This window comes from Mesoplodon densirostris, chromosome 14 (assembly GCF_025265405.1).
Source record: "Mesoplodon densirostris isolate mMesDen1 chromosome 14, mMesDen1 primary haplotype, whole genome shotgun sequence".
In the NCBI taxonomy this organism is placed as follows: Eukaryota; Metazoa; Chordata; class Mammalia; order Artiodactyla; family Ziphiidae; genus Mesoplodon; species Mesoplodon densirostris.
The window spans coordinates 90,180,681-90,250,057 of NC_082674.1; positions in this window are offsets into that span (position 1 = coordinate 90,180,681).

Here is a 69,377-nt window from a genome sequence, read left to right on the forward strand (position 1 = left end):
TAGGGTACAGCGTAGGGTAAGGTGTAGGGTTGGTGGTAGGTTTCCGTTCCGGCCTAGGGTTACGCTTAGGGAATGGCAAGGATTAGGGCACAGGTGAGTGTACGGAAACGTGTTAGCGTCAGCGTACGTGCTGACGCACGTGTCAGTGTAAGCGTACGGATTAGGATTTGGGTACGGTGTAGGGTAAGGTGTAGGTTTTGTGGTAGGTTTCCATTCCGCGCTAGGGTTAGGGTTAGGGAACAGCAAGGTTTAGGACAGACATGAGGGTACGGAAATGTGTTAGGGTTAGGGAACTTGCTGACGCACGGGTCAGTGTCAGCGTATGGATTAGTATTAGGTTACGGCGTAGGGTAAGGTGTAGGGTTGGTGGTAGGTTTCCGTTCCAGGCTAGGGTTAGGGTTAGGGAACTGCAAGGTTTAGGGGACAGGTGACGGTACGGAAACGTGTTAGGCTCAGGGTACGTGCTGACGTACTGGTCAGTGTCAACGTATGGAGAAGGATTAGAGTATGGCATAGGGTACGGTGTAGGGTTGGTGGTAGGTTTCCATTCTGGGCTAGGGTTAGGGTTAGGGAACGGCAAGGTTTAGGGCACAGGTGAGAGTACGGAAACGTGTTAGGGTCAGGATACGTGCTGACGCACGTGTCAGTGTAAGCGTACGGATTAGGATTTGGGTACAGTATAGGGTAAGGTGTAGGTTTTGTGGTAGGTTACCATTCCGCGCTAGGGTTAGGGTTAGGGAACGGCAAGGTTTAGGACAGAGGTGAGGGTACGGAAACGTGTTAGGGTCAGGGTACTTGCTGACACACGGGTCAGTGTCAGCAAACGGATTAGGATTAGGGTACGGCGTAGGGTAAGGTGTAGGGTTGGTGGTAGGTTTCTGTTCCGGGCTAGGGTTAGGGTTAGGGAACGGTAAGGTTTAGGGAACAGTTGAAGGTACAGAAAGGTGTTAGTGTCAGGGTACATGCTGACGCATGGGTTAGGATTAGGGTACGGCGTAGGGGAAGGTGTAGGGTTGGTGGTAGGTTTCCATTCCGGGCTAGGGTTAGGGTTAGGGAACGGCAAGGCTTAGGGCACAGGTGAGGGTACGGAAACGTGGGAGGGCCAGGCTACGTGCTGACGCACGGGTCAGTGCCGGCGTACGGGCGAAGAGTAGGGTACGGCGTAGGGTAAGGCGTAGGGCTGGTGGCGGTTTTCCGTTCCGGGCTAGGGTTAGGGTTAGGGAACGGCAAGGCTTAGGGCACAGGTGAGGGTACGGAAACGTGGGAGGGCCAGGCTACGTGCTGACGCACGGGTCAGTGCCGGCGTATGGGCCAGGAGTAGGGTACGGCGTAGGGTAAGGCGTAGGGCTGCTGGCGGGTTTCCATTCCGGACTAGGGTTAGGGTTAGGGAACGGCAAGGCTTAGGGCACAGGTGAGGGTACGGAAACGTGGGAGGGCCAGGCTACGTGCTGACGCACGGGTCAGTGCAGGCGTACGGGCCAGGAGTAGGGTACGGCGTAGGGTAAGGCGTAGGGCTGGTGGCAGGTTTCCTTCCGGGCTAAGGTTAGGGTTAGGGCACGGCAAGGCTTAGGGCACAGGTGAGGGTGCGGAAACGTGGGAGGGCCAGGCTACGTGCTGACGCACGGGTCTGTGCCGGCGTACGGGCCAGGAGTAGGCAAAGGCGTAGGGTAAGGCGTAGGGCTGCTGGCGGATTTTCGTTCCGGGCTAGGGTTAGGGTTAGGGAACGGCAAAGTTTAGGGCACAGGTGAGGGTACGGAAACGTGGGAGGGCAAGGCTACGTGCTGAACGCACTGGTCAGTGCCGGCGTACGGGCCAGGAGTAGGGTACGGCCTAGGGTAATGTGTAGGGCTGGTGATGGGTTTCCGTTCCGGGCTAGGGTTAGGGTGAGGGAACTGCAAGGCTTAGGCACAGGTGAGGGTACAGAAACGTGGGAGGGTCAGGCTACGTGCTGATGCACGGGTCAGTGCCAGCTTACAGATGAGGAGTAGGGTACGGCGTAAGGTTAGGTGTAGAGCTGGTGGTGGGTTTCCGTTTCGGGCTAGGGTTAGGGTTAGGGAATGGCAAGGTTTAGGGCACAGGTGAGGGTACGGAAACGTGGGAGGGCCAGGCTACGTGCTGACGCACGGGTCAGTGCCGGCGTACGGGCCAGGAGTAGGCAACGGCGTAGGGTAAGGCGTAGTGCTGGTGGCGGGTTTCTGTTCCCGGCTAGGGTTAGGGTTAGGGAATGGCAAGGCTTAGGGCACAGGTGAGTGTACGGAAACGTGTTAGGGTCAGTGTATGTGCTGACGCACAGGTTAGTATGAGGGTTCGATGTAGGGTAAGGTGTAGGGTTGGTGGTAGGTTTTCATTCCGGGCTAGGGTAACGTTTAAGGAACGGCAAGGTTTAGGGCACAGGTGAGGGTACGGAAACGTGTTAGGGTCAGGGTACGTTGTGACGCACGTGTCAGTGTCAGCTTACGGATTAGGATTAGGGTACGGCATAGGTTAAGGTGGAGGGTTGGTGGTAGGTTCCCATTCCGGGCTAGGGTTAGGGTTAGGGAACGGCAAGGGTTAGGGCACAGGTGAGGGTACAGAAACGTGTTAGGGTCAGGGTACATGCTGACGCACGGGATAGGATTAGGGTACGGCATAGGGTAAGGTGTAGGGTTGGTGGTAGGTTTCCGTTCCGGCCTAGGGTTACGCTTAGGGAACGGCAAGGATTAGGGCACAGGTGAGGGTACGGAAACGTCGGAGGGTCAGGCTACGTGCTTACGCACGGGTCAGTGCCTGCGTACGGGCCAGGAGTAGGTTACGGCATAGGGTAAGGCGTAGGGCTGGTGGCGTGTTTCCGTTCCGGGCTAGGTTTAGGGTTAGGGAACGGCAAGGCTTAGGGCACAGGTGAGGATACGGAAACGTGAGAGGGTCAGGCTACGTGCTGACGCACGTGTCAGTGCCTGCGTACGGGCCAGGAGTATGGTACGGCATAGAGTAAGGCGTAGGGCTGGTGGCGGGTTTCCTTTCCTGGCTAGTGTTAGGGTTAGGGAACGGCAAGGCTTAGGGCACAGGTGAGGGTACGGAAACGTGGGAGGGTCAGGCTATGTGCTGACGCCGGGGTCAGTGCCAGCTTACGGACCAGGAGTAAGCTACGGCGTAGGGTAAGGTGTAGGGCTGGTGGTGGGTTTCCATTCTGGGCTAGGGTTAGTGTTAGGGAACGGCAAGGTTTAGGGCACAGGTGAGTGTACGGAAACGTGTTAGGGTCCGTGTATGTGCTGACGCACGGGTTAGTATGAGGGTTCGGCGTAGGGTAAGGTGTAGGGTTGGTGGTAGGTTTTCGTTCCGGTCTAGGGTAACGTTTAGCGAACGGCAAGGTTTAGGGCACAGGTGAGGGTACGGAAACGTGTTAGGGTCAGGGTACGTTCTGACGCACGGGTCAGTGTCAGCTTACGGATTAAGATTAGGGTACGGTGTAGGGTAAAGTGGAGGGTTGGTCGTAGGTTTCCATTCCGGGCTAGGGTTAGGGTTAGGGAACGGCAAGGCTTAGGGCACAGGTGAGGGTACGGAAACGTGGGAGGGCCAGGCTACGTGCTGACGCACGGGTCAGTGCCGGCATACGGGCCAGGAGTAGGGTACGGCGCAGGGTAAGGCGTAGGGCTGATGGCGGGTTTCTGTTCCGGGCTAGGGTTAGGTTAGGGAACGGTAAGGCTTAGGGCACAGGTGAGGGTATGGAAACGTGGGAGGGCAAGGCTACGTGCTGACGCACGGGTCAGTGCCGGCGTACGGGCCAGGAGTAGGGTAGCGCATAGGTTAATGTGTAGGGCTGATGATGGGTTTCCGTTCCGGGCTAGCGTTAGGGTGAGGGAACGGCAAGGTTTAGGGCACAGGTGAGGGTGCTGAAACGTGGGAGGGCCAGGCTACGTGCTGACGCACGGGTCAGTGCCAGCTTACGGATGAGGAATAGTGTACGGCGTAAGGTTAGTTGTAGAGCTGGTGGCGGGTTTCCGTTCCGGGCTAGGGTTAGGGTTAGGGAACGGCAAGGCTTAGGGCACAGGTGAGGGTGCTGAAACGTGGGAGGGCCAGGCTACGTGCTGACGCACGGGTCTGTGCCGGCGTACGGGCCAGGAGTAGGCAAAGGCGTAGGGTAAGGCATAGGGCTGGTGGCGGGTTTCCATTCCGGGCTAGGGTTAGGGTTAGGGAACTGCAATTTTAGGGCACAGGTGAGGGTACGGAAACGTGGGAGGGCCAGGCTACGTACTGACGCACATGTCAGTGCCGGCGTATGGGCCAGGAGTAGGGTACGGCGTAGGGTAAGGCGTAGGGCTGGTGGCAGGTTTCCATTCCGGGCTAGGGTTAGGTTTAGGGAATGGCAAGGCTTAGGGGACAGGTGAGGGTACGGAAATGTGGGAGGGCCAGGCTACGTGCTGATGCACGGGTCAGTGCCGGCGTACGGGCCAGTAGTAGGGTACGGCGTAGGGTAAGGCGTACGGCTGGTGGCAGGTTTCCGTTCCGGGCTAGGGTTAGGGTTAGGGATCGGCAAGACTTAGGGCACAGGTGAGGGTACGGAAACGTGGGAGGGCCAGGCTACGTGCTGACGCCGGGGTCAGTGTCAGCTTACGGACCAGGAGTAAGCTACAGCGTAGGTAGGGTAAGGTGTAGGGCTGGTGGTGTGTTTCCATTCTGGGCTAGGGCTAGGATTAGGGAACAGGAAGGTTTAGGGCACAGGTGAGTGTACAGAAACGTGTTAGGGTCAGTGTATGTGCTGACGCACGGGTTAGTATGAGGGTTCGGCGTAGCGTAAGGTGTAGGGTTGGTGGTAGGTTTTCGTTCTGGTGTAGGGTAACGTTTAGGGAACGGCAAGGTTTAGGGCACAGGTGAGGGTACGGAAACGTGTTAGGGTCAGGGTACGTGCTGACGCACGGGTCAGTGTCAGCGTACAGATTAGGATTAGGGTATGGCGTAGGTTAAGGTGTAGGGTTGGTGGTAGGTTTCCATTCCGGGCTAGGGTAAGGGTTAGGGAACGGCAAGGTTTAGGGCACAGGTGAGGGTACAGAAACGTGTTAGGGTCAGGGTACATGCTGACGCACAGGTTAGGATTAGGGTACGGTGTAGAGTAAGGTGTAGGATTGGTGGTAGGTTTCCGTGCCCGCCTAGGGTTAGGCTTAGGGAACGGCAAGGATTAGGGCACAGGTGAGGGTACGGAAACATGTTAGGGTCAGGCTATGTGCTGACGCACGCGTCATTGTCAGCATACAGATTAGGATTAGGGTACGGCATAGGGCAAGGTGTAGGGTTGGTGATACGTTTCCGTTCCGGGCTAGGGTTTGGGTTAGGGAACGGCAAGGTTTAGGGCACAGGTGAGTGTACGGAAACGTGTTAGTGTCATGGTACGTGCTGACGCACGGGTCAGTGTCAGCGTACGGATTAGGATTAGGGTACGGTGTAGGGTAAGGTGTAGGTTTTGTGGTAGGTTTCCTTTCCGTGCTACGGTTAGGGTTAGGGAACCGGAAGGTTTAGGACAAAGGTGAGCGTACGGAAACGTGTTAGGGTCAGGGTACTTGCTGACGCACGGGTCAGTGTCAGCATACGGATTAGGATTAGGTTACGGCGTAGGGTAAGGTGTAGGGTTGGTGGTAGGTTTCCGTTCCAGGCTAGGGTTAGGGTTAGGGAACTGCAAGGTTTAGGGCACAGGTGAGGGTACGGAAACGTGTGAGGCTCAGGGTACGTGCTGACGCACGGGTCAGTGTCAGCGTATGGAGAAGGATTAGGGTACGGCATAGGGTAAGGTGTAGGGTTGGTGGTAGGTTTCCATTCTGGGCTAGGGTTAGGGCTAGGGAACGGCAAGGTTTACGGCACAGGTGAGGGTACGGAAACGTGTTAGGGTCAGGGTATGTGCTGACGCACGGGTCAGTGTCAGCGTACAGATTAGGATTAGGGTACGGCGTAGGGTAAGGTGTAGGGATGGTGGTAGGTTTCCATTCCTGGCTAGGGTTAGGGTTAGGGAACGGCAAGGCTTAGGGCACAGGTGAGGGTACGGAAACGTGGGAGGGCCAGGCTACGTGCTGACGCACGGGTCAGTGCCAGCTTACGGATGAGGAATAGGGTACGGCTTAATCTTAGGTGTAGAGCTGCTGGTGGGTTACCGTTCCGGAGTAGGGTTAGTGTTAGGGAACGGCAAGGCTTAGGGCACAGGTGAGGGTACGGAAACGTGGGAGGGCTAGGCTACGTGCTGACGCACGGGTCAGTGCCGGGGTACGGGCCAGGAGTAGGGTACAGCGTAGGGTAAGGCGTAGGTCTTGTGGTGGTTTTCTGTTCCGGGCTAGGGTTAGGGTTAGGGAACGGCAAGGCTTAGGGCACAGGTGAGGGTACGGAAACGTGGGAGGGCCAGGCTACGTGCTGACGCACGGGTCAGTGCCGGCGTACGGGCCAGGAGTAGGGTACGGCGCAGGGTAAGGCGTAGGGCTGCTGGCGGGTTTCCGTTCCGGGCTAGGGTTAGGGTTAGGGAACGGCAAGGCTTAGGGCACAGGTGAGGGTACGGAAACGTGGGGGGGCAAGGCTTCGTCCTGACGCACGGGTCAGTGCCGGCGTACGGGCCAGGAGTATGGTATCGCATAGGGTATTGTGTAGGGCTGGTGATGGGTTTCCGTTCCGGGCTAGCGTTAGGGTGAGGGAACGGCAAGGTTTAGGGCACAGGTGAGGGTACGGAAACGTCGGAGTGTCAGGCTACGTGCTGACGCACGGGTCAGTGCCAGCTTATGGATGAGGAATAGTTTACGGCGTAAGGTTAGGTGTAGAGCTGGTGGTGGGTTTCCGTTCTGGGCTAGGGTTAGGGTTAGGGAACGGCAAGGCTTAGGGCACAGGTGAGGGTACGGAAACGTGGGAGGGCCAGGCTACGTGCTGACGCACGGGTCAGTGCCGGCGTACGGGCCAGGAGTAGGCAACGGCGTAGGGTAAGGCGTAGTGCTGGTGGCGTGTTTCTGTTCCCGGCTAGGGTTAGGGTTAGGGAACGGCAAGGCTTAGGGCACAGGTGACTGTACGGAAACGTGTTAGGGTTAGTGTATGTGCTAACGCACAGGTTACTATGAGGGTTCGACGTAGGGTAAGGTGTAGGGTTAGTGGTAGGTTTTCGTTCTGGGCTAGGGTAACGTTTAGGGAACGGCAAGGTTTAGGGCACAGGTGAGGGAACGGAAACGTGTTAGGGTCAGGGTACGTTCTGACGCACGGGTCAGTTTCAGCTTACGGATTAGGATTAGGGTACGGCATAGGGTAAGGTGGAGGGTTGGTTGTAGGTTTCCATTCCGGGTTAGGGTTAGGGTTAGGGAACGGCAAGGTTTAGGGCACAGGTGAGGGTACAGGAACGTGTTAGGGTCAGGGCACATGCTGACACATGGGTTAGGATTAGGGTACGGCATAGAGTAAGGTGTAGGGTTGGTGGTAGGTTTCCATTCCGGCCTATGGTTACGCTTAGGGAACGGCAAGGATTAGGGCACAGGTGAGGGTACGGAAACGTCAGAGGGTCAGGCTACGTGCTGACGCACGGGTCAGTGCCAGCGTACGGGCCAGGAGTAGGTTACGGCGTAGGGTAAGGCGTAGTGCTGGTGGCGTGTTTCTGTTCCCGGCTAGGGTTAGGGTTAGGGAACTGCAAGGTTTAGGGGACAGGTGACGGTACGGAAACGTGTTAGGCTCAGGGTACGTGCTGACGTACTGGTCAGTGTCAACGTATGGAGAAGGATTAGAGTATGGCATAGGGTACGGTGTAGGGTTGGTGGTAGGTTTCCATTCTGGGCTAGGGTTAGGGTTAGGGAACGGCAAGGTTTAGGGCACAGGTGAGAGTACGGAAACGTGTTAGGGTCAGGATACGTGCTGACGCACGTGTCAGTGTAAGCGTACGGATTAGGATTTGTGTACAGTATAGGGTAAGGTGTAGGTTTTGTGGTAGGTTACCATTCCGCGCTAGGGTTAGGGTTAGGGAACGGCAAGGTTTAGGACAGAGGTGAGGGTACGGAAACGTGTTAGGGTCAGGGTACTTGCTGACACACGGGTCAGTGTCAGCGAACGGATTAGGATTAGGGTACGGCGTAGGGTAAGGTGTAGGGTTGGTGGTAGGTTTCTGTTCCGGGCTAGGGTTAGGGTTAGGGAACGGTAAGGTTTAGGGAACAGTTGAAGGTACAGAAAGGTGTTAGTGTCAGGGTACATGCTGACGCATGGGTTAGGATTAGGGTACGGCGTAGGGTAAGGCGTAGGGCTGGTGGCAGGTTTCCTTCCGGGCTAAGGTTAGGGTTAGGGCACGGCAAGGCTTAGGGCACAGGTGAGGGTGCGGAAACGTGGGAGGGCCAGGCTACGTGCTGACGCACGGGTCTGTGCCGGCGTACGGGCCAGGAGTAGGCAAAGGCGTAGGGTAAGGCGTAGGGCTGGTGGCGGGTTTCCATTCCGGGCTAGGGTTAGGGTTAGGGAACGGCAAGTCTTAGGGCACAGGTGAGGGTACGGAAACGTGGGAGGGCCAGGCTACGTACTGACGCATGGGTCAGTGCCGGCGTACGGGCCAGGAGTAGGGTACGGCGTAGGGTAAGGCGTAGGGCTGGTGGCGGGTTTCCATTCCGGGCTAGGGTTAGGTTTAGGGAATGGCAAGGCTTAGGGGACAGGTGAGGGTACGGAAATGTGGGAGGGCCAGGCTACGTGCTGATGCACGGGTCAGTGCCGGCGTACGGGCCAGTAGTAGGGTACGGCGTAGGGTAAGGCGTACGGCTGGTGGCAGGTTTCCGTTCCGGGCTAGGGTTAGGGTTAGGGATCGGCAAGACTTAGGGCACAGGTGAGGGTACGGAAACGTGGGAGGGCCAGGCTACGTGCTGACGCCGGGGTCAGTGGCAGCTTACGGACCAGGAGTAAGCTACGGCGTAGGTAGGGTAAGGTGTAGGGCTGGTGGTGTGTTTCCATTCTGGGCTAGGGTTAGGATTAGGGAACAGGAAGGTTTAGGGCACAGGTGAGTGTACAGAAACGTGTTAGGGTCAGTGTATGTGCTGACGCACGGGTTAGTATGAGGGTTCAGCGTAGTGTAAGGTGTAGGGTTGGTGGTAGGTTTTCGTTCTGGTGTAGGGTAACGTTTAGGGAATGGCAAGGTTTAGGGCACAGGTGAGGGTACGGAAACGTGTTAGGGTCAGGGTACGTGCTGACGCACGGGTCAGTGTCAGCATACAGATTAGGATTAGGGTATGGCGTAGGTTAAGGTGTAGGGTTGGTGGTAGGTTTCCGTTTTGGGCTAGGGTTAGGGTTAGGGAACGGCAAGGTTTAAGGCACAGGTGAGGGTACAGAAACGTGTTAGGGTCAGGGTACATGCTGACGCACAGGTTAGGATTAGGGTACGGTGTAGAATAAGGTGTAGTATTGGTGGTAGGTTTCTGTGCCCGCCTAGGGTTAGGCTTAGGGAACGGCAAGGATTAGGGCACAGGTGAGGGTACGGAAACATGTTAGGGTCAGGCTATGTGCTGACGCACGCGTCATTGTCAGCATACAGATTAGGATTAGGGTAAGGCATAGGGCAAGTTGTAGGGTTGGTGATACGTTTCCGTTCCGGGCTAGGGTTTGGGTTAGGGAATGGCAAGGTTTAGGGCACAGGTGAGTGTACGGAAACGTGTTAGGGTCATGGTACGTGCTGACGCACGGGTCAGTGTCAGCGTACGGATTAGGATTAGGGTACGGCATAGGGTAAGGTGTAGGTTTTGTGGTAGGTTTCCTTTCCGCGCTACGGTTAGGGTTAGGGAACCGGAAGGTTTAGGACAAAGGTGAGCGTAAGGAAACGTGTTAGGGTCAGGGTACTTGCTGACGCACGGGTCAGTGTCAGCGTACAGATTAGGATTAGGGTACGGCATAGGGTAATGTGTAGGGATGGTGGTAGGTTTCCGTTCCTGCCTAGGGTTAGGGTTAGGGAACAGCAAGGTTTAGGGCACAGGTGAGTGTACGGAAACGTGTTAGGACCAGGATACGTGCTGACGCACGTGTCAGTGTAAGCGTACGGATTAGGATTTGGGTACAGTATAGGGTAAGGTGTAGGTTTTGTGGTAGGTTTCCATTTCGCGCTAGGGTTAAGGTTAGGGAACAGCAAGGTTTAGGACAGAGGTGAGCGTACAGAAACGTGTTAGGGTCAGGTTACTTGCTGACGCACGGGTCAGTGTCAGCGAACGGATTAGGATTAGGGTACGGCGTAGGGTAAGGTGTAGGGATGGTGGTAGGTTTCTGTTCCGGGCTAGGGTTAGGGTTAGGGAAGGGTAAGGTTTAGGGCACCGGTGAGGGTACAGAAACGTGTTAGTGTCAGGGTACATGCTGACGCATGGTTTAGGATTAGGGTACGGCGTAGGGTAAGGTGTAGTGTTGGTGGTAGGTTTCTCTTCCGTTCTAGGGTTAGGGTTAGGGAACGGCAAGGCTTAGGGCACAGGTGAGGGTACGGAAACGTGGGAGGGCCAGGCTACGTGCTGACGCACGGGTCAGTGCCGGCGTACGGGCCAGGAGTAGGGTACAGCGTAGGGTAAGGCGTAGGGCTGGTGGCGGGTTTCCGTTCCGGGCTAGGGTTAGGGTTAGGGAATGGCAAGGCTTAGGGCACAGGTGAGGGTACGGAAACGTGGGAGGGCCAGGCTACGTGCTGACGCACGGGTCAGTGCCAGCTTATGGATGAGGAATAGGGTACGGCTTAATCTTAGGTGTAGAGCTGGTGGTGGGTTACCATTCCAGAGTAGGGTTAGTGTTAGGGAACGGCAAGGCTTAGGGCACAGGTGAGGGTACGGAAACGTGGGAGGGCCAGGCTACGTGCTGACGCACGGGTCAGTGCCGGGGTACGGGCCAGGAGTAGGGTACAGCGTAGGGTAAGGCGTAGGTCTTGTGGGGGTTTTCTGTTCCGGGCTAGGGTTAGGGTTAGGGAACGGCAAGGCTTAGGGCACAGGTGAGGGTACGGAAACGTGGGAGGGCCAGGCTACGTGCTGACGCACGGGTCAGTGCCGGCGTACGGGCCAGGAGTAGGGTACGGCGCAGGGTAAGGCGTAGGGCTGCTGGCGGGTTTCCGTTCTGGGCTAGGGTTAGGGTTAGGGAACGGCAAGGCTTAGGGCACAGGTGAGGGTACGGAAACGTGGGGGGGCAAGGCTTCGTCCTGACGCACGGGTCAGTGCCGGCATATGGGCCAGGAGTAGGGTATCGCATAGGGTAATGTGTAGGGCTGGTGATGGGTTTCCGTTCCGGGCTAGCGTTAGGGTGAGGGAACGGCAAGGTTTAGGGCTCAGGTGAGGGTACGGAAACGTCGGAGGGTCAGGCTACGTGCTGACGCACGGGTCAGTGCCAGCTTATGGATGAGGAATAGTTTACAGCGTAAGGTTAGGTGTAGAGCTGGTGGTGGGTTTCCGTTCTGGGCTAGGGTTAGGGTTAGGGAACGGCAAGGCTTAGGGCACAGGTGAGGGTACGGAAACGTGGGAGGGCCAGGCTACGTGCTGACGCACGGGTCAGTGCCGGCGTACGGGCCAGGAGTAGGCAACGGCGTAGGGTAAGGCGTAGTGCTGGTGGCGTGTTTCTGTTCCCGGCTAGGGTTAGGGTTAGTGAACGGCAAGGCTTAGGGCACAGGTGACTGTACGGAAACGTGTTAGGGTTAGTGTATGTGCTAACGCACAGGTTACTATGAGGGTTCGACGTAGGGTAAGGTGTAGGGTTAGTGGTAGGTTTTCGTTCTGGGCTAGGGTAACGTTTAGGGAACGGCAAGGTTTAGGGCACAGGTGAGGGAACGGAAACGTGTTAGGGTCAGGGTACGTTCTGACGCACGGGTCAGTTTCAGCTTACGGATTAGGATTAGGGTACGGCATAGGGTAAGGTGGAGGGTTGGTTGTAGGTTTCCATTCCGGGCTAGGTTTAGGGTTAGGGAACGGCAAGGTTTAGGGCACAGGTGAGGGTACAGGAACGTGTTAGGGTCAGGGTACATGCTGACACATGGCTTAGGATTAGGGTACGGCATAGAGTAAGGTGTAGGGTTTGTGGTAGGTTTCCGTTCTGGCCTCGGGTTACGCTTAGGGAACGGCAAGGATTAGGGCACAGGTGAGGGTACGGAAACGTCAGAGGGTCATGCTACGTGCTGACTCACGGGTCAGTGCCAGCGTACGGGCCAGGAGTAGGTTACGGCGTAGGGTAAGGCGTAGGGCTGGTGGCGTGTTTCCGTTCCGGGCTAGGGTTAGGGTTAGGGAATGGCAAGGCTTAGGGCACAGGTGAGGATACGGAAACGTGAGAGGGTCAGGCTATGTGCTGACGCATGGGTCAGTGCCAGCTTACGGATGAGGAATAGGATACGGCGTAAGGTTAGGTGTAGAGGTGGTGGTGGGATACCGTTTCGGAATAGCGTTAGGGTTAGGGAACGGCAAGGTTTAGGGCACAGGTGAGCTTACGGAAACGTGGGAGGGTCAGGCTACGTGCTGACGCACGGGTCAGTGCCGGCGTACGGGCCAGGAGTAGGGTACGGCGTAGGGTAAGGCGTAGGGCTGCTGGCGGATTTCCGTTCCGGGCTAGGGTTAGGGTTAGGGAATGGCAAGGCTTAGGGCACAGGTGAGGGTACGGAAACGTGGGAGGGCAAGGCTACGTGCTGACGCACTGGTCAGTGCCGGCGTACGGGTCAGGAGTAGGGTACGGCCTAGGGTAATGTGTAGGGCTGGTGATGGGTTTCCGTTAAGGGCTAGGGTTAGGGTGAGGGAACGGCAAGGCTTAGGCACAGGTGAGGGTACAGAAACGTGGGAGGGTCAGGCTACGTGCTGATGCACGGGTCAGTGCCAACTTACGGATGAGGAGTAGGGTACGGCGTAAGGTTAGGTGTAGAGCTGGTGGTGGGTTTCCGTTCCGGGCTAGGGTTAGGGTTAGGGAACGGCAAGGCTTAGGGCACAGGTGAGGTTACGGAAACGTGGGAGGGCCAGGCTACGTGCTGACGCACGGGTCAGTGCCGGCGTACGGGCCAGGAGTAGGCAACGGCGTAGGGTAAGGCGTAGTGCTGGTGGCGGGTTTCTGTTCCCCGCTAGGGTTAGGGTTAGGGAATGGCAAGGCTTAGGGCACAGGTGAGTGTACGGAAACGTGTTAGGGTCAGTGTATGTGCTGACGCACAGGTTAGTATGAGGGTTCGATGTAGGGTAAGGTGTAGGGTTGGTGGTAGGTTTTCATTCCGGGCTAGGGTAACGTTTAAGGAACGGCAAGATTTAGGGCACAGGTGAGGGTACGGAAACGTGTTAGGGTCAGGGTACTTTGTGACACACGGGTCATTGTCAGCTTACGGATTAGGATTAGGGTACGGCATAGGTTAAGGTGGAGGGTTGGTGGTAGGTTTCCATTCCGGGCTAGGGTTAGGGTTTGGGAACGGCAAGGTTTAGGGCACAGGTGAGGGTACAGAAACGTGTTAGGGTCAGGGTACATGCTGACGCACGGGATAGGATTAGGGTACGGCATAGGGTAAGGTGTAGGGTTGGTGGTAGGTTTCCGTTCCGGCCTAGGGTTACGCTTAGGGAACGGCAAGGATTAGGGCACAGGTGAGCGTACGGAAACGTCGGAGGGTCAGGCTACGTGCTTACGCACGGGTCAGTGCCAGCGTACGGGCCAGGAGTAGGTTACGGCGTAGGGTAAGGCGTAGGGCTGGTGGCGTATTTCCGTTCTGGGCTAGGGTTATGGTTAGGGAACGGCAAGGCTTAGGGCACAGGTGAGGATACGGAAACGTGAGAGGGTCAGGCTACGTGCTGACGCACGTGTCAGTGCCTGCGTACGGGCCAGGTGTAGGGTACGGCATAGAGTAAAGCGTAGGGCTGGTGGCGGGTTTCCTTTCCTGGCTAGTGTTAGGGTTAGGGAACGGCAAGGCTTAGGGCACAGGTGAGGGTACGGAAACGTGGGAGGGTCAGGCTACGTGCTGACGCCGGGGTCAGTGCCACCTTACGGACCAGGAGTAAGCTACGGCGTAGGGTAAGGTGTAGGGTTGGTGGTGGGTTTCCATTCTGGGCTAGGGTTAGTGTTAGGGAACGGCAAGGTTTAGGGCACAGGTGAGTGTACGGAAACGTGTTAGGGTCCGTGTATGTGCTGACGCACGTGTTAGTATGAGGGTTCGGCGTAGGGTAAGGTGTAGGGTTGGTGGTAGGTTTTCGTTCCGGTCTAGGGTAACGTTTAGCGAACGGCAAGGTTTAGGGCACAGGTGAGGGTACGGAAACGTGTTAGGGTCAGGGTACGTTCTGACGCACGGGTTAGGATTAGGGTACGGCGTAGGGTAAGGTGTAGGGGTTGGTGGTAGGTTTCCGTTCCGCCCTAGGGTTACGCTTAGGGAATGGCAAGGATTAGGGCACAGGTGAGGGTACGGAAACGTGTTAGGGTCAGGGTATGTGCTGACGCACGGGTCATTGTCAGCATACAGATTAGGATTAGGGTATGACGTAGGGTAAGGTATAGTGATGGAGGTAGTTTTTCGTTCTGGGCTAGGGTTAGGGTTACGGAACTGCAAGGTTTAGGGCACAGGTGAGTGTACGGAAACGTGTTAGGGTCAGGGCACGTGCTGACCCACGGGTCAGTGTCAGCGTATGGATTAGGATTAGGGTACGGCGTAGGGTACGGTGTAGGTATTGTGGTAGTTTTCCATTCCGCGCTAGGGTTAGGGTTAGGGAACAGCAAGGTTTGGGAGACAGGTGAGGTTACGGAAACGTGTTAGGGTCAGGGTACTTGCTGACGCACGGGTCAGTGTCAGTGTACGGATTAGGATTAGGGTACGGCGTAGGGTAAGGTGTAGGGTTGGTGGTAGGTTTCCGTTCCAGGCTAGGGTTAGGGTTAGGGAACTGCAAGGCTTAGGGCACAGGTGAGGGTACGGAAACGTGGGAGGGCCAGGCTACGTGCTGACGCACGGGTCAGTGCCGGCGTACGGGCCAGGAGTAGGGTACGGCGTAGGTAAGGTGTAGGGTTGGTGGCGGGTTTCGGTTCCGGGCTAGGGTTAGGGTTAGGGAACGGTAAGGCTTAGAGCACAGGTGAGGGTAAGGAAACGTGGGAGGGCCAGGCTACGTGCTGACGCACGGGTCAGTGCCGGCGTACGGGCCAGGAGTAGGGTACGGCGTAGGGTAAGGCGTAGGTCTTGTGGGGGGTTTCCATTCCGGTCTAGGGTTAGGGTTAGGGAACGGCAAGGCTTAGCGCACAGGTGAGGGTACAGAAACGTGTTAGGGTCAGGGTACATGCTGACGCACGGGATAGAATTAGGGTACGGCATAGGGTAAGGTGTAGGGTTGGTGGTAGGTTTCCGTTCCGGCCTAGGGTTACGCTTAGGGAACGGCAAGGATTAGGGCACAGGTGAGGGTACGGAAACGTCGGAGGGTCAGGCTACGTGCTGACGCACGGGTCAGTGCCAGCGTACGGGCCAGGAGTAGGTTACGGCGTAGGGTAAGGCGTAGGGCTGGTGGCGTTTTTCCGTTCCGGGCTAGGGTTAGGGTTAGGGAATGGCAAGGCTTAGGGCACAGGTGAGGATATGGAAACGTGAGAGGGTCAGGCTATGTGCTGACGCATGGGTCAGTGCCAGCTTACGGATGAGGAATAGGATACGGCGTAAGGTTAGGTGTAGAGGGGGTGGGGGGTTACCGTTTCGGACTAGGGTTAGGGTTAGGTAACGGCAAGGTTTCGGGCACAGGTGAGGTTACGGAAACGTGGGAGGGTCAGGCTACGTGCTGACGCACGGGTCAGTGCCGGCGTACGGGCCAGGAGTAGGGTACGGCGTAGGTTAAGGCGTAGGGCTGCTGGCGGATTTCCGTTCCGGGCTAGGGTTTAGGGTTAGGGAACGGCAAGGCTTAGGGCATAGGTGAGGGTACGGAAACGTGGGAGGGCAAGGCTACGTGCTGACGCATTGGTCAGTGCCGGCGTACGGGCCAGGAGTAGGGTACGGCCTAGGGTAATGTGTAGGGCTGGTGATGGGTTTCCGTTCCGGGCTAGGGTTAGGGTGAGGGAACGGCAAGGCTTAGCGCACAGGTGAGGGTACGGAAACGTGGGAGGGCCAGGCTACGTGCTGACGCACGGGTCAGTGCCGGCATACGGGCCAGGAGTAGGGTACGGCGCAGGGTAAGGCGTAGGGCTGCTGGCAGGTTTCCGTTCCGGGCTAGGGTTAGCGTTAGGGAACGGCAAGGCTTAGGGCACAGGTAAGGGTACGGAAACGTGGGAGGGCAAGGCTACGTGCTGACGCACGGGTCAGTGCCAGCGTACGGGCCAGGAGTAGGGTATCGCATAGGGTAATGTGTAGGGCTGGTGATGGGTTTCCGTTCCGGGCTAGCGTTAGGGTGAGGGAACGGCAAGGTTTAGGGCACAGATGAGGTTACGGAAACGTGGGAAGGTCAGGCTACGTGCTGACGTACGGGTCAGTGCCGGCGTACGGGCCAGGATTAGGGTAGGGCGTAGGGTAAGGTGTAGGGCTGGTGGTGGGTTTCCGTTCTGTGCTAAGGTTAGCGTTAGGGAATGGCAAGGCTTAGGGCACAGGTGAGGGTACAGAAACGTGTTAGGGTCATGGTACGTGCTGACGCACGGGTCAGTGCCAGTGTACGGGCCAGGAGTAGGCTACGGCATAGGGTAAGGTGTAGGGCTGGTGGTGGGTTTCCGTTCCGGGCTAGGGTTAGGGTGAGGGAACGGCAAGGCTTAGGGCACAGGTGAGGGTACGGAAACGTGGGAGGATCAGGCTACGTGCTGACGCATGGGTCAGTGCCAGCTTACGGATGAGGAATAGGGTACGGCGTAAGGTTAGGTGTAGGGCTGGTGGTGGGTTTCCTTTCTGGGCTAGGCTTAGGGTTAGGGAACAGCAAGGTTTAGGGCACAGGTGAGTGTACGGAAACGTGTTAGGGTCAGTGTATGTGCTGACGCACGGGTTAGTATGAGGGTTCGGCGTAGTGTAAGGTGTAGGGTTGGTGGTAGGTTTTCGTTCCGGGCTAGGGTAACGTTTAGGGAACGGCAAGGTTTAGGGCACAGGTGAGGGTACGGAAACGTGTTAGGGTCAGGGTACGTTCTGACGCACGGTTCAGTGTCAGCTTACGGATTAGGATTAGGGTACGGCGTAGGGTAAGGTGGAGGGTTGGTGGTAGGTTTCCATTCCGGGCTAGGGTTAGGGTTAGGGAACGGCAAGGTTTAGGGGACAGGTGAGGGTACAGAAACGTGTTAGGGTCAGGGTACATGCTGACGCACGGGTTAGGATTAGGGTACAGCGTAGGGTAAGGTGTAGGGTTGGTGGTAGGTTTCCGTTCCGGCCTAGGGTTACGCTTAGGGAACGGCAAGGATTAGGGCACAGGTGAGTGTACGGAAACGTGTTAGCGTCAGCGTACGTGCTGACGCACGTGTCAGTGTAAGCGTACGGATTAGGATTTGGGTACGGTGTAGGGTAAGGTGTAGGTTTTGTGGTAGGTTTCCATTCCGCGCTAGGGTTAGGGTTAGGGAACGGCAAGGTTTAGGACAGACATGAGGGTACGGAAATGTGTTAGGGTTAGGGAACTTGCTGACGCACGGGTCAGTGTCAGCGTATGGATTAGTATTAGGTTACGGCGTAGGGTAAGGTGTAGGGTTGGTGGTAGGTTTCCGTTCCAGGCTAGGGTTAGGGTTAGGGAACTGCAAGGTTTAGGGGACAGGTGACGGTACGGAAACGTGTTAGACTCAGGGTACGTGCTGACGTACTGGTCAGTGTCAACGTATGGAGAAGGATTAGAGTATGGCATAGGGTACGGTGTAGGGTTGGTGGTAGGTTTCCATTCTGGGCTAGGGTTAGGGTTAGGGAACGGCAAGGTTTAGGGCACAGGTGAGAGTACGGAAACGTGTTAGGGTCAGGATACGTGCTGACGCACGTGTCAGTGTAAGCGTACGGATTAGGATTTGTGTACAGTATAGGGTAAGGTGTAGGTTTTGTGGTAGGTTACCATTCCGCGCTAGGGTTAGGGTTAGGGAACGGCAAGGTTTAGGACAGAGGTGAGGGTACGGAAACGTGTTAGGGTCAGGGTACTTGCTGACACACGGGTCAGTGTCAGCGAACGGATTAGGATTAGGGTACGGCGTAGGGTAAGATGTAGGGTTGGTGGTAGGTTTCTGTTCCGGGCTAGGGTTAGGGTTAGGGAACGGTAAGGTTTAGGGAACAGTTGAAGGTACAGAAACGTGTTAGTGTCAGGGTACATGCTGACGCATGGGTTAGGATTAGGGTACGGCGTAGGGGAAGGTGTAGGGTTGGTGGTAGGTTTCCATTCCGGGCTAGGGTTAGGGTTAGGGAACGGCAAGGCTTAGGGCACAGGTGAGGGTACGGAAACGTGGGAGGGCCAGGCTACGTGCTGACGCACGGGTCAGTGCAGGCGTACGGGCCAGGAGTAGGGTACGGCGTAGGGTAAGGCGTAGGGCTGGTGGCAGGTTTCCTTCTGGGCTAAGGTTAGGGTTAGGGCACGGCAAGGCTTAGGGCACAGGTGAGGGTGCGGAAACGTGGGAGGGCCAGGCTACGTGCTGACGCACGGGTCTGTGCCGGCGTACGGGCCAGGAGTAGGCAAAGGCGTAGGGTAAGGCGTAGGGCTGGTGGCGGGTTTCCATTCCGGGCTAGGGTTAGGGTTAGGGATCGGCAAGACTTAGGGCACAGGTGAGGGTACGGAAACGTGGGAGGGCCAGGCTACGTGCTGACGCCGGGGTCAGTGGCAGCTTACGGACCAGGAGTAAGCTACGGCGTAGGTAGGGTAAGGTGTAGGGCTGGTGGTGTGTTTCCATTCTGGGCTAGGGTTAGGATTAGGGAACAGGAAGGTTTAGGGCACAGGTGAGTGTACAGAAACGTGTTAGGGTCAGTGTATGTGCTGACGCACGGGTTAGTATGAGGGTTCAGCGTAGCGTAAGGTGTAGGGTTGGTGGTAGGTTTTCGTTCTGGTGTAGGGTAACGTTTAGGGAATGGCAAGGTTTAGGGCACAGGTGAGGGTACGGAAACGTGTTAGGGTCAGGGTACGTGCTGACGCACGGGTCAGTGTCAGCATACAGATTAGGATTAGGGTATGGCGTAGGTTAAGCTGTAGGGTTGGTGGTAGGTTTCCGTTTTGGGCTAGGGTTAGGGTTAGGGAACGGCAAGGTTTAAGGCACAGGTGAGGGTACAGAAACGTGTTAGGGTCAGGGTACATGCTGACGCACAGGTTAGGATTAGGGTACGGTGTAGAATAAGGTGTAGGATTGGTGGTAGGTTTCTGTGCCCGCCTAGGGTTAGGCTTAGGGAACGGCAAGGATTAGGGCACAGGTGAGGGTACGGAAACATGTTAGGGTCAGGCTATGTGCTGACGCACGCGTCATTGTCAGCATACAGATTAGGATTAGGGTACGGCATAGGGCAAGTGGTAGGGTTGGTGATACGTTTCCGTTCCGGGCTAGGGTTTGGGTTAGGGAATGGCAAGGTTTAGGGCACAGGTGAGTGTACGGAAACGTGTTAGGGTCATGGTACGTGCTGACGCACGGGTCAGTGTCAGCGTACGGATTAGGATTAGGGTACGGCATAGGGTAAGGTGTAGGTTTTGTGGTAGGTTTCCTTTCCGCGCTACGGTTAGGGTTAGGGAACCGGAAGGTTTAGGACAAAGGTGAGCGTAAGGAAACGTGTTAGGGTCAGGGTACTTGCTGACGCACGGGTCAGTGTCAGCATACGGATTAGGATTAGTTTACGGCGTAGGGTAAGGTGTAGGGTTGGTGGTAGGTTTCCGTTCCAGGCTAGGGTTAGGGTTAGGGAACTGCAAGGTTTAGGGCACAGGTGAGGGTACGGAAACGTGTGAGGCTCAGGGTACGTGCTGACGCACGGGTCAGTGTCAGCGTATGGAGAAGGATTAGGGTACGGCATAGGGTAAGGTGTAGGGTTGGTGGTAGGTTTCCATTCTGGGCTAGGGTTAGGGCTAGGGAACGGCAAGGTTTACGGCACAGGTGAGGGTACGGAAACGTGTTAGGGTCAGGGTATGTGCTGACGCATGCGTCATTGTCAGCGTACAGATTAGGATTAGGGTACGGCATAGGGTAAGGTGTAGGAATGGTGGTAGGTTTCCGTTCCTGCCTAGGGTTAGGGTTAGGGAACAGCAAGGTTTAGGGCACAGGTGAGTGTACGGAAACGTGTTAGGACCAGGATACGTGCTGACGCACGTGTCAGTGTAAGCGTACGGATTAGGATTTGGGTACAGTATAGGGTAAGGTGTAGGTTTTGTGGTAGGTTTCCATTTCGCGCTAGGGTTAGGGTTAGGGAACAGCAAGGTTTAGGACAGAGGTGAGCGTACAGAAACGTGTTAGGGTCAGGTTACTTGCTGACGCACGGGTCAGTGTCAGCGAACGGATGAGGATTAGGGTACGGCGTAGGGTAAGGTGTAGGGATGGTGGTAGGTTTCTGTTCCGGGCTAGGGTTAGGGTTAGGGAAGGGTAAGGTTTAGGGCACCGGTGAGGGTACAGAAACGTGTCAGTGTCAGGGTACATGCTGACGCATGGTTTAGGATTAGGGTACGGCGTAGGGTAAGGTGTAGTGTTGGTGGTAGGTTTCTCTTCCGTTCTAGGGTTAGGGTTAGGGAACGGCAAGGCTTAGGGCACAGATGAGGGTACGGAAACGTGGGAGGGCCAGGCTACGTGCTGACGCACGGGTCAGTGCCGGCGTACGGGCCAGGAGTAGGCAACGGCGTAGGGTAAGGCGTAGGGCTGGTGGCGGGTTTCCGTTCCGGGCTAGGGTTAGGGTTAGGGAATGGCAAGGCTTAGGGCACAGGTGAGGGTACGGAAACGTGGGAGGGCCAGGCTACGTGCTGACGCACGGGTCAGTGCCAGCTTATGGATGAGGAATAGGGTACGGCTTAATCTTAGGTGTAGAGCTGGTGGTGGGTTACCGTTCCAGAGTAGGGTTAGTGTTAGGGAACGGCAAGGCTTAGGGCACAGGTGAGGGTACGGAAACGTGGGAGGGCCAGGCTACGTGCTGACGCACGGGTCAGTGCCGGGGTACGGGCCAGGAGTAGGGTACAGCGTAGGGTAAGGCGTAGGTCTTGTGGGGGTTTTCTGTTCCGGGCTAGGGTTAGGGTTAGGGAACGGCAAGGCTTAGGGCACAGGTGAGGGTACGGAAACGTGGGAGGGCCAGGCTACGTGCTGACGCACGGGTCAGTGCCGGCGTACGGGCCAGGACTAGGGTACGGCGCAGGGTAAGGCGTAGGGCTGCTGGCGGGTTTCCGTTCCAGGCTAGGGTTAGGGTTAGGGAACGGCAAGGCTTAGGGCACAGGTGAGGGTACGGAAACGTGGGGGGGCAAGGCTTCATCCTGACGCACGGGTCAGTGCCGGCGTATGGGCCAGGAGTAGGGTATCGCATAGGGTAATGTGTAGGGCTGGTGATGGGTTTCCGTTCCGGGCTAGCGTTAGGGTGAGGGAACGGCAAGGTTTAGGGCACAGGTGAGGGTACGGAAACGTCGGAGGGTCAGGCTACGTGCTGCCGCACGGGTCAGTGCCAGCTTATGGATGAGGAATAGTTTACGGCGTAAGGTTAGGTGTAGAGCTGGTGGTGGGTTTCCGTTCTGGGCTAGGGTTAGGGTTAGGGAACGGCAAGGCTTAGGGCACAGGTGAGGGTACGGAAACGTGGGAGGGCCAGGCTACGTGCTGACGCACGGGTCAGTGCCAGCGTACGGGCCAGGAGTAGGCAACGGCGTAGGGTAAGGCGTAGTGCTGGTGGCGTGTTTCTGTTCCCGGCTAGGGTTAGGGTTAGTGAACGGCAAGGCTTAGGGCACAGGTGACTGTACGGAAACGTGTTAGGGTTAGTGTATGTGCTAACGCACAGGTTACTATGAGGGTTCGACGTAGGGTAAGGTGTAGGGTTAGTGGTAGGTTTTCGTTCTGGGCTAGGGTAACGTTTAGGGAACGGCAAGGTTTAGGGCACAGGTGAGGGAACGGAAACGTGTTAGGGTCAGGGTACGTTCTGACGCACGGGTCCGTTTCAGCTTACGGATTAGGATTAGGGTACGGCATAGGGTAAGGTGGAGGGTTGGTTGTAGGTTTCCATTCCGGGCTAGGTTTAGGGTTAGGGAACGGCAAGGTTTAGGGCACAGGTGAGGGTACAGGAACGTGTTAGGGTCAGGGTACATGCTGACACATGGCTTAGTATTAGGGTACGGCATAGAGTAAGGTGTAGGGTTGGTGGTAGGTTTCCGTTCCGGCCTCGGGTTACGCTTAGGGAACGGCAAGGATTAGGGCACAGGTGAGGGTACGGAAACGTCAGAGGGTCAGGCTACGTGCTGACTCACGGGTCAGTGCCAGCGTACGGGCCAGGAGTAGGTTACGGCATAGGGTAAGGCGTAGGGCTGGTGGCGTGTTTCCGTTCCGGGCTAGGGTTAGGGTTAGGGAATGGCAAGGCTTAGGGCACAGGTGAGGATACGGAAACGTGAGAGGGTCAGGCTATGTGCTGACGCATGGGTCAGTGCCAGCTTACGGATGAGGAATAGGATACGGTGTAAGGTTAGGTGTAGAGGTGGTGGTGGGATACCGTTTCGGACTAGGGTTAGGGTTAGGGAACGGCAAGGTTTAGGGCACAGGTGAGGTTACGGAAACGTGGGAGGGTCAGGCTACGTGCTGACGCACTGGTCAGTGCCGGCGTACGGGCCAGGAGTAGGGTACGGCGTAGGGTAAGGCGTAGGGCTGCTGGCGGATTTCCGTTCCGGGCTAGGGTTAGGGTTAGGGAATGGCAAGGCTTAGGGCACAGGTGAGGGTACGGAAACGTGGGAGGGCAAGGCTACGTGCTGACGCACTGGTCAGTGCCGGCGTACGGGTCAGGAGTAGGGTACGGCCTAGGGTAATGTGTAGGGCTGGTGATGGGTTTCCGTTCCGGGCTAGGGTTAGGGTGAGGGAACGGCAAGGCTTAGGCACAGGTGAGGGTACAGAAACGTGGGAGGGTCAGGCTACGTGCTGATGCACGGGTCAGTGCCAACTTACGGATGAGGAGTAGGGTACGGCGTAAGGTTAGGTGTAGAGCTGGTGGTGGGTTTCCGTTCCGGGCTAGGGTTAGGGTTAGGGAACGGCAAGGCTTAGGGCACAGGTGAGGGTACGGAAACGTGGGAGGGCCAGGCTACATGCTGACGCACGGGTCAGTGCCGGCGTACGGGCCAGGAGTAGGCAACGGCGTAGGGTAAGGCGTAGTGCTGGTGGCGGGTTTCTGTTCCCGGCTAGGGATAGGGTTAGGGAATGGCAAGGCTTAGAGCACAGGTGAGTGTACGGAAACGTGTTAGGGTCAGTGTATGTGCTGACGCACAGGTTAGTATGAGGGTTCGATGTAGGGTAAGGTGTACGGTTGGTGGTAGGTTTTCATTCCGGGCTAGGGTAACGTTTAAGGAACGGCAAGATTTAGGGCACAGGTGAGGGTACGGAAACGTGTTAGGGTCAGGGTACGTTGTGACACACGGGTCAGTGTCAGCTTACGGATTAGGATTAGGGTACGGCATAGGTTAAGGTGGAGGGTTGGTGGTAGGTTTCCATTCCGGGCTAGGGTTAGGGTTTGGGAACGGCAAGGTTTAGGGCACAGGTGAGGGTACAGAAACGTGTTAGGGTCAGGGTACATGCTGACGCACGGGATAGGATTAGGGTACGGCATAGGGTAAGGTGTAGGGTTGGTGGTAGGTTTCCGTTCCGGCCTAGGGTTAAGCTTAGGGAACGGCAAGGATTAGGGCACAGGTGAGCGTACGGAAACGTCGGAGGGTCAGGCTACGTGCTGACGCCGGGGTCAGTGCCAGCTTACGGACCAGGAGTAAGCTACGGCGTAGAGTAAGGTGTAGGGCTGGTGGTGGGTTTCCATTCTGGGCTAGGGTTAGTGTTAGGGAACGGCAAGGTTTAGGGCACAGGTGAGTGCACGGAAGCGTGTTAGGGTCCGTGTATGTGCTGACGCACGGGTTAGTATGATGGTTCGGCGTAGGGTAAGGTGTAGGGTTGGTGGTAGGTTTTCGTTCCGGTCTAGGGTAACGTTTAGCGAACGGCAAGGTTTAGGGCACAGGTGAGGGTACGGAAACGTGTTAGGGTCAGGGTACGTTCTGACGCACGGGTCAGTGTCAGCTTACGGATTAGGATTAGGGTACGGTGTAGGGTAAGGTGGAGGGTTGGTGGTAGGTTTCCATTCCGGGCTAGGGTTAGGGTTAGGGAACGGCAAGGTTTAGGGCACAGGTGAGGGTACAGAAACGTGTTAGGGTCAGGGTACATACTGACGCACGGGTTAGGATTAGGGTACGGCGTAGGGTAAGGTGTAGGGGTTGGTGGTAGGTTTCCGTTCCGCCCTAGGGTTACGCTTAGGGAATGGCAAGGATTAGGGCACAGGTGAGGGTACGGAAACGTGTTAGGGTCAGGGTATGTGCTGACGCACGGGTCATTGTCAGCATACAGATTAGGATTAGGGTATGACGTAGTGTAAGGTATAGTGATGGAGGTAGTTTTTCGTTCTGGGTTAGGGTTAGGGTTACAGAACTGCAAGGTTTAGGGCACAGGTGAGTGTACGGAAACGTGTTAGGGTCAGGGCACGTGCTGACCCACGGGTCAGTGTCAGCGTATGGATTAGGATTAGGGTACGGCGTAGGGTACGGTGTAGGTATTGTGGTAGTTTTCCATTCCGCGCTAGGGTTAGGGTTAGGGAACAGCAAGGTTTGGGAGACAGGTGAGGTTACGGAAACGTGTTAGGGTCAGGGTACTTGCTGACGCACGGGTCAGTGTCAGTGTACGGATTAGGATTAGGGTACGGCGTAGGGTAAGGTGTAGGGTTGGTGGTAGGTTTCCGTTCCAGGCTAGGGTTAGGGTTAGGGAACTGCAAGGCTTAGGGCACAGGTGAGGGTACGGAAACGTGGGAGGGCCAGGCTACGTGCTGACGCACGGGTCAGTGCCGGCGTACGGGCCAGGAGTAGGGTACGGCGTAGGTAAGGTGTAGGGTTGGTGGCGGTTTTCGGTTCCGGGCTAGGGTTAGGGTTAGGGAACGGTAAGGCTTAGAGCACAGGTGAGGGTAAGGAAACGTGGGAGGGCCAGGCTACGTGCTGACGCACGGGTCAGTGCCGGCGTACGGGCCAGGAGTAGGGTACGGCGTAGGGTAAGGCGTAGGTCTTGTGGGGGGTTTCCATTCCGGTCTAGGGTTAGGGTTAGGGAACGGCAAGGCTTAGCGCACAGGTGAGGGTACAGAAACGTGTTAGGGTCAGGGTACATGCTGACCCACGGGATAGAATTAGGGTACGGCATAGGGTAAGGTGTAGGGTTGGTGGTAGGTTTCCGTTCCGGCCTAGGGTTACGCTTAGGGAACGGCAAGGATTAGGGCACAGGTGAGGGTACGGAAACGTCGGAGGGTCAGGCTACGTGCTGACGCACGGGTCAGTGCCAGCGTACGGGCCAGGAGTAGGTTACGGCGTAGGGTAAGGCGTAGGGCTGGTGGCGTTTTTCCGTTCCGGGCTAGGGTTAGGGTTAGGGAATGGCAAGGCTTAGGGCACAGGTGAGGATATGGAAACGTGAGAGGGTCAGGCTATGTGCTGACGCATGGGTCAGTGCCAGCTTACGGATGAGGAATAGGATAAGGCGTAAGGTTAGGTGTAGAGGGGGTGGGGGGTTACCGTTTCGGACTAGGGTTAGGGTTAGGGAACGGCAAGGTTTCGGGCACAGGTGAGGTTACGGAAACGTGGGAGGGTGAGGCTACGTGCTGACGCACGGGTCAGTGCCGGCGTACGGGCCAGGAGTAGGGTACGGCGTAGGTTAAGGCGTAGGGCTGCTGGCGGATATCCGTTCCGGGCTAGGGTTTAGGGTTAGGGAACGGCAAGGCTTAGGGCATAGGTGAGGGTACGGAAACGTGGGAGGGCAAGGCTACGTGCTGACGCATTGGTCAGTGCCGGCGTACGGGCCAGGAGTAGGGTACGGCCTAGGGTAATGTGTAGGGCTGGTGATGGGTTTCCGTTCCGGGCTAGGGTTAGGGTGAGGGAACGGCAAGGCTTAGCGCACAGGTGAGGGTACGGAAACGTGGGAGGGCCAGGCTACGTGCTGACGCAAGGGTCAGTGCCGGCATACGGGCCAGGAGTAGGGTACGGCGCAGGGTAAGGCGTAGGGCTGTTGGCGGGTTTCCGTTCCGGGCTAGGGTTAGGGTTAGGGAACGGCAAGGCTTAGGGCACAGGTGAGGGTACGGAAACGTGGGAGGGCCAGGCTACGTGCTGACGCACGGGTCAGTGCCGGCTTACGGATGAGGAGTAGGGTACGGCGTAAGGTTAGGTGTAGAGCTGGTGGTGGGTTTCCGTTCCGGGCTAGGGTTAGGGTTAGGGAACGGCAAGGCTTAGGGCACAGGTGAGGGTACGGAAACGTGGGAGGGCCAGGCTACGTGCTGACGCACGGGTCAGTGCCGGCGTACGGGCCAGGTGTAGGCAACGGCGTAGGGTAAGGCGTAGTGCTGGTGGCGGGTTTCTGTTCCCGGCTAGGGTTAGGGTTAGGGAACGGTAAGGCTTAGGGCACAGGTGAGTGTACGGAAACGTGTTATGGTCATGGTACGTGCTGACGCACGGTTCAATGTCAGCGTATGGATTAGGATTAGGGTACGGCGTAGGGTAAGGTGTAGGTTTTGTGGTAGGTTTCCGTTCCACGCTACGGTTAGGGTTAGGGAACCCTAAGGTTTAGGACACAGGTGAGCATACGGAAACGTGTTAGGGTCAGGGTAGTTGCTGACGCACGGGTCAGTGTCAGCGTATGGATTAGGATTAGCTTACGGCGTAGGGTAAGGTGTAGGGTTGGTGGTAGTTTTCCGTTCCAGGCTAGGGTTAGGGTTAGGGAACTGCAAGGTTTAGGGCACAGGTGAGGGTACGGAAACGTGTTAGGGTCAGGCTACGTGCTGACGCACGGGTCACTGTCAGCATATGGAGAAGGATTAGGGTACGCCCTAGGGTAAGGTGTAGGGCTGGTGGTGGGTTTCCGTTCTGTGCTAAGGTTAGCGTTAGGGAACGGCAAGGCTTAGGGCACAGGTGAGGGTACAGAAACGTGTTAGGGTCATGGTACGTGCTGACGCACGGGTCAGTGCCAGTGTACGGGCCAGGAGTAGGCTACGGCATAGGGTAAGGTGTAGGGCTGGTGGTGGGTTTCCGTTCCGGGCTAGGGTTAGGGTGAGGGAACGGCAAGGCTTAGGGCACAGGTGAGGGTACGGAAACGTGGGAGGATCAGGCTACGTGCTGACGCATGGGTCAGTGCCAGCTTACGGATGAGGAATAGGGTACGGCGTAAGGTTAGGTGTAGGGCTGGTGGTGGGTTTCCTTTCTGGGCTAGGCTTAGGGTTAGGGAACAGCAAGGTTTAGGGCACAGGTGAGTGTACGGAAACGTGTTAGGGTCAGTGTATGTGCTGACGCACGGGTTAGTATGAGGGTTCGGCGTAGTGTAAGGTGTAGGGTTGGTGGTAGGTTTTCCTTCCGGGCTAGGGTAACGTTTAGGGAACGGCAAGGTTTAGGGCACAGGTGAGGGTACGGAAACGTGTTAGGGTCAGGGTACGTTCTGACGCACGGGTCAGTGTCAGCTTACGGATTAGGATTAGGGTACGGCGTAGGGTAAGGTGGAGGGTTGGTGGTAGGTTTCCATTCCGGGCTAGGGTTAGGGTTAGGGAACGGCAAGGTTTAGGGCACAGGTGAGGGTACAGAAACGTGTTAGGGTCAGGGTACATGCTGACGCATGGGTTAGGATTAGGGTACAGCGTAGGGTAAGGTGTAGGGTTGGTGGTAGGTTTCCATTCCGGGCTAGGGTTAGGGTTAGGGAACGGCAAGGTTTAGGACAGACATGAGGGTACGGAAACGTGTTAGGGTTAGGGAACTTGCTGACGCACGGGTCAGTGTCAGCGTATGGATTAGTATTAGGTTACGGCGTAGGGTAAGGTGTAGGGTTGGTGGTAGGTTTCCGTTCCAGGCTAGGGTTAGGGTTAGGGAACTGCAAGGTTTAGGGGACAGGTGACGGTACGGAAACGTGTTAGGCTCAGGGTACGTGCTGACGTACTGGTCAGTGTCAACGAATGGAGAAGGATTAGAGTATGGCATAGGGTACGGTGTAGGGTTGGTGGTAGGTTTCCATTCTGGGCTAGGGTTAGTGTTAGGGAATGGCAAGGTTTAGGGCACAGGTGAGAGTACGGAAACGTGTTAGGGTCAGGATACGTGCTGACGCACGTGTCAGTGTAAGCGTACGGATTAGGATTTGTGTACAGTATAGGGTAAGGTGTAGGTTTTGTGGTAGGTTACCATTCCGCGCTAGGGTTAGGGTTAGGGAACGGCAAGGTTTAGGACAGAGGTGAGGGTACGGAAACGTGTTAGGGTCAGGGTACTTGCTGACACACGGGTCAGTGTCAGCGAACGGATTAGGATTAGGGTACGGCGTAGGGTAAGGTGTAGGGTTGGTGGTAGGTTTCTGTTCCGGGCTAGGGTTAGGGTTAGGGAACGGTAAGGTTTAGGGAACAGTTGAAGGTACAGAAACGTGTTAGTGTCAGGGTACATGCTGACGCATGGGTTAGGATTAGGGTACGGCGTAGGGGAAGGTGTAGGGTTGGTGGTAGGTTTCCATTCCGGGCTAGGGTTAGGGTTAGGGAACGGCAAGGCTTAGGGCACAGGTGAGGGTACGGAAACGTGGGAGGGCCAGGCTACGTGCTGACGCACGGGTCAGTGCCGGCGTACGGGCGAAGAGTAGGGTACGGCGTAGGGTAAGGCGTAGGGCTGGTGGCGGTTTTCCGTTCCGGGCTAGGGTTAGGGTTAGGGAACGGCAAGGCTTAGGGCACAGGTGAGGGTACGGAAACGTGGGAGGGCCAGGCTACGTGCTGACGCACGGGTCAGTGCCGGCGTATGGGCCAGGAGTAGGGTACGGCGTAGGGTAAGGCGTAGGGCTGCTGGCGGGTTTCCATTCCGGACTAGGGTTAGGGTTAGGGAACGGCAAGGCTTAGGGCACAGGTGAGGGTACGGAAACGTGGGAGGGCCAGGCTACGTGCTGACGCACGGGTCAGTGCAGGCGTACGGGCCAGGAGTAGGGTACGGCGTAGGGTAAGGCGTAGGGCTGGTGGCAGGTTTCCTTCCGGGCTAAGGTTAGGGTTAGGGCACGGCAAGGCTTAGGGCACAGGTGAGGGTGCGGAAACGTGGGAGGGCCAGGCTACGTGCTGACGCACGGGTCTGTGCCGGCGTACGGGCCAGGAGTAGGCAAAGGCGTAGGGTAAGGCGTAGGGCTGGTGGCGGGTTTCCATTCCGGGCTAGGGTTAGGGTTAGGGAACGGCAAGTCTTAGGGCACAGGTGAGGGTACGGAAACGTGGGAGAGCCAGGCTACGTACTGACGCACGGGTCAGTGCCGGCGTACGGGCCAGGAGTAGGGTACGGCGTAGGGTAAGGCGTAGGGCTGGTGGCGGGTTTCCATTCCGGGCTAGGGTTAGGTTTAGGGAATGGCAAGGCTTAGGGGACAGGTGAGGGTACGGAAATGTGGGAGGGCCAGGCTACGTGCTGATGCACGGGTCAGTGCCGGCGTACGGGCCAGTAGTAGGGTACGGCGTAGGGTAAGGCGTACGGCTGGTGGCAGGTTTCCGTTCCGGGCTAGGGTTAGGGTTAGGGATCGGCAAGACTTAGGGCACAGGTGAGGGTACGGAAACGTGTTAGGGTCATGGTACGTGCTGACGCACGGGTCAGTGTCAGCGTACGGATTAGGATTAGGGTACGGCGTAGGGTAAGGTGTAGGTTTTGTGGTAGGTTTCCTTTCCGCGCTACTGTTAGGGTTAGGGAACCGGAAGGTTTAGGACAAAGGTGAGCGTACGGAAACGTGTTAGGGTCAGGGTACTTGCTGACGCACGGGTCAGTGCAGGCGTACGGGCCAGGAGTAGGGTACGGCGTAGGGTAAGGCGTAGGGCTGGTGGCAGGTTTCCTTCCGGGCTAAGGTTAGGGTTAGGGCACGGCAAGGCTTAGGGCACAGGTGAGGGTGCGGAAACGTGGGAGGGCCAGGCTACGTGCTGACGCACGGGTCAGTGCCGGCGTACGGGCCAGGAGTAGGCAAAGGCGTAGGGTAAGGCGTAGGGCTGGTGGCGGGTTTCCATTCCGGGCTAGGGTTAGGGTTAGGGCACGGCAAGTCTTAGGGCACAGGTGAGGGTACGGAAACGTGGGAGGGCCAGGCTACGTACTGACGCACGGGTCAGTGCCGGCGTACGGGCCAGGAGTAGGGTACGGCGTAGGGTAAGGCGTAGGGCTGGTGGCGGGTTTCCATTCCGGGCTAGGGTTAGGTTTAGGGAATGGCAAGGCTTAGGGGACAGGTGAGGGTACGGAAATGTGGGAGGGCCAGGCTACGTGCTGATGCACGGGTCAGTGCCGGCGTACGGGCCAGTAGTAGGGTACGGCGTAGGGTAAGGCGTACGGCTGGTGGCAGGTTTCCGTTCCGGGCTAGGGTTAGGGTTAGGGATCGGCAAGATTTAGGGCACAGGTGAGGGTACGGAAACGTGGGAGGGCCAGGCTACGTGCTGACGCCGGGGTCAGTGGCAGCTTACGGACCAGGAGTAAGCTACGGCGTAGGTAGGGTAAGGTGTAGGGCTGGTGGTGTGTTTCCATTCTGGGCTAGGGTTAGTATTAGGGAACAGGAAGGTTTAGGGCACAGGTGAGTGTACAGAAACGTGTTAGGGTCAGTGTATGTGCTGACACACGGGTTAGTATGAGGTTTCAGCGTAGCGTAAGGTGTAGGGTTGGTGGTAGGTTTTCGTTCTGGTGTAGGGTAACGTTTAGGGAATGGCAAGGTTTAGGGCACAGGTGAGGGTACGGAAACGTGTTAGGGTCAGGGTACGTGCTGACGCACGGGTCAGTGTCAGCATACAGATTAGGATTAGGGTATGGCGTAGGTTAAGGTGTAGGGTTGGTGGTAGGTTTCCGTTTTGGGCTAGGGTTAGGGTTAGGGAACGGCAAGGTTTAAGGCACAGGTGAGGGTACAGAAACGTGTTAGGGTCAGGGTACATGCTGACGCACAGGTTAGGATTAGGGTACGGTGTAGAATAAGGTGTAGGATTGGTGGTAGGTTTCCGTGCCCGCCTAGGGTTAGGCTTAGGGAACGGCAAGGATTAGGGCACAGGTGAGGGTACGGAAACATGTTAGGGTCAGGCTATGTGCTGACGCACGCGTCATTGTCAGCATACAGATTAGGATTAGGGTACGGCATAGGGCAAGGTTTAGGGTTGGTGATACGTTTCCGTTCCGGGCTAGGGTTTGGGTTAGGGAACGGCAAGGTTTAGGGCACAGGTGAGTGTACGGAAACGTGTTAGGGTCATGGTACGTGCTGACGCACGGGTCAGTGTCAGCGTACGGATTAGGATTAGGGTACGGCGTAGGGTAAGGTGTAGGTTTTGTGGTAGGTTTCCTTTCCGCGCTACGGTTAGGGTTAGGGAACCGGAAGGTTTAGGACAAAGGTGAGCGTACGGAAACGTGTTAGGGTCAGGGTACTTGCTGACGCACGGGTCAGTGTCAGCATACGGATTAGGATTAGGTTACGGCGTAGGGTAAGGTGTAGGGTTGGTGGTAGTTTCCGTTCCAGGCTAGGGTTAGGGTTAGGGAACTGCAAGGTTTAGGGCACAGGTGAGGGTACGGAAACGTGTGAGGCTCAGGGTACGTGCTGACGCACGGGTCAGTGTCAGCGTATGGAGAAGGATTAGGGTACGGCATAGGGTAAGGTGTAGGGTTGGTGGTAGGTTTCCATTCTGGGCTAGGGTTAGGGCTAGGAAACGGCAAGGTTTACGGCACAGGTGAGGGTACGGAAACGTCTTAGGGTCAGGGTATGTGCTGACGCATGCGTCATTGTCAGCGTACAGATTAGGATTAGGGTACGGCATAGGGTAAGGTGTAGGAATGGTGGTAGGTTTCCGTTCTTGCCTAGGGTTAGGGTTAGGGTACAGCAAGGTTTAGGGCACAGGTGAGTGTACGGAAACGTGTTAGGACCAGGATACGTGCTGACGCACGTGTCAGTGTAAGCGTACGGATTAGGATTTGGGTACAGTATAGGGTAAGGTGTAGGTTTTGTGGTAGGTTTCCATTTCACGCTAGAGTTAGGGTTAGAGAACAGCAAGGTTTAGGACAGAGGTGAGCGTACAGAAACGTGTTAGGGTCAGGTTACTTGCTGACGCACGGGTCAGTGTCAGCGAACGGATTAGGATTAGGGTACGGCGTAGGGTAAGGTGTAGTGTTGGTGGTAGGTTTCTGTTCCGTTCTAGGGTTAGGGTTAGGGAACGGCAAGGCTTAGGGCACAGGTGAGGGTACGGAAACGTGGGAGGGCCAGGCTACGTGCTGACGCACGGGTCAGTGTCGGCGTACGGGCCAGGAGTAGGCAACGGCGTAGGGTAAGGCGTAGGGCTGGTGGCGGGTTTCCGTTCCGGGCTAGGGTTAGGGTTAGGGAACGGCAAGGCTTAGGGCACAGGTGAGGGTACGGAAACGTGGGAGGGCCAGGCTACGTGCTGACGCACGGGTCAGTGCCAGCTTATGGATGAGGAATAGGGTACGGCTTAATCTTAGGTGTAGAGCTGGTGGTGGGTTACCGTTCCAGAGTAGGGTTAGTGTTAGGGAACGGCAAGGCTTAGGGCACAGGTGAGGGTACGGAAACGTGGGAGGGCCAGGCTACGTGCTGACGCACGGGTCAGTGCCGGCGTACGGGCCAGGAGTAGGCAACGGCGTAGGGTAAGGCGTAGTGCTGGTGGCGTGTTTCTGTTCCCGGCTAGGGTTAGGGTTAGTGAACGGCAAGGCTTAGGGCACAGGTGACTGTACGGAAACGTGTTAGGGTTAGTGTATGTGCTAACGCACAGGTTACTATGAGGGTTCGACGTAGGGTAAGGTGTAGGGTTAGTGGTAGGTTTTCGTTCTGGGCTAGGGTAACGTTTAGGGAACGGCAAGGTTTAGGGCACAGGTGAGGGAACGGAAACGTGTTAGGGTCAGGGTACGTTCTGAGGCACGGGTCAGTTTCAGCTTACGGATTAGGATTAGGGTACGGCATAGGGTAAGGTGGAGGGTTAGTTGTAGGTTTCCATTCCGGGCTGGGTTTAGGGTTAGGGAACGGCAAGATTTAGGGCACAGGTGAGGGTACAGGAACGTGTTAGGGTCAGGGTACATGCTGACACATGGGTTAGGATTAGGGTACGGCATAGAGTAAGGTGTAGGGTTGGTGGTAGGTTTCCGTTCCGGCCTAGGGTTACGCTTAGGGAACGGCAAGGATTAGGGCACAGGTGAGGGTACGGAAACGTCAGAGGGTCAGGCTACGTGCTGACTCACGGGTCAGTGCCAGCGTACGGGCCAGGAGTAGGTTACGGCGTAGGGTAAGGCGTAGGGCTGGTGGCGTGTTTCCGTTCCGGGCTAGGGTTAGGGTTAGGGAATGGCAAGGCTTAGGGCACAGGTGAGGATACGGAAACGTGAGAGGGTCAGGCTATGTGCTGACGCATGGGTCAGTGCCAGCTTACGGATGAGGAATAGGATACGGCGTAAGGTTAGGTGTAGAGGTGGTGGTGGGATACCGTTTCGGACTAGGGTTAGGGTTAGGGAACGGCAAGGTTTAGGGCACAGGTGAGGTTACGGAAACGTGGGAGGGTCAGGCTACGTGCTGACGCACGGGTCAGTGCCGGCGTACGGGCCAGGAGTAGGGTACGGCGTAGGGTAAGGCGTAGGCCTGCTGGCGGATTTCCGTTCCGGGCTAGGGTTAGGGTTAGGGAATGGCAAGGCTTAGGGCACAGGTGTGGGTACGGAAACGTGGGAGAGCAAGGCTACGTGCTGACGCACTGGTCAGTGCCGGCGTACGGGCCAGGAGTAGGGTACGGCCTAGGGTAATGTGTAGGGCTGGTGATGGGTTTCCGTTCCGGGCTAGGGTTAGGGTGAGGGAACGGCAAGGCTTAGGCACAGGTGAGGGTACAGAAACGTGGGAGGGTCAGGCTACGTGCTGACGCACGGGTCAGTGCCAGCTTACGGAAGAGGAGTAGGGTACGGCGTAACGTTAGGTGTAGAGCTGGTGGTGGGTTTCCGTTCCGGGCTAGGGTTAGGGTTAGGGAACGGCAAGGCTTAGGGCACAGGTGAGGGTACGGAAACGTGGGAGGGCCAGGCTACGTGCTGACGCACGGGTCAGTGCCGGCGTACGGGCCAGGAGTAGGCAACGGCTTAGGGTAAGGCGTAGTGCTGGTGGCGGGTTTCTGTTCCCGGCTAGGGTTAGGGTTAGGGGATGGCAAGGCTTAGGGCACAGGTGAGTGTACGGAAACGTGTTAGGGTCAGTGTATGTGCTGACGCACAGGTTAGTATGAGGGTTCGATGTAGGGTAAGGTGTACGGTTGGTGGTAGGTTTTCATTCCGGGCTGGGGTAACGTTTAAGGAACGGCAAGATTTAGGGCACAGGTGAGGGTACGGAAACGTGTTAGGGTCAGGGTACGTTGTGACACACGGGTCAGTGTCAGCTTACGGATTAGGATTAGGGTACGGCATAGGTTAAGGTGGAGGGTTGGTGGTAGGTTTCCATTCCGGGCTAGGGTTAGGGTTAGGGAACGGCAAGGTTTAGGGCACAGGTGAGGGTACAGAAACGTGTTAGGGTCAGGGTACATGCTGACGCACGGGATAGGATTAGGGTACGGCATAGGGTAAGGTGTAGGGTTGGTGGTAGGTTTCCGTTCCGGCCTAGGGTTACGCTTAGGGAACGGCAAGGATTAGGGCACAGGTGAGGGTACGGAAACGTCGGAGGGTCAGGCTACGTGCTGACGCCGGGGTCAGTGCCAGCTTACGGACCAGGAGTAAGCTACGGCGTAGGGTAAGGTGTAGGGCTGGTGGTGGGTTTCCATTCTGGGCTAGGGTTAGTGTTAGGGAACGGCAAGGTTTAGGGCACAGGTGAGTGTACGGAAACGTGTTAGGGTCCGTGTATGTGCTGACGCACGGGTTAGTATGAGGGTATGGCGTAGGGTAAGGTGTAGGGTTGGTGGTAGGTTTTCGTTCCGGTCTAGGGTAACGTTTAGGGAACGGCAAGGTTTAGGGCACAGGTGAGGGTACGGAAACGTGTAAGGGTCAGGGTACGTTCTGACGCACGGGTCAGTGTCAGCTTACGGATTAGGATTAGGGTACGGTGTAGGGTAAGGTGGAGAGTTGGTCGTAGGTTTCCATTCCGGGCTAGGGTTAGGGTTAGGGAACGGCAAGGTTTAGGGCACAGGTGAGGGTACAGAAACGTGTTAGGGTCAGGGTACATACTGACGCACGGGTTAGGATTAGGGTACGGCGTAGGGTAAGGTGTAGGGGTTGGTGGTAGGTTTCCGTTCCGCCCTAGGGTTACGCTTAGGGAATGCCAAGGATTAGGGCACAGGTGAGGGTACGGAAACGTGTTAGGGTCAGGGTATGTGCTGACGCACGGGTCATTGTCAGCATACAGATTAGGATTAGGGTATGACGTAGGGTAAGGTATAGTGATGGAGGTAGTTTTTCATTCTGGGCTAGGGTTAGGGTTACGGAACTGCAAGGTTTAGGGCACAGGTGAGTGTACGGAAACGTGTTAGGGTCAGGGCACGTGCTGACCCACGGGTCAGTGTCAGCGTATGGATTAGGATTAGGGTACGGCGTAGGGTACGGTGTAGGTATTGTGGTAGTTTTCCATTCCACGCTAGGGTTAGGGTTAGGGAACCGCAAGGTTTGGGAGACAGGTGAGGTTACGGAAACGTGTTAGGGTCAGGGTACTTGCTGACGCACGGGTCAGTGTCAGTGTACGGATTAGGATTAGGGTACGGCGTAGGGTAAGGTGTAGGGTTGGTGGTAGGTTTCCGTTCCAGGCTAGGGTTAGGGTTAGGGAACTGCAAGGCTTAGGGCACAGGTGAGGGTACGGAAACGTGGGAGGGCCAGGCTACGTGCTGACGCACGGGTCAGTGCCGGCGTACGGGCCAGGAGTAGGGTACGGCGTAGGGTAAGGTGTAGGGCTGGTGGCGGGTTTCGGTTCCGGGCTAGGGTTAGGGTTAGGGAACGGTAAGGCTTAGAGCACAGGTGAGGGTAAGGAAACGTGGGAGGGCCAGGCTACGTGCTGACGCACGGGTCAGTGCCGGCGTACGGGCCAGGAGTAGGGTACGGCGTAGGGTAAGGCGTAGGTCTTGTGGGGGGTTTCCATTCCGGTCTAGGGTTAGGGTTAGGGAACGGCAAGGCTTAGCGCACAGGTGAGGGTACAGAAACGTGTTAGGGTCAGGGTACATGCTGACGCACGGAATAGAATTAGGGTACGGCATATGGTAAGGTGTAGGTTTGGTGGTAGGTTTCCGTTCCGGCCTAGGGTTACGCTTAGGGAACGGCAAGGATTAGGGCACAGGTGAGGGTACGGAAACGTCGGAGGGTCAGGCTACGTGCTGACGCACGGGTCAGTGCCAGCGTACGGGCCAGGAGTAGGTTACGGCGTAGGGTAAGGCGTAGGGCTGGTGGCGTTTTTCCGTTCCGGGCTAGGGTTAGGGTTAGGGAATGGCAAGGCTTAGGGCACAGGTGAGGATACGGAAACGTGAGAGGGTCAGGCTATGTGCTGACGCATGGGTCAGTACCAGCTTACGGATGAGGAATAGGATACGGCGTAAGGTTAGGTGTAGAGAGGGTGGTGGGTTACCGTTTCGGACTAGGGTTAGGGTTAGGGAACGGCAAGGTTTCGGGCACAGGTGAGGTTACGGAAACGTGGGAGGGTCAGGCTACGTGCTGACGCACGGGTCAGTGCCGGCGTACGGGCCAGGAGTAGGGTACGGCGTAGGGTAAGGCGTAGGGCTGCTGGCGGATTTCCGTTCCGGGCTAGGGTTTAGGGTTAGGGAACGGCAAGGCTTAGGGCATAGGTGAGGGTACGGAAACGTGGGAGGGCAAGGCTACGTGCTGACGCATTGGTCAGTGCCGTCGTACGGGCCAGGAGTAGGGTACGGCCTAGGGTAATGTGTAGGGCTGGTGATGGGTTTCCGTTCCGGGCTAGGGTTAGGGTGAGGGAACGGCAAGGCTTAGGCACAGGTGAGGGTACAGAAACGTGGGAGGGTCAGGCTACGTGCTGACGCACGGGTCAGTGCCAGCTTACAGATGAGGAGTAGGGTACGGCGTAAGGTTAGGTGTAGAGCTGGTGGTGGGTTTCCGTTCCGGGCTAGGGTTAGGGTTAGGGAACGGCAAGGCTTAGGGCACAGGTGAGGGTACGGAAACGTGGGAGGGCCAGGCTACGTGCTGACGCACGGGTCAGTGCCGGCGTACGGGCCAGGAGTAGGCAACGGCGTAGGGTAAGGCGTAGTGCTGGTGGCGGGTTTCTGTTCCCGGCTAGGGTTAGGGTTAGGGTACGGTAAGGCTTAGGGCACAGGTGAGTGTACGGAAACGTGTTATGGTCATGGTACGTGCTGACGCACGTTTCAGTGTCAGCGTATGGATTAGGATTAGGGTACGGCGTAGGGTAAGGTGTAGGTTTTGTGGTAGGTTTCCGTTCCACGCTACGGTTAGGGTTAGGGTACCGTAAGGTTTAGGACACAGGTGAGCGTACGGAAACGTGGTAGGGTCAGGGTACTTGCTGACGCACGGGTCAGTGTCAGCGTATGGATTAGGATTAGCTTACGGCGTAGGGTAAGGTGTAGGGTTGGTGGTAGGTTTCCGTTCCAGGCTAGGGTTAGGGTTAGGGAACTGCAAGGTTTAGGGCACAGGTGAGGGTACGGAAACGTGTTAGGCTCAGGGTACGTGCTGACGCACGGGTCACTGTCAGCATATGGAGAAGGATTAGGGTACGGCCTAGGGTAAGGTGTAGGGTTGGTGGTAGGTTTCCATTCTGGGCTAGGGTTAGGGTTAGGGAAACGCAAGGTTTAGGACACAGGTGAGGTTACGGAAACGTGTTAGGGTCAGGATACGTGCTGACGCACGTGTCAGTGTAAGCATACGGATTAGGATTTGGGTACAGTATAGGGTAAAGTGTAGGTTTTGTGCTAGGTTTCCATTCCGCGCTAGGGTTAGGGTTAGGGAACGGCAAGGTTTAGGACAGAGGTGAGGGTACGGAAACGTGTTAGGGTCAGGGTACTTGCTGATGCACGGGTCAGTGTCAGCGTACGGATTAGGATTAGGGTACGGCGTAGGGTAAGGTGTAGGGTTGGTGGTAGGCTTCTGTTCCGGGCTAGGGTTAGGGTTAGGGAACGGCAAGGTTTAGGGCACAGGTGAGGGTACAGAAACGTGTTAGGGTCAGGGTACATGCTGACGCACGGGTTAGGATTAGGGTACGGCATAGAGTAAGGTGTAGGGTTGGTGGTAGGTTCTCGTGCCGGCCTAGGGTTAGGGTTAGGGAACGGCAAGGATTAGGGCACAGGTGAGGGTACGGAAACATGTTAGGGTCAGGGTATGTGCTGACGCATGGGTCATTGTCAGCGTACGGATTAGGATTAGGGTATGGCGTAGGGTAAGGTGTAGGGTTGGTGATACGTTTCCATTCCGGGCTACCGTTAGGGTTAGGGAACGGCAAGGTTTAGGGCACAGGTGAGGTTACGGAAACGTGGGAAGGTCAGGCTACGTGCTGACATACGGGTCAGTGCCAGCGTACAGGGCAGGATTAGGGTACGGCGTAGGGTAAGGTGTAGGGCTGGTGGTGGGTTTCCGTTCTGTGCTAAGGTTAGCGTTAGGGAACGGGAAGGCTTAGGGCACAGGTGAGGGTACGGAAACGTGTTAGGGTCATGGTACGTGCTGACGCACGGGTCAGTGCCAGCGTACGGGCCAGGAGTAGGCTACGGTATAGGGTAAGGTGTAGGGCTGGTGGTGGGTTTCCGTTCCGGGCTAGGGTTAGGGTGAGGAAACGGCAAGGCTTAGGGCACAGGTGAGGGTACGGAAACGTGGGAGGATCAGGCTACGTGCTGTCGCATGGGTCATTGCCAGCTTACGGATGAGGAATAGGGTACGGCGTAAGGTTAGGTGTAGGGCTGGTGGTGGGTTTCCATTCTGGGCTAGGGTTAGGGTTAGGGAACAGCAAGGTTTAGGGCACAGGTGAGTGTACGGAAACGTGTTAGGGTCAGTGTATGTGCTGACGCACGGGTTAGTATGAGGGTTCGGTGTAGTGTAAGGTGTAGGGTTGGTGGTAGGTTTTCCTTCCGGGCTAGGGTAACGTTTAGGGAACGGCAAGGTTTAGGGCACAGGTGAGGGTACGGAAACGTGTTAGGGTCAGGGTACGTTCTGACGCACGGGTCAGTGTCAGCTTACGGATTAGGATTAGGGTACGGCGTAGTGTAAGGTGGAGGGTTGGTGGTAGGTTTACATTCCGGGCTAGGGTTAGGGTTAGGGAATGGCAAGGTTTAGGGCACAGGTGAGGGTACAGAAACGTGTTAGGGTCAGGGTACATGCTGACGCACGGGTTAGGATTAGGGTACAGCGTAGGGTAAGGTGTAGGGTTGGTGGTAGGTTTCCGTTCCGGCCTAGCGTTACGATTAGGGAATGGCAAGCATTAGGGCACAGGTGAGTGTACGGAAACGTGTTAGCGTCAGCGTACGTGCTGACGCACGTGTCAGTGTAAGCGTACGGATTAGGATTTGGGTACGGTGTAGGGTAAGGTGTAGGTTTTGTGGTAGGTTTCCATTCCGCGCTAGGGTTAGGGTTAGGGAACGGCAAGGTTTAGGACAGACATGAGGGTACGGAAACGTGTTAAGGTTAGGGAACTTGCTGACGCACGGGTCAGTGTCAGCGTATGGATTAGTATTAGGTTACGGCGTAGGGTAAGGTGTAGGGTTGGTGGTAGGTTTCCGTTCCAGGCTAGGGTTAGGGTTAGGGAACTGCAAGGTTTAGGGCACAGGTGACGGTACGGAAACGTGTTAGGATCAGGGTACGTGCTGACGTACTGGTCAGTGTCAACGTATGCAGAAGGATTAGAGTATGGTAGAGGGTAAGGTGTAGGGTTGGTGGTAGGTTTCCATTCTGGGCTAGGGTTAGGGTTAAGGAACGGCAAGTTTTAGGGCACAGGTGAGTGTACGGAAACGTGTTAGGTTCAGGATACGTGCTGACGCACGTGTCAGTGTAAGCGTACGGATTAGGATTTGTGTACAGTATAGGGTAAGGTGTAGGTTTTGTGGTAGGTTACCATTCCGCGCTAGGGTTAGGGTTAGGGAACGGCAAGGTTTAGGACAGAGGTGAGGGTACGGAAACGTGTTAGGGTCAGGGTACTTGCTGACACACGGGTCAGTGTCAGCGAACGGATTAGGATTAGGGTACGGCGTAGGGTAAGGTGTAGGGATGGTGGTAGGTTTTTGTTCCGGGCTAGGGTTAGGGTTAGGGAAGGGTAAGGTTTAGGGCACCGGTGAGGGTACAGAAACGTGTTAGTGTCAGGGTACATGCTGACGCACGGTTTAGGATTAGGGTACGGCGTAGGGTAACGTGTAGTGTTGGTGGTAGGTTTCTGTTTCGTTCTAGGGTTAGGGTTAGGGAACGGCAAGGCTTAGGGCACAGGTGAGGGTACGGAAATGTGGGAGGGCCAGGCTACGTGCTGACGCACGCGTCAGTGCCGGCGTACGGGCCAGGAGTAGGCAACGGCGTAGGGTAAGGCGTAGGGCTGGTGGTGGGTTTCCGTTCCGGGCTAGGGTTAGGGTTAGGGAACGGCAAGGCTTAGGGCACAGGTGAGGGTACGGAAAAGTGGGAGGGCCAGGCTACGTGCTGACGCACGGGTCAGTGCCAGCTTACGGATGAGGAATAGGGTACGGCTTAATCTTAGGTGTAGAGCTGGTGGTGGGTTACCGTTCCGGAGTCTGGTTAGGGTTAGGGAACGGCAAGGCTTAGGGCACAGGTGAGGGTACGGAAACGTGGGAGGGCCAGGCTACGGGCTGACGCACGGGTCAGTGCCGGGGTACGGGCCAGGAGTAGGGTACAGCGTAGGGTAAGGCGTAGGTCTTGTGGGGGTTTTCTGTTCCGGGCTAGGGTTAGGGTTACGGAACGGCAAGGCTTAGGGCACAGGTGAGGGTACGGAAACGTGGGAGGGCCAGGCTACGTGCTGACGCATGGGTCAGTGCCGGCGTACGGGCCAGGAGTAGGGTACGGCGCAGGGTAAGGCGTAGGGCTGCTGGCGGGTTTCCGTTCCGGGCTAGGGTTAGGGTTAGGGAACGGCAAGGCTTAGGGCACAGGTGAGGGTACGGAAACGTGGGGGGGCAAGGCTTCGTCCTGACGCACGGGTCAGTGCCGGCGTACAGGCCAGGAGTAGGGTATCGCATAGGGTAATGTGTAGGGCTGGTGATTGGTTTCCGTTCTGGGCTAGCGTTAGGGTGAGGGAACGGCAAGGTTTAGGGCACAGGTGAGGGTACGGAAACGTCGGAGGGTCAGGCTACGTGCTGATGCACGGGTCAGTGCCAACTTATGGATGAGGAATAGTTTACGGCGTAAGGTTAGGTGTAGAGCTGGTGGTGGGTTTCCGTTCTGGGCTAGGGTTAGGGTTAGGGAACGGCAAGGCTTAGGGCACAGGTGAGGGTACGGAAACGTGGGAGGGCCAGGCTACGTGCTGACGCACGGGTCAGTGCCTGCGTACGGGCCAGGAGTAGGCAACGGCGTAGGGTAAGGCGTAGTGCTGGTGGCGTGTTTCTGTTCCCGGCTAGGGTTAGGGTTAGGGAACGGCAAGGCTTAGGGCACAGGTGATTGTACGGAAACGTGTTAGGGTTAGTGTATGTGCTAACGCACAGGTTACTATGAGGGTTCGACGTAGGGTAAGGTGTAGGGTTAGTGGTAGGTTTTCGTTCTGGGCTAGGGTAACGTTTAGGGAACGGCAAGGTTTAGGGCACAGGTGAGGGAACGGAAACGTGTTAGGGTCAGGGTACGTTCTGACGCACGGGTCAGTTTCAGCTTACGGATTAGGATTAGGTTACGGCATAGGGTAAGGTGGAGGGTTGGTTGTAGGTTTCCATTCCGGGTTAGGGTTAGGGTTAGGGAACGGCAAGGTTTAGGGAACAGGTGAGGGTACAGGAACGTGTTAGGGTCAGGATACATGCTGACACATGGGTTAGGATTAGGGTACGGCATAGAGTAAGGTGTAGGGTTGGTGGTAGGTTTCCGTTCCGGCCTATGGTTACGCTTAGGGAAAGGCAAGGATTAGGGCACAGGTGAGGGTACGGAAACGTCAGAGGGTCAGGCTACGTGCTGACGCACGGGTCAGTGCCAGCGTACGGGCCAGGAGTAGGTTACGGCGTAGGGTAAGGCGTAGGGCTGGTGGCGTGTTTCCGTTCCGGGCTAGGGTTAGGGTTAGGGAACGGCAAGGCTTAGGCACAGGTGAGGGTACAGAAACGTGGGAGGGTCAGGGTACGTTCTGACGCACATGTCAGTTTCAGCTTACGGATTAGGATTAGGGTACGGCATAGGGCAAGGTGGAGGGTTGGTGGTAGGTTTCCGTTCCAGCCTAGGGTTACGCTTAGGGAATGGCAAGGATTAGGGCACAGGTGAGGGTACGGAAACGTCAGAGGGTCAGGCTACGTGCTGACGCACGTGTCAGTGCCAGCGTACGGGCCAGGAGTAGGTTACGGCGTAGGGTAAGGTGTAGGGCTGGTGGCGTGTTACCGTTCCGGGCTAGGGTTAGGGTTAGGGAACGGCAAGGCTTAGGGCACAGGTGAGGATACGGAAACGTGAGAGTGTCAGGCTATGTGCTGACGCATGGGTCAGTGCCAGCTAACGGATGAGGAATAGGATACGGCGTAAGGTTAGGTGTAGAGGTGGTGGTGGGTTACCGTTTCGGACTAGGGTTAGGGTTAGGGAACGGCAAGGTTTAGGGCACAGGTGAGGTTACGGAAACGTGGGAGGGTCAGGCTGCGTGCTGACGCACGGGTCAGTGCCGGCGTACGGGCCAGGAGTAGGGTACGGCGTAGGGTAAGGCGTAGGGCTGCTGGCGGATTTCCGTTCTGGGCTAGGGTTAGGGTTAGGGAATGGCAAGGCTTAGGGCACAGGTGAGGGTACGGAAACGTGGGAGGGCAAGGCTACTTGCTGACGCACTGGTCAGTGCCGGCGTACGGGCCAGGAGTAGGGTACGGCCTAAGGTCATGTGTAGGGCTGGTGATGGGTTTCCGTTCCGGGCTAGGGTTAGGGTGAGGGAACGGCAAGGCTTAGGCACAGGTGAGGGTACAGAAACGTGGGAGGGTCAGGCTACGTGCTGACGCACGGGTCAGTGCCAGCTTACGGATGAGGAGTAGGGTACGGCATAAGGTTAGGTGTAGAGCTGGTGGTGGGTTTCCGTTCCGGGCTAGGGTTAGGGTTAGGGAACGGCAAGGCTTAGGGCACAGGTGAGGGTACGGAAACGTGGGATGGCCAGGCTACGTGCTGACGCACGGGTCAGTGCCGGCGTACGGGCCAGGAGTAGGCAATGGCATAGGGTAAGGCGTAGGGCTGGTGGCGTGTTTCTGTTCCGGGCTAGGGTTAGGGTTAGGGAACGGCAAGGCTTAGGGCACAGGTGAGTGTACGGAAACGTGTTAGGGTCAGTGTATGTGCTGACGCACAGGTTAGTATGAGGGTTCGACGTAGGGTAAGGTGTAGGGTTGGTGGTAGGTTTTCGTTCCGGGCTAGGGTAACGTTTAGGGAACGGCAAGGTTTAGGGCACAGGTGAGGGTACGGAAACGTGTTAGGGTCAGGGTACGTTCTGACGCACGGGTCAGTGTCAGCTTACGGATTAGGATTAGGGTACGGCATAGGTTAAGGTGGAGGGTTGGTGGTAGGTTTCCATTCCGGGCTAGGGTTAGGGTTAGGGAACGGCAAGGTTTAGGGCACAGGTGAGGGTACAGAAACGTGTTAGGGTCAGGGTACATGCTGACACACGGGATAGGATTAGGGTACGGCATAGGGTAAGGTGTAGGGTTGGTGATAGGTTTCCGTTCTGGCCTAGGTTTACGCTTAGGGAACGGCAAGGATTAGGGCACAGGTGAGGGTACGGAAACGTCGGAGGGTCAGGCTACGTGCTGACGCACGGGTCAGTGCCAGCGTACGGGCCAGGAGTAGGTTACGGCGTAGGGTAAGGCGTAGGGCTGGTGGCGTGTTTCCGTTCCGGGCTAGGGTTAGGGTTAGGGAACGGCAAGGCTTAGGGCACAGGTGAGGATACGGAAACGTGAGAGTGTCAGGCTACGTGCTGACGCACGTGTCAGTGCCTGCGTACGGGCCAGGAGTAGGGTACGGCATAGAGTAAAGCGTAGGGCTGGTGGCAGGTTTCCTTTCCTGGCTAGTGTTAGGGTTAGGGAACGGCAAGGCTTAGGGCACAGGTGAGGGTACGTAAACGTGGGAGGGTCAGGCTACGTGCTGACGCCGGGGTCAGTGCCAGCTTACGGACCAGGAGTAAGCTACGGCATAGGGTAAGGTGTAGGGCTGGTGGTGGGTTTCCACTCTGGGCTAGGGTTAGTGTTAGGGAACGGCAAGGTTTAGGGCACAGGTGAGTGTACGGAAACGTGTTAGGGTCCGTGTATGTGCTGGCGCACAGGTTAGTATGAGGGTTCGACGTAGGGTAAGGTGTAGGGTTGGTGGTAGGTTTTCGTTCCAGGCTAGGGTAACGTTTAGGGAACGGCAAGGTTTAGGGCACAGGTGAGGTTACGGAAACGTGTTATGGTCATGGTACGTGCTGACGCACGGTTCAGTGTCAGCGTACGGATTAGGATTAGGGTACGGCATAGGGTAAGGTGTAGGTTTTGTGGTAGGTTTCCGTTCCACGCTACGGTTAGGGTTAGGGAACCGTAAGGTTTAGGACACAGGTGAGCGTACGGAAACGTGTTAGGGTCAGGGTACTTGCTGATGCACGGGTCAGTGTCAGCGTACGGATTAGGATTAGGTTACGGCGTAGGGTAAGGTGTAGGGTTGGTGGTAGGTTTCCGTTCCAGGCTAGGGTTAGGGTTAGGGAACTGCAAGGTTTAGGGCACAGGTGAGGGTACGGAAACGTGTTAGGCTCAGGGTACGTGCTGACGCACGGGTCACTGTCAGCATATGGAGAAGGATTAGGGTACGGCCTAGGGTAAGGTGTAGGGTTGGTGGTGGGTTTCCATTCTGGGCTAGGGTTAGGGTTAGGGAACCGCAAGGTTTAGGACAGAGGTGAGCTTACGGAAACGTGTTAGGGTCAGGATACGTGCTGACGCACATGTCAGTGTAAGCATACGGATTAGGATTTGGGTACAGCATAGGGTAAAGTGTAGGTTTTGTGCTAGGTTTCCATTCCGCGCTAGGGTTAGGGTTAGGGAACGGCAAGGTTTAGGACAGAGGTGAGGGTACGGAAACGTGTTAGGGTCAGGGTACTTGCTGACGCACGGGTCACTGTCAGCATACGGATTAGGATTAGGGTACGGCGTAGGGTAAGGTGTAGGGTTGGTGGTAGGCTTCTGTTCCGGGCTAGGGTTAGGGTTAGGGAACGGTAAAGTTTAGGGCACAGGTGAGGGTACAGAAACGTGTTAGTGTCAGGGTACATGCTGACGCACGGGTTAGGATTAGGGTACGGCGTAGGGTAAGGTGTAGCTTTGGTGGTAGGTTTCCGTTCATGGCTAGGGTTAAGGTTAGGGAACGGCAAGGCTTAGGGCACCGGTGAGGGTACGGAAACGTGGTAGGGCCAGGCTACATGCTGACGCACGGGTCAGTGCCGGCGTACGGGCCAGGAGTAGGGTAAGGCGTACGGTAAGGCGTAGGGCTGGTGGCGGGTTTCCGTTCCGGGCTAGGGTTAGGGCTAGGGAACGGCAAGGCTTAGGGCACAGGTGAGGGTACGGAAACGTGGGAGGGCCAGGCTACGTGCCGACGCACGGGTCAGTGCCGGCGTACGCGCCAGGATTAGGGTACGGCGTAGGGTAAGGCATACGGCTGGTGGCGGGTTTCCGTTCCGGGCTAGGGTTAGGGTTAGGGAACGGCAAAGCTTAGGGCACAGGTGCGGGTACGGAAACGTGGGAGGGCCAGGCTACGTGCTGACGCACGGGTCAGTGCCGGCATACGGGCCAGGAGTAGGGTACGGCGTAGGGTAAGGCATAGGGCTGCTGGCGGGTTTCCGTTCCGGACTAGGGTTAGGGTTAGGGAACGGCAAGGCTTAGGGCACAGGTGAGCGTACGGAAACGTGGGAGGGCCAGGCTACGTGCTGACGCACGGGTCAGTGCCGGCGTACGGGCCAGGAGTAGGGTACGGCGTAGGGTAAGGCGTAGGGTTGTTGGCGGGTTTCGGTTCCGGCCTAGGGTAACGCTTAGGGAACGGCAAGGATTAGGGCACAGGTGAGGGTACGGAAACGTGGGAGGTCCAGGCTACGTGCTGACGCACGGGTCAGTGCCGGCGTACGGGCCAGGAATAGCGTACGGTATACGGTAAGGTGTAGGGCTGGTGGTGGGTTTCCATTCGGGGCTAGGGTTAGGGTGAGGGAACGGCAAGGCTTAGGGCACAGGTGAGGGTACGGAAACGTGGGAGGGCCAGGCTACGTGCCGACGCACGGGTCAGTGCCGGCGTACGCGCCAGGAGTAGGGTACGGCGTAGGGTAAGGCATACGGCTGGTGGCGGGTTCCCGTTCCGGGCTAGGGTTAGGGTTAGGGAACGGCAAGGCTTAGGGCACAGGTGAGGGTACGGAAACGTGGGAGGGCCAGGCTACGTGCTGACGCCGGGGTCAGTGCAAGCTTACGGACCAGGAGTAAGCTACGGCGTAGGGTAAGGTGTAGGGCTGATGGTGGATTTCCGTTCCAGGCTAGGCTTACGGTGAGGAATGGCAACGCTTAGAGCACAGGTGAGAATACGGAAACGAGGGAGGGTCAGGCTAAGTGCTGACGCACGGGTCAGTGCCAGCTTATGGATGAGGAATAGGGTACGGCGTAAGGTTAGGTGTAGAGCTGGTGGTGGGTTTCCGTTCCGGTCTAGGGTTAGGGTTAGGGAACGACAAGGCTTAGGGCACAGGTGAGGGTACGGAAACGTGGGAGGTTCAGGCTACGTGCTGACGCACGGGTCAGTGCCAGCGTACGGACCAGGAGTAGGGTACGGCATAGGGTAAAGTGTAGGGCTGGTGGTGGGTTTCCGTTCCGGGCTAGGGTTAGTGTTAGGGAACGGCAAGGCTTAGGGCACAGGTGAGGGTACGGAAACGTGGGAGGGTCAGGCTACGTGCTGACGCCGGGGTCAGTGCCAGCTTACAGACCTGGAGTAAGCTACGGCATAGTGTAAGGTGTAGGGCTGGTGTTGGGTTTCCATTCAGGGCTAGGGTTAGGGTTAGGGAACGGCAAGGCTTAGGGCACAGGTGAGGGTACGGAAACGTGGGAGGGCCAGGCTACGTGCTGACGCACGGGTCAGTGCCGGCGTACGGGCCAGGAGTAGGGTACAGCATAGGGTAAGGCATAGGGCTGGTGGCGGGTTTCCATTCCGGGCTATGAGTAGGGTTAGGGAACGGCAAGGCTTCGGGCACAGGTGAGGGTATGGAAACGTGGGAGGGCCAGGCTACGTGCTGACGCACGGGTCAGTGCCGGCGTACGGGAGAGGAGTAGGCAACGGCATAGGGTAAGGCGTAGTGCTGGTGGCGGATTTCTGTTCCCGGCTAGGGTTAGGGTTAGGGAACGGCAAGGCTTAGGGCACAGGTGAGTGTATGGAAACGTGTTAGGGTCAGTGTATGTGCGGACGCACAGGTTAGTATGAGGGTTCGACGTAGGGTAAGGTGTAGGGTTGGTGGTAGGTTTTCGTTCCGGGCTAGGGTAACGTTTAGGGAACGGCAAGGTTTAGGGCAGAGGTGAGGGTACGGAAACGTGTTAGGGTCAGAGTACGTTCTGACGCACGGGTCAGTGTCAGATTACGGATTAGGATTAGGGTACGGCATAGGTTAAGGTGGAGGGTTGGTGGTAGGTTTCCATTCCGGGCTAGGGTTAGGGTTAGGGAACGGCAAGGTTTAGGGCACAGGTGAGGGTACAGAAACGTTTTAGGGTCAGGGTACATGCTGACGCACGGGATAGGATTAGGGTACGGCATAGGGTAAGGTGTAGGGTTGGTGGTAGGTTTCTGTTCCGTTCTAGGGTTAGGGTTAGGGAACGGCAAAGCTTAGGGCACAGGTGAGGGTACGGAAACGTGGGAGGGCCAGGCTACGTGCTGACGCACGGGTCAGTGCCGGCGTACGGGCCAGGAGTAGGCAACGGCGTAGGGTAAGGCGTAGGGCTGGTGGCGGGTTTCCGTTCCGGGCTAGGGTTAGGGTTAGGGAACGGCAAGGCTTAGGGCACAGGTGAGGGTACGGAAACGTGGGAGGGCCAGGCTACGTGCTGACGCAGGGGTCAGTGCCAGCTTACGGATGAGGAATAGGGTACGGCTTAATCTTAGGTGTAGAGCTGGTGGTGGGTTACCGTTCCGGAGTAGGGTTAGTGTTAGGGAACGGCAAGGCTTAGGGCACAGGTGAGGGTACGGAAACGTGGGAGGGCCAGGCTACGTGCTGACGCACGGGTCAGTGCCGGGGTACGGGCCAGGAGTAGGGTACAGCGTAGGGTAAGGCGTAGGTCTTGTGGTGGTTTTCTGTTCCGGGCTAGGGTTAGGGTTAGGGAACGGCAAGGCTTAGGGCACAGGTGAGAGTACGGAAACGTGGGAGGGCCAGGCTACGTGCTGACGCACGGGTCAGTGCCGGCGTACGGGCCAGGAGTAGGGTACGGCGCAGGGTAAGGCGTAGGGCTGCTGGCGGGTTTCCGTTCCGGGCTAGGGTTAGGGTTAGGGAACGGCAAGGCTTAGGGCACAGGTGAGGGTACGGAAACGTGGGGGGGCAAGGCTTCGTCCTGACGCACGGGTCAGTGCCGGCGTACGGGCCAGGAGTAGGGTATCGCATAGGGTATTGTGTAGGGCTGGTGATGGGTTTCCGTTCCGGGCTAGCGTTAGTGTGAGGGAACGGCAAGGTTTAGGGCACAGGTGAGGGTACGGAAACGTCGGAGGGTCAGGCTACGTGCTGACGCACGGGTCAGTGCCAGCTTATGGATGAGGAATAGTTTACGGCGTAAGGTTAGGTGTAGAGCTGGTGGTGGGTTTCCGTTCAGGGCTAGGGTTAGGGTTAGGGAACGGCCAAGCTTAGGGCACAGGTGAGGGTACGGAAACGTGGGAGGGCCAGGCTACGTGCTGACGCACGGGTCAGTGCCGGCGTACGGGCCAGGAGTAGGCAACGGCGTAGGGTAAGGCGTAGTGCTGGTGGCGTGTTTCTGTTCCCGGCTAGGGTTAGGGTTAGGGAACGGCAAGGCTTAGGGCACAGGTGACTGTACGGAAACGTGTTAGGGTTAGTGTATGTGCTAACGCACAGGTTACTATGAGGGTTCGACGTAGGGTAAGGTGTAGGGTTAGTGGTAGGTTTTCGTTCTGGGCTAGGGTAACGTTTAGGGAACGGCAAAGTTTAGGGCACAGGTGAGGGAACGGAAACGTGTTAGGGTCAGGGTACGTTCTGACACACGGGTCAGTTTCAGCTTACGGATTAGGATTAGGGTACGGCATAGGGTAAGGTGGAGGGTTGGTTGTAGGTTTCCATTCCGGGTTAGGGTTAGGGTTAGGGAACGGCAAGGATTAGGGCACAGGTGAGGGTACAGGAACGTGTTAGGGTCAGGGTACATGCTGACACATGGGTTAGGATTAGGGTACGGCATAGAGTAAGGTGTAGGGTTGGTGGTAGGTTTCCGTTCCGGCCTATGGTTACGCTTAGGGAACGGCAAGGATTAGGGCACAGGTGAGGGTACGGAAACGTCAGAGGGTCAGGCTACGTGCTGACGCACGGGTCAGTGCCAGCGTACGGGCCAGGAGTAGGTTACGGCGTAGGGTAAGGCGTAGGGCTGGTGGCGTGTTTCCGTTCCGGGCTAGGGTTAGGGTTAGGGAACGGCAAGGCTTAGGGCACAGGTGAGGATACGGAAACGTGAGAGGGTCAGGCTATGTGCTGACGCATGGGTCAGTGCCAGCTTATGGATGAGGAATAGGATACGACGTAAGGTTAGGTGTAGAGGTGGTGGTGGGATACCGTTTCGGAGTAGGGTTAGGGTTAGGGAACGGCAAGGTTTAGGGCACAGGTGAGGTTACGGAAACGTGGGAGGGTCAGGCTACGTGCTGACGCACGGGTCAGTGCCGGCGTACGGGCCAGGAGTAGGGTACGGCGTAGGGTAAGGCGTAGGGCTGCTGGCGGATTTTCATTCCGGGCTAGGGTTAGGGTTAGGGAACGGCAAGGCTTAGGGCACAGGTGAGGGTACGGAAACGTGGGAGGGCAAGGCTACGTGCTGAACGCACTGGTCAGTGCCGGCGTACGGGCCAGGAGTAGGGTACGGCCTAGGGTAATGTGTAGGGCTGGTGATGGGTTTCCGTTCCGGGCTAGGGTTAGGGTGAGGGAACTGCAAGGCTTAGGCACAGGTGAGGGTACAGAAACGTGGGAGGGTCAGGCTACGTGCTGATGCACGGGTCAGTGCCAGCTTACGGATGAGGAGTAGGGTACGGCGTAAGGTTAGGTGTAGAGCTGGTGGTGGGTTTCCGTTTCGGGCTAGGGTTAGGGTTAGGGAACGGCAAGGCTTAGGGCACAGGTGAGGGTACGGAAACGCGGGAGGGCCAGGCTACGTGCTGACGCACGGGTCAGTGCCGGCGTACGGGCCAGGAGTAGGCAACGGCGTAGGGTAAGGCGTAGTGCTGGTGGCGGGTTTCTGTTCCCGGCTAGGGTTAGGGTTAGGGAATGGCAAGGCTTAGGGCACAGGTGAGTGTACGGAAACGTGTTAGGGTCAGTGTATGTGCTGACGCACAGGTTAGTATGAGGGTTCGATGTAGGGTAAGGTGTAGGGTTGGTGGTAGGTTTTCATTCCGGGCTAGGGTAACGTTTAAGGAACGGCAAGGTTTAGGGCACAGGTGAGGGTACGGAAACGTGTTAGGGTCAGGGTACTTTGTGACGTACGTGTCAGTGTCAGCTTACGGATTAGGATTAGGGTACGGCATAGGTTAAGGTGGAGGGTTGGTGGTAGGTTCCCATTCCGGGCTAGGGTTAGGGTTAGGGAACGGCAAGGGTTAGGGCACAGGTGAGGGTACAGAAACGTGTTAGGGTCAGGGTACATGCTGACGCACGGGATAGGATTAGGGTACGGCATAGGGTAAGGTGTAGGGTTGGTGGTAGGTTTCCGTTCCGGCCTAGGGTTACGCTTAGGGAACGGCAAGGATTAGGGCACAGGTGAGGGTACGGAAACGTCGGAGGGTCAGGCTACGTGCTTACGCATGGGTCAGTGCCAGCGTACGGGCCAGGAGTAGGTTACGGCGTAGGGTAAGGCGTAGGGCTGGTGGCGTGTTTCCGTTCCGGGCTAGGGTTAGGGTTAGGGAATGGCAAGGCTTAGGGCACAGGTGAGGATACGGAAACGTGAGAGGGTCAGGCTACGTGCTGACGCACGTGTCAGTGCCTGCGTACGGGCCAGGAGTAGGGTACGGCATAGAGTAAAGCGTAGGGCTGGTGGCGGGTTTCCTTTCCTGGCTAGTGTTAGGGTTAGGGAACGGCAAGGCTTAGGGCACAGGTGAGGGTACGGAAACGTGGGAGGGTCAGGCTATGTGCTGACGCCGGGGTCAGTGCCAGCTTACGGACCAGGAGTAAGCTACGGCGTAGGGTAAGGTGTAGGGCTGGTGGTGGGTTTCCATTGTGGGCTAGGGTTAGTGTTAGGGAACGGCAAGGTTTAGGGCACAGGTGAGTGTACGGAAACGTGTTAGGGTCCGTGTATGTGCTGACGCACGGGTTAGTATGAGGGTTCGGCGTAGGGTAAGGTGTAGGGTTGGTGGTAGGTTTTCGTTCCGGTCTAGGGTAACGTTTAGGGAACGGCAAGGTTTAGGGCACAGGTGAGGGTACGGAAACGTGTTAGGGTCAGGGTACGTTCTGACGCACGGGTCAGTGTCAGCTTACGGATTAGGATTAGGGTACGGTGTAGGGTAAAGTGGAGGGTTGGTCGTAGGTTTCCATTCCGGGCTAGGGTTAGGGTTAGGGAACGGCAAGGCTTAGGGCACAGGTGAGGGTACGGAAACGTGGGAGGGCCAGGCTACGTGCTGACGCATGGGTCAGTGCCGGCATACGGGCCAGGAGTAGGGTACGGCGCAGGGTAAGGCGTAGGGCTGATGGCGGGTTTCTGTTCCGGGCTAGGGTTAGGTTAGGGAACGGTAAGGCTTAGGGCACAGGTGAGGGTACGGAAACGTGGGAGGGCAAGGCTACGTGCTGACGCACGGGTCAGTGCCGGCGTACGGGCCAGGAGTAGGGTAGCGCATAGGTTAATGTGTAGGGCTGATGATGGGTTTCCGTTCCGGGCTAGCGTTAGGGTGAGGGAACGGCAAGGTTTAGGGCACAGGTGAGGGTACCGAAACGTCGGAGGGTCAGGCTACGTGCTGACACACGGGTCAGTGCCAGCTTACGGATGAGGAATAGTGTACGGCGTAAGGTTAGGTGTAGAGCTGGTGGTGGGTTTCCGTTCCGGCCTAGGGTTAGGGTTAGGGAACGGCAAGGCTTAGGGCACAGGTGAGGGTGCTGAAACGTGGGAGGGCCAGGCTACGTGCTGACGCACGGGTCTGTGCCGGCGTACGGGCCAGGAGTAGGCAAAGGTGTAGGGTAAGGCGTAGGGCTGGTGGCGGGTTTCCGTTCTGGGCTAGGGTTATGGTTAGGGAACGGCAAGGCTTAGGGCACAGGTGAGGATACGGAAACGTGAGAGGGTCAGGCTACGTGCTGACGCACGTGTCAGTGCCTGCGTACGGGGCAGGTGTAGGGTACGGCATAGAGTAAAGCGTAGGGCTGGTGGCGGGTTTCCTTTCCTGGCTAGTGTTAGGGTTAGGGAACGGCAAGGCTTAGGGCACAGGTGAGGGTACGGAAACGTGGGAGGGTCAGGCTATGTGCTGACGCCGGGGTCAGTGCCAGCTTACGGACCAGGAGTAAGCTACGGCGTAGGGTAAGGTGTAGGGCTGGTGGTGGGTTTCCATTCTGGGCTAGGGTTAGTGTTAGGGAACGGCAAGGTTTAGGGCACAGGTGAGTGTACGGAAACGTGTTAGGGTCCGTGTATGTGCTGACGCACGGGTTAGTATGAGGGTTCGGCGTAGGGTAAGGTGTAGGGTTGGTGGTAGGTTTTCGTTCCGGTCTAGGGTAACGTTTAGGGAACGGCAAGGTTTAGGGCACAGGTGAGGGTACGGAAACGTGTTAGGGTCAGGGTACGTTCTGACGCACGGGTCAGTGTCAGCTTACGGATTAGGATTAGGGTACGGTGTAGGGTAAAGTGGAGGGTTGGTCGTAGGTTTCCATTCCGGGCTAGGGTTAGGGTTAGGGAACGGCAAGGCTTAGGGCACAGGTGAGGGTACGGAAACGTGGGAGGGCCAGGCTACGTGCTGACGCACGGGTCAGTGCCGGCATACGGGCCAGGAGTAGGGTACGGCGCAGGGTAAGGCGTAGGGCTGATGGCGGGTTTCTGTTCCGGGCTAGGGTTAGGTTAGGGAACGGTAAGCCTTAGGGCACAGGTGAGGGTACGGAAACGTGGGAGGGCCAGGCTACGTGCTGACGCACGGGTCAGTGCCGGCGTACAGGCCAGGAGTAGGGTAGCGCATAGGTTAATGTGTAGGGCTGATGATGGGTTTCCGTTCCGGGCTAGCGTTAGGGTGAGGGAACGGCAAGGTTTAGGGCACAGGTGAGGGTACCGAAACGTCGGAGGGTCAGGCTACGTGCTGACACACGGGTCAGTGCCAGCTTACGGATGAGGAATAGTGTACGGCGTAAGGTTAGGTGTAGAGCTGGTGGTGGGTTTCCGTTCCGGCCTAGGGTTAGGGTTAGGGAACGGCAAGGCTTAGGGCACAGGTGAGGGTGCTGAAACGTGGGAGGGCCAGGCTACGTGCTGACGCACGGGTCTGTGCCGGCGTACGGGCCAGGAGTAGGCAAAGGCGTAGGGTAAGGCGTAGGGCTGGTGGCGGGTTTCCGTTCTGGGCTAGGGTTATGGTTAGGGAACGGCAAGGCTTAGGGCACAGGTGAGGATACGGAAACGTGAGAGGGTCAGGCTACGTGCTGACGCACGTGTCAGTGCCTGCGTACGGGGCAGGTGTAGGGTACGGCATAGAGTAAAGCGTAGGGCTGGTGGCGGGTTTCCTTTCCTGGCTAGTGTTAGGGTTAGGGAACGGCAAGGCTTAGGGCACAGGTGAGGGTACGGAAACGTGGGAGGGTCAGGCTACGTGCTGACGCCGGGGTCAGTGCCACCTTACGGACCAGGAGTAAGCTACGGCGTAGGGTAAGGTGTAGGGCTGGTGGTGGGTTTCCATTCTGGGCTAGGGTTAGTGTTAGGGAACGGCAAGGTTTAGGGCACAGGTGAGTGTACGGAAACGTGTTAGGGTCCGTGTATGTGCTGACGCACGGGTTAGTATGAGGGTTCGGCGTAGGGTAAGGTGTAGGGTTGGTGGTAGGTTTTCGTTCCGGTCTAGGGTAACGTTTAGGGAACGGCAAGGTTTAGGGCACAGGTGAGGGTACGGAAACGTGTTAGGGTCAGGGTACGTTCTGACGCACGGGTCAGTGTCAGCTTACGGATTAGGATTAGGGTACGGTGTAGGGTAAGGTGGAGGGTTGGTGGTAGGTTTCCATTCCGGGCTAGGGTTAGGGTTAGGGAACGGCAAGGTTTAGGGCACAGGTGAGGGTACAGAAACGTGTTAGGGTCAGGGTACATACTGACGCACGGGTTAGGATTAGGGTACGGCGTAGGGTAAGGTGTAGGGGTTGGTGGTAGGTTTCCGTTCCGCCCTAGGGTTACGCTTAGGGAATGGCAAGGATTAGGGCACAGGTGAGGGTACGGAAACGTGTTAGGGTCAGGGTATGTGCTGACGCACGGGTCATTTTTAGCATACAGATTAGGATTAGGGTATGACGTAGGGTAAGGTATAGTGATGGAGGTAGTTTTTCGTTCTGGGCTAGGGTTAGGGTTACGGAACTGCAAGGTTTAGGGCACAGGCGAGTGTACGGAAACGTGTTAGGGTCAGGGCACGTGCTGACCCACGGGTCAGTGTCAGCGTATGGATTAGGATTAGGGTACGGCGTAGGGTACGGTGTAGTTATTGTGGTAGTTTTCCATTCCGCGCTAGGGTTAGGGTTAGGGAACAGCAAGGTTTGGGAGACAGGTGAGGTTACGGAAACGTGATAGGGTCAGGGTACTTGCTGACGCACGGGTCAGTGTCAGTGTACAGATTAGGATTAGGGTATGGCGTAGGGTAAGGTGTAGGGTTGGTGGTAGGTTTCCGTTCCAGGCTAGGGTTAGGGTTAGGGAACTGCAAGGCTTAGGGCACAGGTGAGGGTACAGAAACGTGGGAGGGCCAGGCTACGTGCTGACGCACGGGTCAGTGCCGGCGTACGGGCCAGGAGTAGGGTACGGCGTAGGTAAGGTGTAGGGTTGGTGGCGGGTTTCGGTTCCGGGCTAGGGTTAGGGTTAGGGAACGGTAAGGCTTAGAGCACAGGTGAGGGTAAGGAAACGTGGGAGGGCCAGGCTACGTGCTGACGCACGGGTCATTGCCGGCGTACGGGCCAGGAGTAGGGTACGGCGTAGGGTAAGGCGTAGGTCTTGTGGGGGGTTTCCATTCCGGCCTAGGGTTACGCTTAGGGAACGGCAAGGATTAGGGCACAGGTGAGGGTACGGAAACGTCGGAGGGTCAGGCTACGTGCTGACGCACGGGTCAGTGCCAGCTTACGGATGAGGAATAGGATACGGCGTAAGGTTAGGTGTAGAGGGGGTGGGGGGTTACCGTTTTGGACTAGGGTTAGGGTTAGGGAACGGCAAGGTTTCGGGCACAGGTGAGGTTACGGAAACGTGGGAGGGTCAGGCTACGTGCTGACGCACGGGTCAGTGCCGGCGTACGGGCCAGGAGTAGGGTACGGCGTAGGGTAAGGTGTAGGGCTGCTGGCGGATTTCCGTTCCGGGCTAGGGTTTAGGGTTAGGGAACGGCAAGGCTTAGGGCATAGGTGAGGGTACGGAAACGTGGGAGGGCAAGGCTACGTGCTGACGCATTGGTCAGTGCCGGCGTACGGGCCAGGAGTAGGGTACGGCCTAGGGTAATGTGTAGGGCTGGTGATGGGTTTCCGTTCCGGGCTAGGGTTAGGGTGAGGGAACGGCAAGGCTTAGCGCACAGGTAAGGGTACGGAAACGTGGGAGGGCCAGGCTACGTGCTGACGCACGGGTCAGTGCCGGCATACGGGCCAGGAGTAGGGTACGGCGCAGGGTAAGGCGTAGGGCTGCTGGCGGGTTTCCGTTCCGGGCTAGGGTTAGGGTTAGGGAATGGCAAGGCTTAGGGCACAGGTGAGGGTACGGAAACGTGGGAGGGCAAGGCTACGTGCTGACGCACGGGTCAGTGCCCGCGTACGGGCCAGGAGTAGGGTATCGCATAGGGTAATGTGTAGGGCTGGTGATGGGTTTCCGTTCCGGGCTAGCGTTAGGGTGAGGGAACGGCAAGGTTTAGGGCATAGGTGAGGTTACGGAAACGTGGGAAGGTCAGGCTACGTGCTGACGTACGGGTCAGTGCCGGCGTACGGGCCAGGATTAGGGTAGGGCGTAGGGTAAGGTGTAGGGCTGGTGGTGGGTTTCCGTTCTGTGCTAAGGTTAGCGTTAGGGAACGGCAATGCTTAGGGCACAGGTGAGGGTACAGAAACGTGTTAGGGTCATGGTACGTGCTGACGCACGGGTCAGTGCCAGTGTACGGGCCAGGAGTAGGCTACGGCATAGGGTAAGGTGTAGGGCTGGTGGTGGGTTTCCGTTCCGGGCTAGGGTTAGGGTGAGGGAACGGCAAGGCTTAGGGCACAGGTGAGGGTACGGAAACGTGGGAGGATCAGGCTACGTGCTGACGCATGGGTCAGTGCCAGCTTACGGATGAGGAATAGGGTACGGCGTAAGGTTAGGTGTAGGGCTGGTGGTGGGTTTCCTTTCTGGGCTAGGCTTAGGGTTAGGGAACAGCAAGGTTTAGGGCACAGGTGAGTGTACGGAAACGTGTTAGGGTCAGTGTATGTGCTGACGCACGGGTTAGTATGAGGGTTCGGCGTAGTGTAAGGTGTAGGGTTGGTGGTAGGTTTTCCTTCCGGGCTAGGGTAACGTTTAGGGAACGGCAAGGTTTAGGGCACAGGTGAGGGTATGGAAACGTGTTAGGGTCAGGGTACGTTCTGACGCACGGGTCAGTGTCAGCTTACGGATTAGGATTAGGGTACGGCATAGGGTAAGGTGGAGGGTTGGTGGTAGGTTTCCATTCCGGGCTAGGGTTAGGGTTAGGGAACGGCAAGGTTTAGGGCACAGGTGAGGGTACAGAAACGTGTTAGGGTCAGGGTACATGCTGACGCACGGGTTAGGATTAGGGTACAGCGTAGGGTAAGGTGTAGGGTTGGTGGTAGGTTTCCGTTCCGGCCTAGGGTTACGCTTAGGGAATGGCAAGGATTAGGGCACAGGTGAGTGTACGGAAACGTGTTAGCGTCAGCGTACGTGCTGACGCACGTGTCAGTGTAAGCGTACGGATTAGGATTTGGGTACGGTGTAGGGTAAGGTGTAGGTTTTGTGGTAGGTTTCCATTCCGCGCTAGGGTTAGGGTTAGGGAACGGCAAGGTTTAGGACAGACATGAGGGTACGGAAATGTGTTAGGGTTAGGGAACTTGCTGACGCACGGGTCAGTGTCAGCGTATGGATTAGTATTAGGTTACGGCGTAGGGTAAGGTGTAGGGTTGGTGGTAGGTTTCCGTTCCAGGCTAGGGTTAGGGTTAGGGAACTGCAAGGTTTAGGGGACAGGTGACGGTACGGAAACGTGTTAGGCTCAGGGTACGTGCTGACGTACTGGTCAGTGTCAACGTATGGAGAAGGATTAGAGTATGGCATAGGGTACGGTGTAGGGTTGGTGGTAGGTTTCCATTCTGGGCTAGGGTTAGGGTTAGGGAACGGCAAGGTTTAGGGCACAGGTGAGAGTACGGAAACGTGTTAGGGTCAGGATACGTGCTGACGCACGTGTCAGTGTAAGCGTACGGATTAGGATTTGTGTACAGTATAGGGTAAGGTGTAGGTTTTGTGGTAGGTTACCATTCCGCGCTAGGGTTAGGGTTAGGGAACGGCAAGGTTTAGGACAGAGGTGAGGGTACGGAAACGTGTTAGGGTCAGGGTACTTGCTGACACACGGGTCAGTGTCAGCGAACGGATTAGGATTAGGGTACGGCGTAGGGTAAGGTGTAGGGTTGGTGGTAGGTTTCTGTTCCGGGCTAGGGTTAGGGTTAGGGAACGGTAAGGTTTAGGGAACAGTTGAAGGTACAGAAAGGTGTTAGTGTCAGGGTACATGCTGACGCATGGGTTAGGATTAGGGTACGGCGTAGGGGAAGGTGTAGGGTTGGTGGTAGGTTTCCATTCCGGGCTAGGGTTAGGGTTAGGGAACGGCAAGGCTTAGGGCACAGGTGAGGGTACGGAAACGTGGGAGGGCCAGGCTACGTGCTGACGCACGGGTCAGTGCCGGCGTACGGGCGAAGAGTAGGGTACGTCGTAGGGTAAGGCGTAGGGCTGGTGGCGGTTTTCCGTTCTGGGCTAGGGTTAGGGTTAGGGAACGGCAAGGCTTAGGGCACAGGTGAGGGTACGGAAACGTGGGAGGGCCAGGCTACGTGCTGACGCACGGGTCAGTGCCGGCGTATGGGCCAGGAGTAGGGTACGGCGTAGGGTAAGGCGTAGGGCTGCTGGCGGGTTTCCATTCCGGACTAGGGTTAGGGTTAGGGAACGACAAGGCTTAGGGCACAGGTGAGGGTACGGAAACGTGGGAGGGCCAGGCTACGTGCTGACGCACGGGTCAGTGCAGGCGTACGGGCCAGGAGTAGGGTACGGTGTAGGGTAAGGCGTAGGGCTGGTGGCAGGTTTCCTTCCGGGCTAAGGTTAGGGTTAGGGCACGGCAAGGCTTAGGGCACAGGTGAGGGTGCGGAAACGTGGGAGGGCCAGGCTACGTGCTGACGCACGGGTCTGTGCCGGCGTACGGGCCAGGAGTAGGCAAAGGCGTAGGGTAAGGCGTAGGGCTGCTGGCGGATTTTCGTTCCGGGCTAGGGTTAGGGTTAGGGAACGGCAAGGCTTAGGGCACAGGTGAGGGTACGGAAACGTGGGAGGGCAAGGCTACGTGCTGAACGCACTGGTCAGTGCCGGCGTACGGGCCAGGAGTAGGGTACGGCCTAGGGTAATGTGTAGGGCTGGTGGCGTGTTTCCGTTCCGGGCTAGGGTTAGGGTTAGGGAACGGCAAGGCTTAGGCACAGGTGAGGGTACAGAAACGTGGGAGGGTCAGGCTACGTGCTGACGCACGGGTCAGTGCCAGCTTACGGATGAGGAATAGTGTACGGCGTAAGGTTAGGTGTAGAGCTGGTGGTGGGTTTCCGTTCCGGGCTAGGGTTAGGTTTAGGGAACGGCAAGGCTTAGGGCACAGGTGAGGGTGCGGAAACGTGGGAGGGCCAGGCTACGTGCTGACGCACGGGTCTGTGCCGGCGTACGGGCCAGGAGTAGGCAAAGGCGTAGGGTAAGGCGTAGGGCTGGTGGCGGGTTTCCATTCCGGGCTAGGGTTAGGGTTAGGGAACTGCAATTTTAGGTCACAGGTGAGGGTACGGAAACGTGGGAGGGCCAGGCTACGTACTGACGCACGCGTCAGTGCCGGCGTACGGGCCAGGAGTAGGGTACGGCGTAGGGTAAGGCGTAGGGCTGGTGGCGGGTTTCCATTCCGGGCTAGGGTTAGGTTTAGGGAATGGCAAGGCTTAGGGGACAGGTGAGGGTACGGAAATGTGGGAGGGCCAGGCTACGTGCTGATGCACGGGTCAGTGCCGGCGTACGGGCCAGTAGTAGGGTCCGGCGTAGGGTAAGGCGTACGACTGGTGGCAGGTTTCCTTTCCGGGCTAGGGTTAGGGTTAGGGATCGGCAAGACTTAGGGCACAGGTGAGGGTACGGAAACGTGGGAGGGCCAGGCTACGTGCTGACGCCGGGGTCAGTGGCAGCTTACGGACCAGGAGTAAGCTACGGCGTAGGTAGGGTAAGGTGTAGGGCTGGTGGTGTGTTTCCATTCTGGCCTAGGGTTAGGATTAGGGAACAGGAAGGTTTAGGGCACAGGTGAGTGTACAGAAACGTGTTAGGGTCAGTGTATGTGCTGACGCACGGGTTAGTATGAGGGTTCGGTGTAGCGTAAGGTGTAGGGTTGGTGGTAGGTTTTCGTTCTGGTGTAGGGTAACGTTTAGGGAACGGCAAGGTTTAGGGCACAGGTGAGGGAACGGAAACGTGTTAGGGTCAGGGTACGTGCTGACGCACGGGTCAGTGTCAGCGTACAGATTAGGATTAGGGTATGGCGTAGGTTAAGGTGTAGGGTTAGTGGTAGGTTTCCGTTACGGGCTAGGGTTAGGGTTAGGGAACGGCAAGGTTTAGGGCACAGGTGAGGGTACAGAAACGTGTTAGGGTCAGGGTACATGCTGACGCACGGGTTAGGATTAGGGTACGGTGTAGAGTAAGGTGTAGGATTGGTGGTAGGTTTCCGTGCCCGCCTAGGGTTAGGCTTAGGGAACGGCAAGGATTAGGGCACAGGTGAGGGTACGGAAACATGTTAGGGTCAGGCTATGTGCTGACGCACGCGTCATTGTCAGCATACAGATTAGGATTAGGGTACGGCATAGGGCAAGGTGTAGGGTTGGTGATACGTTTCCGTTCCGGGCTAGGGTTTGGGTTAGGGAACGGCAAGGTTTAGGGCACAGGTGAGTGTACGGAAACGTGTTAGTGTCATGGTACGTGCTGACGCACGGGTCAGTGTCAGCGTACGGATTAGGATTAGGGTACGGCGTAGGGTAAGGTGTAGGTTTTGTGGTAGGTTTCCTTTCCGTGCTACGGTTAGGGTTAGGGAACCGGAAGGTTTAGGACAAAGGTGAGCGTACGGAAACGTGTTAGGGTCAGGGTACTTGCTGACGCACGGGTCAGTGTCAGCATACGGATTAGGATTAGGTTACGGCGTAGGGTAAGGTGTAGGGTTGGTGGTAGGTTTCCGTTCCAGGCTAGGGTTAGGGTTAGGGAACTGCAAGGTTTAGGGCACAGGTGAGGGTACGGAAACGTGTGAGGCTCAGGGTACGTGCTGACGCATGGGTCAGTGTCAGCGTATGGAGAAGGATTAGGGTACGGCATAGGGTAAGGTGTAGGGTTGGTGGTAGGTTTCCATTCTGGGCTAGGGTTAGGGCTAGGGAACGGCAAGGTTTACGGCACAGGTGAGGGTACGGAAACGTGTTAGGGTCAGGGTATGTGCTGACGCACGGGTCAGTGTCAGCGTACAGATTAGGATTAGGGTACGGCGTAGGGTAAGGTGTAGGGATGGTGGTAGGTTTCCGTTCCTGGCTAGGGTTAGGGTTAGGGAACAGCAAGGTTTAGGGCACAGGTGAGTGTACGGAAACGTGTTAGGACCAGGATACGTGCTGACGCACGTGTCAGTGTAAGCGTACGGATTAGGATTTGGGTACAGTATAGGGTAAGGTGTAGGTTTTGTGGTAGGTTTCCATTTCGCGCTAGGGTTAGGGTTAGGGAACAGCAAGGTTTAGGACAGAGGTGAGCGTACAGAAACGTGTTAGGGTCAGGTTACTTGCTGACGCACGGGTCAGTGTCAGCGAACGGATTAGGATTAGGGTACGGCGTAGGGTAAGGTGTAGGGATGGTGGTAGGTTTCTGTTCCGGGCTAGGGTTAGGGTTAGGGAAGGGTAAGGTTTAGGGCACTGGTGAGGGTACAGAAACTTGTTAGTGTCAGGGTACATGCTGACGCATGGTTTAGGATTAGGGTACGGCGTAGGGTAAGGTGTAGTGTTGGTGGTAGGTTTCTGTTCCGTTCTAGGGTTAGGGTTAGGGAACGGCAAAGCTTAGGGCACAGGTGAGGGTACGGAAACGTGGGAGGGCCAGGCTACGTGCTGACGCACGGGTCAGTGCCGGCGTACGGGCCAGGAGTAGGCAACGGCGTAGGGTAAGGCGTAGGGCTGGTGGCGGGTTTCCGTTCCGGGCTAGGGTTAGGGTTAGGGAACGGCAAGGCTTAGGGCACAGGTGAGGGTACGGAAACGTGGGAGGGCCAGGCTACGTGCTGACGCAGGGGTCAGTGCCAGCTTACGGATGAGGAATAGGGTACGGCTTAATCTTAGGTGTAGAGCTGGTGGTGGGTTACCGTTCCGGAGTAGGGTTAGTGTTAGGGAACGGCAAGGCTTAGGGCACAGGTGAGGGTACGGAAACGTGGGAGGGCCAGGCTACGTGCTGACGCACGGGTCAGTGCCGGGGTACGGGCCAGGAGTAGGGTACAGCGTAGGGTAAGGCGTAGGTCTTGTGGTGGTTTTCTGTTCCGGGCTAGGGTTAGGGTTAGGGAACGGCAAGGCTTAGGGCACAGGTGAGGGTACGGAAACGTGGGAGGGCCAGGCTACGTGCTGACGCACGGGTCAGTGCCGGCGTACGGGCCAGGAGTAGGGTACGGCGCAGGGTAAGGCGTAGGGCTGCTGGCGGGTTTCCGTTCCGGGCTAGGGTTAGGGTTAGGGAACGGCAAGGCTTAGGGCACAGGTGAGGGTACGGAAACGTGGGGGGGCAAGGCTTCGTCCTGACGCACGGGTCAGTGCCGGCGTACGGGCCAGGAGTAGGGTATCGCATAGGGTATTGTGTAGGGCTGGTGATGGGTTTCCGTTCCGGGCTAGCGTTAGGGTGAGGGAACGGCAAGGTTTAGGGCACAGGTGAGGGTACGGAAACGTCGGAGGGTCAGGCTACGTGCTGACGCACGGGTCAGTGCCAGCTTATGGATGAGGAATAGTTTACGGCGTAAGGTTAGGTGTAGAGCTGGTGGTGGGTTTCCGTTCAGGGCTAGGGTTAGGGTTAGGGAACGGCAAGGCTTAGGGCACAGGTGAGGGTACGGAAACGTGGGAGGGCCAGGCTACGTGCTGACGCACGGGTCAGTGCCGGCGTACGGGCCAGGAGTAGGCAACGGCGTAGGGTAAGGCGTAGTGCTGGTGGCGTGTTTCTGTTCCCGGCTAGGGTTAGGGTTAGGGAACGGCAAGGCTTAGGGCACAGGTGACTGTACGGAAACGTGTTAGGGTTAGTGTATGTGCTAACGCACAGGTTACTATGAGGGTTCGACGTAGGGTAAGGTGTAGGGTTAGTGGTAGGTTTTCGTTCTGGGCTAGGGTAACGTTTAGGGAACGGCAAAGTTTAGGGCACAGGTGAGGGAACGGAAACGTGTTAGGGTCAGGGTACGTTCTGACACACGGGTCAGTTTCAGCTTACGGATTAGGATTAGGGTACGGCATAGAGTAAGGTGGAGGGTTGGTTGTAGGTTTCCATTCCGGGTTAGGGTTAGGGTTAGGGAACGGCAAGGATTAGGGCACAGGTGAGGGTACAGGAACGTGTTAGTGTCAGGGTACATGCTGACACATGGGTTAGGATTAGGGTACGGCATAGAGTAAGGTGTAGGGTTGGTGGTAGGTTTCCGTTCCGGCCTATGGTTACGCTTAGGGAACGGCAAGGATTAGGGCACAGGTGAGGGTACGGAAACGTCAGAGGGTCAGGCTACGTGCTGACGCACGGGTCAGTGCCAGCGTACGGGCCAGGAGTAGGTTACGGCGTAGGGTAAGGCGTAGGGCTGGTGGCGTGTTTCCGTTCCGGGCTAGGGTTAGGGTTAGGGAACGGCAAGGCTTAGGGCACAGGTGAGGATACGGAAACGTGAGAGGGTCAGGCTATGTGCTGACGCATGGGTCAGTGCCAGCTTATGGATGAGGAATAGGATACGACGTAAGGTTAGGTGTAGAGGTGGTGGTGGGATACCGTTTCGGAGTAGAGTTAGGGTTAGGGAACGGCAAGGTTTAGGGCACAGGTGAGGTTACGGAAACGTGGGAGGGTCAGGCTACGTGCTGACGCACGGGTCAGTGCCGGCGTACAGGCCAGGAGTAGGGTACGGCGTAGGGTAAGGCGTAGGGCTGCTGGCGGATTTTCGTTCCGGGCTAGGGTTAGGGTTAGGGAACGGCAAGGCTTAGGGCACAGGTGAGGGTACGGAAACGTGGGAGGGCAAGGCTACGTGCTGAACGCACTGGTCAGTGCCGGCGTACGGGCCAGGAGTAGGGTACGGCCTAGGGTAATGTGTAGGGCTGGTGATGGGTTTCCGTTCCGGGCTAGGGTTAGGGTGAGGGAACTGCAAGGCTTAGGCACAGGTGAGGGTACAGAAACGTGGGAGGGTCAGGCTACGTGCTGATGCACGGGTCAGTGCCAGCTTACGGATGAGGAGTAGGGTACGGCGTAAGGTTAGGTGTAGAGCTGGTGGTGGGTTTCCGTTTCGGGCTAGGGTTAGGGTTAGGGAACGGCAAGGCTTAGGGCACAGGTGAGGGTACGGAAACGTGGGAGGGCCAGGCTACGTGCTGACGCACGGGTCAGTGCCGGCGTACGGGCCAGGAGTAGGCAACGGCGTAGGGTAAGGCGTAGTGCTGGTGGCGGGTTTCTGTTCCCGGCTAGGGTTAGGGTTAGGGAATGGCAAGGCTTAGGGCACAGGTGAGTGTACGGAAACGTGTTAGGGTCAGTGTATGTGCTGACGCACAGGTTAGTATGAGGGTTCGATGTAGGGTAAGGTGTAGGGTTGGTGGTAGGTTTTCATTCCGGGCTAGGGTAACGTTTAAGGAACGGCAAGGTTTAGGGCACAGGTGAGGGTACGGAAACGTGTTAGGGTCAGGGTACTTTGTGACGTACGTGTCAGTGTCAGCTTACGGATTAGGATTAGGGTACGGCATAGGTTAAGGTGGAGGGTTGGTGGTAGGTTCCCATTCCGGGCTAGGGTTAGGGTTAGGGAACGGCAAGGGTTAGGGCACAGGTGAGGGTACAGAAACGTGTTAGGGTCAGGGTACATGCTGACGCACGGGATAGGATTAGGGTACGGCATAGGGTAAGGTGTAGGGTTGGTGGTAGGTTTCCGTTCCGGCCTAGGGTTACGCTTAGGGAACGGCAAGGATTAGGGCACAGGTGAGGGTACGGAAACGTCGGAGGGTCAGGCTACGTGCTTACGCATGGGTCAGTGCCAGCGTACGGGCCAGGAGTAGGTTACGGCGTAGGGTAAGGCGTAGGGCTGGTGGCGTGTTTCCGTTCCGGGCTAGGGTTAGGGTTAGGGAATGGCAAGGCTTAGGGCACAGGTGAGGATACGGAAACGTGAGAGGGTCAGGCTACGTGCTGACGCACGTGTCAGTGCCTGCGTACGGGCCAGGAGTAGGGTACGGCATAGAGTAAAGCGTAGGGCTGGTGGCGGGTTTCCTTTCCTGGCTAGTGTTAGGGTTAGGGAACGGCAAGGCTTAGGGCACAGGTGAGGGTACGGAAACGTGGGAGGGTCAGGCTATGTGCTGACGCCGGGGTCAGTGCCAGCTTACGGACCAGGAGTAAGCTACGGCGTAGGGTAAGGTGTAGGGCTGGTGGTGGGTTTCCATTCTGGGCTAGGGTTAGTGTTAGGGAACGGCAAGGTTTAGGGCACAGGTGAGTGTACGGAAACGTGTTAGGGTCCGTGTATGTGCTGACGCACGGGTTAGTATGAGGGTTCGGCGTAGGGTAAGGTGTAGGGTTGGTGGTAGGTTTTCGTTCCGGTCTAGGGTAACGTTTAGGGAACGGCAAGGTTTAGGGCACAGGTGAGGGTACGGAAACGTGTTAGGGTCAGGGTACGTTCTGACGCACGGGTCAGTGTCAGCTTACGGATTAGGATTAGGGTACGGTGTAGGGTAAAGTGGAGGGTTGGTCGTAGGTTTCCATTCCGGGCTAGGGTTAGGGTTAGGGAACGGCAAGGCTTAGGGCACAGGTGAGGGTACGGAAACGTGGGAGGGCCAGGCTACGTGCTGACGCATGGGTCAGTGCCGGCATACGGGCCAGGAGTAGGGTACGGCGCAGGGTAAGGCGTAGGGCTGATGGCGGGTTTCTGTTCCGGGCTAGGGTTAGGTTAGGGAACGGTAAGGCTTAGGGCACAGGTGAGGGTACGGAAACGTGGGAGGGCAAGGCTACGTGCTGACGCACGGGTCAGTGCCGGCGTACGGGCCAGGAGTAGGGTAGCGCATAGGTTAATGTGTAGGGCTGATGATGGGTTTCCGTTCCGGGCTAGCGTTAGGGTGAGGGAACGGCAAGGTTTAGGGCACAGGTGAGGGTACCGAAACGTCGGAGGGTCAGGCTACGTGCTGACACACGGGTCAGTGCCAGCTTACGGATGAGGAATAGTGTACGGCGTAAGGTTAGGTGTAGAGCTGGTGATGGGTTTCCGTTCCGGCCTAGGGTTAGGGTTAGGGAACGGCAAGGCTTAGGGCACAGGTGAGGGTGCTGAAACGTGGGAGGGCCAGGCTACGTGCTGACGCACGGGTCTGTGCCGGCGTACGGGCCAGGAGTAGGCAAAGGCGTAGGGTAAGGCGTAGGGCTGGTGGCGGCTTTCCGTTCTGGGCTAGGGTTATGGTTAGGGAACGGCAAGGCTTAGGGCACAGGTGAGGATACGGAAACGTGAGAGGGTCAGGCTACGTGCTGACGCACGTGTCAGTGCCTGCGTACGGGGCAGGTGTAGGGTACGGCATAGAGTAAAGCGTAGGGCTGGTGGCGGGTTTCCTTTCTTGGCTAGTGTTAGGGTTAGGGAACGGCAAGGCTTAGGGCACAGGTGAGGGTACGGAAACGTGGGAGGGTCAGGCTATGTGCTGACGCCGGGGTCAGTGCCAGCTTACGGACCAGGAGTAAGCTACGGCGTAGGGTAAGGTGTAGGGCTGGTGGTGGGTTTCCATTCTGGGCTAGGGTTAGTGTTAGGGAACGGCAAGGTTTAGGGCACAGGTGAGTGTACGGAAACGTGTTAGGGTCCGTGTATGTGCTGACGCACGGGTTAGTATGAGGGTTCGGCGTAGGGTAAGGTGTAGGGTTGGTGGTAGGTTTTCGTTCCGGTCTAGGGTAACGTTTAGGGAACGGCAAGGTTTAGGGCACAGGTGAGGGTACGGAAACGTGTTAGGGTCAGGGTACGTTCTGACGCACGGGTCAGTGTCAGCTTACGGATTAGGATTAGGGTACGGTGTAGGGTAAAGTGGAGGGTTGGTCGTAGGTTTCCATTCCGGGCTAGGGTTAGGGTTAGGGAACGGCAAGGCTTAGGGCACAGGTGAGGGTACGGAAACGTGGGAGGGCCAGGCTACGTGCTGACGCACGGGTCAGTGCCGGCATACGGGCCAGGAGTAGGGTACGGCGCAGGGTAAGGCGTAGGGCTGATGGCGGGTTTCTGTTCCGGGCTAGGGTTAGGTTAGGGAACGGTAAGCCTTAGGGCACAGGTGAGGGTACGGAAACGTGGGAGGGCCAGGCTACGTGCTGACGCACGGGTCAGTGCCGGCGTACAGGCCAGGAGTAGGGTAGCGCATAGGTTAATGTGTAGGGCTGATGATGGGTTTCCGTTCCGGGCTAGCGTTAGGGTGAGGGAACGGCAAGGTTTAGGGCACAGGTGAGGGTACCGAAACGTCGGAGGGTCAGGCTACGTGCTGACACACGGGTCAGTGCCAGCTTACGGATGAGGAATAGTGTACGGCGTAAGGTTAGGTGTAGAGCTGGTGGTGGGTTTCCGTTCCGGCCTAGGGTTAGGGTTAGGGAACGGCAAGGCTTAGGGCACAGGTGAGGGTGCTGAAACGTGGGAGGGCCAGGCTACGTGCTGACGCACGGGTCTGTGCCGGCGTACGGGCCAGGAGTAGGCAAAGGCGTAGGGTAAGGCGTAGGGCTGGTGGCGGGTTTCCGTTCTGGGCTAGGGTTATGGTTAGGGAACGGCAAGGCTTAGGGCACAGGTGAGGATACGGAAACGTGAGAGGGTCAGGCTACGTGCTGACGCACGTGTCAGTGCCTGCGTACGGGGCAGGTGTAGGGTACGGCATAGAGTAAAGCGTAGGGCTGGTGGCGGGTTTCCTTTCCTGGCTAGTGTTAGGGTTAGGGAACGGCAAGGCTTAGGGCACAGGTGAGGGTACGGAAACGTGGGAGGGTCAGGCTACGTGCTGACGCCGGGGTCAGTGCCACCTTACGGACCAGGAGTAAGCTACGGCGTAGGGTAAGGTGTAGGGCTGGTGGTGGGTTTCCATTCTGGGCTAGGGTTAGTGTTAGGGAACGGCAAGGTTTAGGGCACAGGTGAGTGTACGGAAACGTGTTAGGGTCCGTGTATGTGCTGACGCACGGGTTAGTATGAGGGTTCGGCGTAGGGTAAGGTGTAGGGTTGGTGGTAGGTTTTCGTTCCGGTCTAGGGTAACGTTTAGCGAACGGCAAGGTTTAGGGCACAGGTGAGGGTACGGAAACGTGTTAGGGTCAGGGTACGTTCTGACGCACGGGTCAGTGTCAGCTTACGGATTAGGATTAGGGTACGGTGTAGGGTAAGGTGGAGGGTTGGTGGTAGGTTTCCATTCCGGGCTAGGGTTAGGGTTAGGGAACGGCAAGGTTTAGGGCACAGGTGAGGGTACAGAAACGTGTTAGGGTCAGGGTACATACTGACGCACGGGTTAGGATTAGGGTACGGCGTAGGGTAAGGTGTAGGGGTTGGTGGTAGGTTTCCGTTCCGCCCTAGGGTTACGCTTAGGGAATGGCAAGGATTAGGGCACAGGTGAGGGTACGGAAACGTGTTAGGGTCAGGGTATGTGCTGACGCACGGGTCATTTTTAGCATACAGATTAGGATTAGGGTATGACGTAGGGTAAGGTATAGTGATGGAGGTAGTTTTTCGTTCTGGGCTAGGGTTAGGGTTACGGAACTGCAAGGTTTAGGGCACAGGCGAGTGTATGGAAACGTGTTAGGGTCAGGGCACGTGCTGACCCACGGGTCAGTGTCAGCGTATGGATTAGGATTAGGGTACGGCGTAGGGTACGGTGTAGTTATTGTGGTAGTTTTCCATTCCGCGCTAGGGTTAGGGTTAGGGAACAGCAAGGTTTGGGAGACAGGTGAGGTTACGGAAACGTGATAGGGTCAGGGTACTTGCTGACGCACGGGTCAGTGTCAGTGTACAGATTAGGATTAGGGTATGGCGTAGGGTAAGGTGTAGGGTTGGTGGTAGGTTTCCGTTCCAGGCTAGGGTTAGGGTTAGGGAACTGCAAGGCTTAGGGCACAGGTGAGGGTACAGAAACGTGGGAGGGCCAGGCTACGTGCTGACGCACGGGTCAGTGCCGGCGTACGGGCCAGGAGTAGGGTACGGCGTAGGTAAGGTGTAGGGTTGGTGGCGGGTTTCGGTTCCGGGCTAGGGTTAGGGTTAGGGAACGGTAAGGCTTAGAGCACAGGTGAGGGTAAGGAAACGTGGGAGGGCCAGGCTACGTGCTGACGCACGGGTCATTGCCGGCGTACGGGCCAGGAGTAGGGTACGGCGTAGGGTAAGGCGTAGGTCTTGTGGGGGGTTTCCATTCCGGCCTAGGGTTACGCTTAGGGAACGGCAAGGATTAGGGCACAGGTGAGGGTACGGAAACGTCGGAGGGTCAGGCTACGTGCTGACGCACGGGTCAGTGCCAGCTTACGGATGAGGAATAGGATACGGCGTAAGGTTAGGTGTAGAGGGGGTGGGGGGTTACCGTTTCGGACTAGGGTTAGGGTTAGGGAACGGCAAGGTTTCGGGCACAGGTGAGGTTACGGAAACGTGGGAGGGTCAGGCTACGTGCTGACG